Source organism: Camelus dromedarius, unplaced genomic scaffold (assembly GCF_036321535.1).
Source record: "Camelus dromedarius isolate mCamDro1 unplaced genomic scaffold, mCamDro1.pat HAP1_SCAFFOLD_114, whole genome shotgun sequence".
In the NCBI taxonomy this organism is placed as follows: Eukaryota; Metazoa; Chordata; class Mammalia; order Artiodactyla; family Camelidae; genus Camelus; species Camelus dromedarius.
This window is the reverse complement of record NW_026989787.1, coordinates 7784742-7856830: the sequence shown is the minus strand read 5'-3', so window position 1 is coordinate 7856830 and position 72089 is coordinate 7784742. Positions and strand designations below refer to the sequence as shown.

The 72089-nt window shown below is 38.6% G+C and overlaps 1 protein-coding gene and 1 pseudogene across 4 annotated transcripts; one reads left to right on the top strand and one right to left on the bottom strand.

Annotated features, from left to right (window-relative positions):
• Positions 1-13547: 13547 nt before the first annotated feature.
• On the bottom strand, positions 13548-51579 carry LOC135320669 (actin-related protein 3B-like). Of its 4 annotated transcripts, XM_064483794.1 has the most exons (11): positions 51289-51576; positions 50168-50319; positions 49370-49480; positions 48839-49012; positions 39784-39879; positions 31679-31852; positions 28598-28751; positions 24762-24874; positions 18809-19384; positions 15944-16044; positions 13548-13996 (listed from the first exon to the last, which is right to left on the bottom strand). In XM_064483794.1, exons 4-6 carry the CDS (start codon positions 48899-48901, stop codon positions 31718-31720), a joined length of 294 nt encoding a protein of 97 aa, XP_064339864.1. In that variant the 5' UTR covers positions 48902-49012; positions 49370-49480; positions 50168-50319; positions 51289-51576; the 3' UTR covers positions 13548-13996; positions 15944-16044; positions 18809-19384; positions 24762-24874; positions 28598-28751; positions 31679-31717. The 4 variants fall into 4 exon arrangements, 2 of the variants coding, with proteins under 2 accessions (XP_064339864.1, XP_064339863.1); XR_010379925.1 differs by lacking the exons at positions 28598-28751; positions 39784-39879 and adding an exon at positions 34770-34910 and having other exon boundaries at positions 51289-51579; XM_064483793.1 differs by lacking the exon at positions 28598-28751 and having other exon boundaries at positions 51289-51571.
• A 364-nt stretch (positions 51580-51943) lies between these two features.
• LOC135320671 (diphosphoinositol polyphosphate phosphohydrolase 2-like) lies at positions 51944-54678 on the top strand (annotated as a pseudogene).
• The last annotated feature ends 17411 nt before the right edge of the window (positions 54679-72089 follow it).

Genomic DNA, 72089 nt, shown 5'->3' with positions numbered 1-72089 from the left:
CACTGATAATTTACAAGTCAGTCTTTGTACACAAGGATGATCACAAGTGAGACAGGAAGTCAACTACATAGGCAAGTTATAACACTCAGGAAAGAGCTACTTAGGTGTTAGAAACAAATATAATACTAATACTAATAATACTAATACTAATACTAATACTACTACTACTACTACTACTACTACTAATAATAATAATAATAATAAACTATAATAATGCAACTAATATATATTGAACTGTTGTTTCCTATAGCCAAAATGTTAAGCTCTTTCCCTAGACTCTTTAACTTAATCTTTCAAATAGCATTAAGAAGCATCTACATTATCAACATTTTAAAGATCTCAACTGAGAAGCATAGGCAGGTTAAAATAAGTTGTCTAAAGTTATAACCAGCTAGTGGCAGAGGAGAACAGCAGCACAATTTAGAGGCACTATTTCACACTGGTAAAGCAGATATGTAAAAGCACCAGAGATTTGGGGTTTGTAGAACTGAACATGATTCTGACTGGCTGGATTCTAGTGTGGGGAGAAGGAAGTAGCACTGGGCAAGAGACTGGAGAGAGACAGGTCACTCTAAGGAGCTTGGACTCATTGTAAGGAACCACTGTGGAACTTTAAACTTGAAGCAAAAGTTACATGGACTTAGTTGTCTTTGCATCAATAATTTCCCTATTGGAAATCTAATTTCTGTGCTCCTCCTTGGTTCCTCAGGCAAATGAGTTCCTCCAGAGGTTTCTGCAGTCCCAGATGGCACTAGAGAAATCCTGCAGGCAGATAAAGCCCTCACTGATGGGGAGAAGCCCATAGCAGGTACAGGGTCGGGCTGGGCTCACAGTGGGATGTGTATGTTCTTGCAGTGCCCTCTGACAGGTGTGAGAGCAAAACCTTCCCAATACCGGAGCTTCCTTCCTTTCTGTGGAACAACCCTGCTGCACCTGGAAACAGCAAAGGGAACTGTGGTTGGACGCCAGACAGGCAGAGCCTTTTCTCTCACATTCTGAAGTGTGTTCTCGATGGTGTGGACATGGGGTTTTGGGGGAGGACTTCAGAGATTTCCTACCTCTCTCTTTAATTTGGTTTGGCCTCTGAGCTCAGGAGGGTGGAGGTCAATCCTTGCCTATTTTTTTCCCTCTCTAATACCTTCCTGGGGCAGAAGAGTGGACCTGGAAGGAGACAGCTGAGAAGGAACAGGAGCTGCTGAAACAGAAACTGCAGGAGCAGCAGCAGCAGGTGGAGGCTCAGAAGAGAAGTCTCCAGAAACACATAGTTCAGATAATGGAGAAGATGGTGAGAGAAAGAGAAAACCTGCTGAGAGAGCCAAACAAGATATTGGAGCATCAGCTGAAGGTGAATCAGGCTGTGGCAGTAGTAGAGCTTGATAGCTTTGCCCTGGTACCCCAGGAAGGGATGGGTGAAGGTTACAGCATGGTCATGCAGAGATCACAAGTGCATCTACTGCTTGTGATTTATTAAAACCCTGAAGCCTTTGAATCCTTCCAAAACCTTTAAATTTGGCTCTGTAAGTAGACTTTGGAGAGTTCAGGATGAGTATTCCCCACTCTACTCCAAGCCCTCAGAGAATATAAATAGGGTTGAATAGCCATTTAGAGAATTTTAAAATGATCTCACAGGGCTTGATTGAACAGATATTCCAATTATTTGTGTTTAATATGAACAACAACTAGTACGCTCTACCAAGGTCACTACCTTTTACCAGGAGACCTGCTCAGCCCAAGGCCCTGAGGTAGATCTGTTCTGACATAAAACTACCAGAAATGTCCAGACTTAAAAACACATAGAAATGATAGATTTTACACTTGCTGCATTGCCTCCAGGTGTGGACAGATCCCCAAGCTATCATGTGGCTTGGAGGGATTTCTCTCATTGTTCATCTGAACATGATTTATAAGAGATTTCTATAATTTAGGGGCCATGTGTTTATAACAGATTTCTATAATATGGGTGACAGTGTCATCCTGAGTGTGACTGAGAATTAGTGCAATCAGACCAAGGCTACCTCTCATTTGCATTTTTTGACTGGAAAATATTACATTTGTCCTCATGCAAGGCTTAGCCTCCTGGCAAAACCCTAAGTTATATGAATATTATTAAGGCTGTAAACTACACTTCTTCTTAATATTTCGGTCCAAACAAGGAAATATTCCTTGTTACAAGATTCTCCTTTCATGATAAAGAGAGAACAATTTTAGGAATAAAACAAAGATAGTCTGACAAAGTTTCAAAGTTTGACAAACTGTAATCCTTGAAAAAATGGGAGATTTAAAAAGTTTTACTTCCTTCCTCATTTTTTTTTTTTTTAGGTCCAAGAAGATCTGTGTACTGAAGGATTTAGAAAGAAATGTGAGGAGATGAGTACAGAGATAAATCATTTGGGAGAGAGAATTGTTGATACTAAAAATGATGATAGTTCCTTGCTTGCACAAGCCTTGGACAACCTTGGCAAAAGAATCGCTTCGTTATTGCCTGCCCCAGCTAACATTCTTGGTAATGTTATGAAAGTAGTGAGCTCACTATTTAAAAAGAAGTAGCTCTCCTTGTAAAGAAATCAGATATATAATATAATATACATGTATGTTCTCTGGCCTATTTCTGATACGCATGCTTTTCACTTTCATCCAGCAATGCTTTAAATATAAAAAGTGATTTCTAGAGAATACTGATGCCTGGCCCACATTAGATAGAATAAATGCATGGACACTTTGATATAGTGTGTTCAGTTTTAGGAAATATATATGCGTGCAAAATAATATATATGTGTATGTACATATATACAAGAGTTTCACTGAGGCTTCACTTCTAATGGCAAAGGATTGGAAACCACTTAATGCTCATTTATGTAATTTGGTAATATATATTTTGCTTGTATTTATACTAGAATACTATGTTGCTATTAAATAGATAGTGGAGCTCTATTTGTATAAATATAGAACAATCTGGAAGATAGAATGTAGAGTGAAAAAATGAGGCACAAAACAGTTTGTATAATGTGTTCACCGTAAAAAAAAAAAAAAGGCAATTATTTTGGGCACTCATACACATGTATGTAAAGTACATTTCTGGAAGATTCATTAGAAACTGGTATCATTGGTTCTTCCTGGAGAAGACAGCTTGGCATCAGGGATGGAAAGGACACATGCTTTTCATTATATACTCTATATTTTCAATTTTGCAAATTTAGCTTGTGTTATTTCTCGAATAACAAAGAAAACAAACTACAATACTAATAATTAAAATAGTAAATGGAATGTGAATAAATGGAATTGCTCATTGCTTCCAGAAATGACATTAGCCTACTTAATGAGGGGTATAAGACTAAGATCAGAATACTAGAAAATAACGTTTGCATCCTAATCTTGTTTTTGCTTTGGCCTTGGTTTTTAATCCCTTATATTTGCTTCAAAAATAAGGTATGAACTTTCCTGTTACCCCTTGAAATCTCAACAACAGTAACCTTTACTTCATAGGTTTCAATTACACTTTTACAGTGTTTAGAAACAAATTACTAAACACTAAGAATATTCACTGGTGAGAGGAATTCCCATCATCCTTAAGTTCAGTGGTGGCATCTCTGCTGTTGGCAAGTACAGAAGGGGTGATGCACCACTGCAGAAATGGATGCCTTCATAGTAATGGGGAATGAAAAACCCAGACACACAGAGGCCAGGTGTTGGCATTTAAACATCAGAATTCAAGTACATACAATAAGAGTAATGAGCATCGTGGTTTGTCTTAGCTCAGGCTGCTATAACAAATTACCATAAACTGTGTGGCTTACAAAACAAACATTTACTTCTCCCAGTCCTGGAGGCTGTAAGTCCAAAAGCACTGTGCCAGCATTGTTATTTTCTTGGTAAGGGTCCTCTTACAGCTTTACAGATGACAAGGTTCTTACTGTATCCTAGCATGGTGAAGAGAGAGAGACAGAGAGAGAGAGAGACAGAGAGAATGAATCTCATGATTCTTTGTTATACAGGCACTAATTAGATTCATGAAGGCCCCACACTCATTATCTAATCCCTCCCAAACCCCATTTCCAAGCACATTGGGACATTGGTATTTGGGGTTTCCTCAAATGGACTTTGGAGAACACATTCAAACATTCAGTCTATAATTTGGTTGGAGTGTCAGCCAGCAGACCTGACCAGAGGAAATTCTGAAGATGGCAAGTAAAACAAGGTGTCTGTAGAGAAAAAAAGAATGGGGAAGAAACCATTGGAATCAAGGATATTTATAGGAAGCTGAGAGGTAACATTGATAAAAGGTTATAATCCGTAGCCTTGGTCTAAACCAATTTCAGATGATGGAACTATCACCTGGAGGGGAGGGCAGGATCCCAGGAGAGAGGACCTTGCAACTCTGGGATGAGGATAAATGATAATGATTTTCACAGTGCCTCTCCTAGGGGACCTCTGGAAATGTTCTTGGATCCATATGCTGGGAAATGAGAATGCCCAAACACTTCAAGGACTCTCAGAATCAGGATCCAAGCTAGGAGTGATGCTCAGATCCTGAAAAGACATCACAGTCTCCCTGTTAGAGGTACATGACATCCTGGTATGAACACAGTCTTGGCCCAGGTGCAACTAACTTGGTCTAGTATTTTTTTCAAATAAAAGTATAGTTCGTCTGAAGACAGACACCATTTTATATATATATATATATATATATATATATATATATATATATATATATATATATATATGTATATGTATTTTCTTTACATCTTCATAGTGTATGTTTAGGCACAGAGGGTACTTAGTAAGAAACTTCTGTAAAAACAAAAAGCTGACACATGTGTGATTGTTTTCAATTGCCAGAATTCCATGATCACACCAAACCTCTGAGATAATAGATTGTTTGGATTTTAGATATTAGATTAAGGTCTCTAATTTGACTTAAGGACCAGAGGAGCAGAAGAAACTCTTTTGGTACAGTTTCCCCCTCTGTGACCTTATTCACCACAGTCTCAGTATCTCTGCGAGGATGTTAACTCATCTCCACTGGAGAATTTAAATGACTCCGTCTAGTCGTGGCTTCAAGTGTTCAGAAGGAGAATGAATGGCTTTGCCTTTTAAAGAAGAAACCATATAGTAATGAATATGTGACCAATGTATCATGGGGTTTAATGCAAAAGTAAACTATTCTACAGAAATATCTGTATATCTGTTCCCACTGAGAGCTTGACTTAAGCAGATGTTCTAATCCCTTGGACTAGACACACCCTGCATTGAAGAGCAAAGAGAAGCCTTGTCTTTTTTAGATTCGACATACAAGTGATATCACACTGTACTTGTCTTTCTCTGACCTATCTCACTTAGCATAATGTGCTCAAGGTCCATTGATGTTGCAAATGGCAGGATATCCTCCTTCCTTGTGACTGAATAATATTCCCTTGTGTATATGTATATGTGCCACATCTTTTGTATCCATTCATGTGTTGGCATTTAGGTTGCTTTCATTTCTTGGCTACTGTGGTTAATGCTGCAATAAACTTGAGTGCAGATATCTCTTTGAAATACTGTTTCTATTTTCTTTCAATAAAAAATAATAAAACTGACAATGGTCACTTAGGAAAATAAAAAGGCTTTAAAAAGTAGTTAACAATTTATTCACACATCTATTCTAATCCTCATTAAGGAATGCTTGGTTCTAATTATTTACATTGTTTGTTAAATTCTTATGTCCTCCATGCCATTGTTCTGGATTATGTAAAGAGAGAAAAGCAAAGATCTTGTCCTCATGCAGCTTACACTGTGTATGGGCCTTACATAATGTTATTTAGGCAGAAATAAATATTGTAATTATAAACATGTATATATATATATGTGTGTGTGTATATAGATGTGTGTGTGTATATAGATATGTGTATGTGTATGTATGTGTATGTGTGTGTGTATATATATAAATAATTTATGTGTAGTGATCAAGAATCTAAGTTGCAACCAAATAGTCATTTTTTAAGTTTGGTTTCAACCTAGTGCATCTTGCCTGGAGATATAATTGTGTATTATAGAGCCCTAAGGTCCAAATATGATAACTTTAAAGTAAGGTAAAACCTAGAGTGCATGGTGATTGAAACAATGAATAAATAGATTAATGTTTGGATGTATGAATAAGTGTGACATTTGTTTATTATTTCAAAGGGTAATAAATATCCCTCTTATTACCTATAGGCCAAAAAGTAAAGGCTTTTGTTTAGAATTTTGTGTTTTTTGATCTCTATTCCTTTATCACCTGTACAAATTATTATGTTTAAACAAACTAAAGTGGATTCTGTTTGTATGACTGTACTAGGACTGATATGACAACTCTGGAATATTCTTCCTTGTGTCTCTTTTTCCATGGAAGTGTGGTTGTGCCACTCAACAGTGTTATTTGGATGGAATTCCTTTTACTTCAGATAATGTGATCTTATTCCTTAACCACTGTTCTGTGGACAGTGGTCCCAGGCTGCATTGAATATGGTGCTCACTCTTAGCCCAGGAAACAGTCCCTGATAAAACATGAGTAATGAATTCCTCCCCTGATATATTTGGTCTAAGGCCCCAATCTCTCTCTGCCCCTTCTGACTGTCCATTAATATAGAAAATGCAGACAATCAAGTTCTATTTCCCTCCCACTTAAAGTACCTAATTATTTTATTTTGATGAAATATGCACAACTATTTACTATTTTAACTATTTAAAGTGTACAATATAGTGGAATTAAGTATATTCACATAGATGTTACAATCATCATCACTATCTACCTCCAACCCATTGCATCATGCTCAGCTGAAACTCTGTATCCAATAAACAAGTCTCCATTTCCCTCTCCCCAAGCTCCAGGTAAGTATGAGTAAACTTTCTGTTTCTATGAATTTAACTACCCTGGATACCTCATAATAATGACATCATATAGTATTTTTCTTTTTGTGACTGTCTTATTTCAGTTAGCATAATGTCCTCAGGTTTATTTCGACTGTAACATGTGTTAGAATATCCTTCTTTTTAAGGCTGAAGAACATTCCAAGGTAAGAATGTACTACACTCTATTTTATTTTTTTTTAATTTTTAATTATTATAGAACTTTTACATTTCCACTTAATTTGTAGTTATTACAAAATACTGGCTATGTTCCCTTTGTTGTGCAGTACATCTTTGTAGCCTGTCTTATACTCAATAGTGTGTTACTCCCACTCCTCCCACTCCTCCATACCTTTATTGCCCACCCCACTTCCCACTGGTAACCACTGGTTTGTTCTCTATATTTGTGAGCCTGCTTCTTTTTTTGTTGTTGTTTTTGTTATATTCAATAGTTTGTTGTATTTTATACATTCTACATATAAGTGATATCATATAGTATTTGTCTTTCTCTGTCTGACTTATTTCACTTAGCATAATGCCATCCAAGTCCATCCATGTTTCTGTTAATGGCAAAATTTCATTTTTTATGGCTGAGTAGTATTCTATTGTGTGTGTGTGTGTGTGTGTGTAGTGTACAATAAATATCTATACATACTATATCTATCTATATCTATCTATCTGTGTGTGTGTGTATATCATATCTTCTTTATCCATTCACCTGTTCATGGACACTTAGGTTGCTTCCATATCTTGGCAATTGTACATAATGATGCTATGAACATTGATATGCATGTATATTTTCAAGTTAGTGTTTTAGGTTTTGGTTTTGGTTTTGCTTTTATATACCCAGGGGTGGAATCTGGGTCATATAGTAATTATATTTTGAGATTTTTGGAGAAATCCCCATACTATTTTCCACAGTGGCTGCATGAGTTTACTTTCCCACCAAGAGCCCACCAAGGGTTTCTTCTCTCCACATCATTGCGAATATTTGTTGCTTGTGTTCTTTTGATGACAGCCATTCTGACCAGCAAATACACTACAATTTATTTACCCATTCATACGTTAGTGGATAACTAGATTGTTTCCATTTTTTTGTACTGTATTGAATAATGCTATTATAAACATTGGTGTACAACTATATATTTGAGTTCTTACTTTCAGTTCTTTTGAGATATATAACTAAAGTTGAACTGTTGAATCAAATGGTAATTTTACGTTTAATTTTCTGAGGAATAGTTATACTGTTTTCTACATTAGCTGTTCAATTTGTTCCTACCAATGATGTACAGGATTCTCAATTTCTCTACATCCTTACCAAAATTTGTTTTCTGTTTCTAAAGAAATGGCAACCATATTAATGTGTGTGAAATGTATCTCATTTCCTTAATGAATAATGATGATGAGCACATTTTCAGGTACTTATTGGCCATTTATCTTTGTTATTTGGGGAAGGTGTCTTCAAGTCCTTGACTATTTTTGAAATGAGCTCTTTGTTTTTGTTTTTGTTGTTGCTGAGTTAAAGGGTTCTTTATATATTCTGTATATTAATTTCTTATCAAATGTATGATTTGTAAACATTTGCTCCCATCCTGTGAGTTACCCTTTATTCTTTTGATATTGTCCTTTGATATGCACAAAATTTTAAATTTTTGTAAAAACCAATTTATCCATTTTTTCATTTGTTGTCTACAAACACCTTTGGTGTATATCCAAGAAATCACTGCCAAACCCAATAGAATGAAGAGATTCCCCTACGTTTTCTTCTAAGAGATTTTGTTTAGCTTTTACATTTAGATCTTTGTTCTATTTTGAGTAAATTTTTGAATATGGAGGAAGGTAAGGGTATAACTTCATCCTTTTGCATGTGAATATCGAATTTCCTCAGTATCACTTGTTGAAAATATTGTGCTTTTCCCACTGAATGGTCTTGACACCTTTACCAAATCATTTGACCGCATATGAGAAGATTTATTTACTGTATTCGTCTATATTTCTATTTGGATTACAATAGTTTGTACTAAGTTTTGAAATCAGGAAGTATGATATCTCCCACTTTGTTCTTCTGTTTCAAGATTTTTTATTTGTTTATTTGGAATCTCTTGAAATTCCCTATGAATTTTAGAACTTTTTATTTTCTGGAAAAAATATTGGAATGTTGATAAGAATTGCATGAGATCTGTAGAATCTGTTGAGTAGTACTGACAGCTTAACAATATTAAAACTTCCCACCTATGAACATGGATGTCTATTTCTTTATGTCTTCTTTAATGTCTTTTGGCAATGTTTTCAGTATGCAAATCATTCTTCTTCTAGGCTAAATTTATTTTTAATTAATCACTTTGATCCTATTTTAAATGGGATTGCTTACTTAATTTTTTGAATTGTCATGTTAGTGTATAGAAATGCAACTGATTTTTAATTGTTGATTTTGTATCCTCCAAATTTGCTGAATTCGTTTATTTTTTCTATTTTTTGGTGAAATCTTTGATATTTCTATATTTAATATCTTGTCGTGTGTTGAGAGAATTTATTTCTTCATTTCCAAATTTAAATCTCTTTATTTCTTTCCCTTGTTTTATTACACTGGCTAGTACCTCTAATACTATGTTAAATAGAGGAGGGAAAAATGGGCATTACTGTCTTTTTTGTTATCTTAGGGGAGAAGATTTCAGTCTTTCATCATTGAGTAGGATGTAGCTGTGGATTTTTCATGCATGGTTTTTATCATGTTGAGGAAGTTTTCTTCTATTCCTAATTTTTTAGTATTTTTTTAACAGAAAAATTATTAAATTTGATCAAAGGATTTTTGTGAATCAATTGGATGACCATTTTTTTTCTTTGCTCTCTTAATGTGGTATATTATATTGATTGATTTTTCTATTTGGAATCTACAGGATGTAATCAACATTTATAGAATACCAAAAACATCAGAATACATATTTTCCTGAAGCTAACATGAAACATTCACCAAGATAGACCTCATTATGTATCATTAAAAACACCTTAAAAATTGAAAGGAACAGAAATGTTATAATGTATGTCTCAGACTAGAGTGAAATTAAACTAGAAATCAACAATGGAAAGATAGCTGGAAAGTCCTAAAATACCTGGATAGTAAACAACACACTTCTACATTATACATAGGTCAAATAATTCTCGAGGGATTTTAAAATGTATTCAATGAAATAAAAATAAAAATACAACTCATCAAAATTTGCAAAATGCAGTGAAAGTTGAAGGAGACTTGTAAGATACTTTTGTCATGATATATAATCTTATGGAGACCATAAACTCAATTATGGGAAGGGGAATAGGAAGACACAAAGCAGCAGTTCCCAGGAAGGGAAATGATCCTAAAATTAAATTCATAAATGGTTTCCAAGCAATGAACAAATCCAGGGTGTTGCCAGAAAAGAAAAGAAAAAAGATGGAGGGGTCAAATATGAAATGAAGGACATGACTGAAGATTCTTTTCCTTAAACCTCAGAATCATTATGGTTGCATCCTTGGAGTATGACATAATCAGAAAAAGACTCTCTGAGGAGATACAGTATGTATCATAGATGCTCTCAAACAATTGGGCTTCTGGAAAGTTTAAGGGAGTTTTTCCTCAGCCTTCTCAGCAAAAACCCAACGTAGAAATAGGGCTACATTGAAAGGATTTGTGGGTTCAGCATTGTTGAGCCTTGATGAAGCTCACCTCAGAAGGCTTAGACCAAATTGGAGGGTATTTGTGCTAATGAAGAGCTACAGGGGAACCTGTTGATCCTGCCCTGGCACTCCCATGCATGACTATACTTTCATACATTTTTCCTTACCACTTTATTCTCTTATCTATTTTTACCCTTTGTTTTTCTTTCTTTTCTCATTTCTTCACCCCTTTTTGGACAGTTTTGTGTAAGTAATGGACAGAGGACAGGCCTTGGAGTCAGAGAGCTTGCATCTGAGACTAAGATCTAGAACCAAGCTAAGTGACCTAGAATATGTTAAGTCTAATCTCTTCACTTGCATTAATGTAGGAATAATATCTAATTTACTGTGTGATCATGAGGATTAGAGATAGTAAGTGTAATTCCTTAAAGGTAGAAAGTGTCCAATAAGAGTGGCTGTTATATTGTTTTTATTACTGTTGCTACAATTTTGTTTATGTGGTTGATTTGGGTTCTTGGAGCAGCTGTTAGTAAACTCTACACTGAGTTTCTTTACTCTACATACTCTTTAATATGATTATTTTTATGAGGTTGATTTTGATAGCTGATATTGAACTCTCTTAGTCTCTTTACAGCAGAGTATCCATCCCAAGATGCTTTGAGTGCTGGCTTCTAGAAATGCTTACATGATCTCCCTTGAGAAATGCCTGGGAACTTGCATCCTCCTATGTCTCCACTTCTCTAAAGATTTCTTCTCAGAGGATTCAAGCAACAAATCATCTACAGGAATTGCCATCTTATGCTTTGCTTCTAACATACTAACATTAGAAAGTTATTTTTTAATTTTTATTTTTAATACTACAAATATATCTTAGGCCTTCCACTAGCAACCAAAGATACAGCAAGCCCTCAGTTAAAGAGAATGCTAATCTATAATGTATCAGTTTCCCCTTCCTGGCTCCACTTCTGGCACGATGGTGTGCAACTCAGAATCACTCCTCAAAAAAACTGATGAAAACTATTTTTAAAACACATTTAAAAATAGTTGGCCTTATGAGCATCCACAAATGGAATTGCCGCTACAGATAAACAGCAAATGAAGACACATTTACTAAAGAATATTTACTAAAGCTCCATAAAATGATGAGTCTTTAGTTTTTGAAGATCCGCACTTTTCCCCTCTCCACTCATTGAGCTGGGAACTCCACCCAGACTTCTACAACCAAGAACACAAGTTTTTGACTCCCCCCAGGTCCTGGTTGGAGGGTTGTCTTCCTGGGAAGGACATGACATTAGCATTTCTCATACTGCCCCTAGATACTTGTTGCTGAGGCAAAGTTCTGTACTACTGCAGCCAACAGGTGGGGGCCCCATTCTTCCACCACATTTCCTCTCATGAGACAAAGGTTCTACCTTGGGCACGGTAGGACATTGAGGTCCCAATTGCTATTGACTCAGCTCATAAGACAGGGGATTGTGCCAAGGGAGACAAGCCAAGAACACCTGGGGCTCTTGCCCATATATCCATTGAGCACTTACTTCTTCAAACTGGGCTGTCACTTAGAATTGACCTATTGTTCCTTACTCCAGCACCAGAGTTGTGGCTCAGAGATTTTCCCTGGGAGGAAAGGCAGACCATAGAACAGAGAGCTCAAATTATCTCCCCAAAGGAGCCAACTTTATTTGCAACAGCATATGAAGTTCAAATCTAAGTGTGCTTTCAAAAACAGTAGAAGTGTTGGTGAGAGGCAATGGGGAGGAGACTGATAAATTCATTGAAGATACAGGCTAAATGATAAGCCAACTAGTTGCTGGAGAAAAATAAGAAACCAGCTGCAAGAACTAGAGTCTGAATAAATTTCAAACTTTGACCATCAGGAACTGTCCCTTCATAGCAGCCTGAATTTGACTGGATTAGGGTGTAAATAAATTATTCTCCAGGGCATTGTTATGAACAATAGAGCTTTTAACCAGCAGTTAGTGGAGTTTCATAGGTTAGTGTGGTCAGGTAACTAGACAAACACTGCCTAAGTCCTGCTAAAACCTTGTTATCCCAAAGTGGCTGGGCATGTCCAAGGATGAATCCCTGAGGAAAAACATCAGAGGCTTTACCCTGTGTCTGTTTAGGGGATAGAGGAGGAAGAGAAGGGAATGGACAACACTAAAATAATCCAGTTAGTCTTTAAACAAGTAAACAAGCTAACAACAATGACAAGCACTGAAAGAGGGGAGAGATGAAGCCAGTACCCAAAGTTGCTGCAATATCTAAAATGTTCATTTTCCAAAAAATATGAGACATGCAAAATAAGCAGGAAATTATGGCCTAGATACCAGAAGAATAGCAGGCAATAAAGCCACCTGCAGGAGAGACCAGATGTGAGAAAAGAAGCCATTATAAATATGTTCAAAGAAACAAAGAAAACCATGATTTTAGAAGTAAAGCATGATGACAGTGTCACATCACATAGAGAACATTAATAAAGACACAGAAATTATTAAAAATAACCAAATGGAAATTTTGGAACTGAAAGGAGCAATAACTGAAATTTAAAAATTCACTAGATGGAATCAATAATACACTTAAACGGGCAGAAAGTAAAAGTACTTAAGAATAGATCAATAGAAATTATGCAATCCAAGAACAGAGTGAAAAAAAGAATGAAGAAAAAATGAGCAAAGTCTCAGAGAAATGTGGGACACTAATGTATACCAACAGACATGTAAAGGCAGCACCAGAAGAACAGAGAAGGAAAGGAGCAGAAAAATATTTGAAAAATTAGTGGCTAAAAAATTCCCATTTCCTAAAAAATTTAAATCTACATATCCAGGAGTTTCAACAAACTGCAAGTAGGATAAACTCAAAAAGACCCATGAATAGACACATAGTAAAAATGCCAAAGAAAATCTTGAAGGCAGCAAGAGGAAAATGACATCTTGCTTAAGAAAACTCGTATAAGATTAACAGTTGACTTATCATCAGAAACAATAGAGGGCTGAAGGCAATAGGATAATCTATTCTCAGTCCTCAAATTTTAAAAGCTCTTAATCAAGAATCATATATCCAGCAAAATTATCATTTAAAAGTGAAGATGAAATAAAAAGACATTTGGAAAACAAAATCTGAAAGAATCTGCTGCCAGTAGACCTACCTTACAAGACATACTAAAGTTAGTTCTTCAGGCTGAAAGCAAGTGACCCAAGACAGTAATTTGAATACACACACACACAAAACAAAGAACACTGATAAAGGTAATTATGCAATTATAAAGGAGTATAATTGCCTATTTCTTATCCTTTCTTATCTTGTTTAAAAATCATAAGGCAGTATACATTTAATTGTATTTGTGGGCATATAACATACAGAAATGTAATATATTTTCCAATAGCATGGCAAAGAGGTTGGTGAGAACAAACCAACATTGGGTTAAGAATTGACTCCAGATGTTTCACTTGAATCCAAAGGAACAAATGCATAGAACCTGAAATGGAAAGAAGGCTAATATGAGAAAAATTATACATATAACATAAAAATTGTGTTCTACACTGGAAACTGACACAACACTGGAAACTGACTATAACTCAATTTAAAAAAAAGAAAAATTATACGTATAAACTTGCTCTCTTTTCTCCTCTCAGCTTCTTTAAAAGACATAAAATTACATAAAGGAATAATAATTATAATGATGTACTGTCGGGCTTATAACATGCATAGAGATAATACCTATGACAAGAATACCACAGTAAGAAAGAAAAGAGAGTAGAGCTATATGTGAATGCTGTTTCTACATTCTCTGAAATTGCTGGTGTAATTGTGAAACTGTTTTTGATAAGACATATATGGTAAGGCCTAAAGCAATCACTAAGTAAAAACTAAAAATATATAGCAAGAAAATCATTAAAGAAGTTAAAAAGTAATATTAGAAAATATTCAATTAATGAAAAAGAAAACAGTAATGCCAAAAAAAGACTTGAGGTGTAGAGAAAATAATAACTTAAATGAGAAATGTAAATCCTATTGTTTTGCTTAGTTTTGTTTTTATGAACTCTGGATACAAGTTCCTTATCAGATATATTATTTGTGAATATTTTCTACCATTTTGTGGGTTGTCTTTTCATTTTCTTAGCATTACTTTTTCAATTAATGCTATGTCTCTCTCTCTCTTTTTTTTTTTTTTTTTTTCCTTAAAATGAATCAGAGCAAACACAACATGTGTACAAATCTATAGATAAAGCTGCTCTGGAAAAAATGCATAAATACATGGCAAAGAAATGAGACTTGGCATTTTAATGCTGATCATGCCATCCTCAGTGCCATAACACCAAATCTGTGCTTGCAACACAGTAAAATATGTGTATCTGCTATACCCTACTTCTCAAATCCAGGACTTATGAACTCAAATCAGAATTTGCCATCAAAAACTCAAACTTGAATTCCTGTACTAGGAATGTCTCCAGTAGAGAGCACTAATGTTTTTTGAATATTCGGTGTAAGTAGCTTTAATTGAGATAAGGCCTAGGAAGGAGTTACAACCATTTCCCATTCCCATATATTTGGGTACACAAGACATAGGCATTTATTCCATATCTATTAACAGTTTACAGAGCACCCACTGTCCCCAGGCACCACATTAGGCCTTGGGATCCTGAGGAGGAAAAGATACACTCTTACTCTCAAGGAATTTGGCCTAGTGAAGAAGACTGTCTCAATCCCCTAATAACATCTCCTTGCATCAATCAAGTAAAGCATTTACTAATCATGCACTTTCCTATCACAAACTACATACATATATGTAGAAAAGCACATGGACTCTAAGCATTTGCAAACAGTAGGTTCAGGAGGGCCTTAGAGAAAATCTAGTCAAAATCTCTCATTTTATACCTGGAAACTAAACCCAGAGTGGATAAGTGACTTACCCACGATCACGACAAGAACTAAGATTAATATGGCACTTCCTATAATCCTAGAACTGCTCTAACAGTATTGTTTATTTAATCCTCACCACAACTCATTTTTGAAATACAAAACTAAGGCACAGAAAAATTAATTAACAACAAAAATCAAACAGCTCACAAGGGCAAAGTCAGGATTTGAATCTAAGTAGTCTTGCTCCAGAATCCATACTTTTAGTCACCATGCTATATTTAAGTAGCTATGTCTAAAGGCAGTCATGATTTTCTGACTCATGTTTTTACACTGTCTTGTTATTTTATACTGTCAGGGCTTCCAGCATCTCTAGAACCCATTGGTCAAAAATTATCAAAAAATCTCAAGATATTATGGTACTTCAAAGTCACAAGATCCTCGATTTGGGGAAAATGGCTCAATTCAACGTGGATGTACATGTTACCAGAAGGTGAAGATAAAGACATGCACAGACATGAGAAATATAATAAGTAATCTTGTAATAAGTATTCTTTTATCTTACTTTGAGAAATGTTGCCACTTCTGTCTCATTTCCTTGTCTTCCTGAATCACTTCCATGTACTCCTTCTCACTTCCAAATCCCAGTCTTTAAGTGTGTTGATTCTTCAATCAAATAAGAACATGTTAATGTAGACAGAGCTAGGGATTAAATCTTGAGAGGACCCTGCACTATACAAGATAGAGAAGATGTGCATTTCAGAAGCCTCAGACTTCACTTCACCCATTCATTTATTATCTAACAAATATTTATTGGGTGCCTGCCATATGCACAACAATGCACTGGGTTCTGGGGATGTGCTAGTCTATGTGATGGATGTGACCTTTACTCTCCTGAGGTCCACAGTCTTACAGCATTCCTCCAGAGTAAGTTAGGGATCAATAGTTAAGCACTTGTCAATTCTCAACCCGTTGGGCCTCTGAATGATGCCTGAGCTACAGGAGGATGAACAGAATGACTCAGCAAGACTGGGGACTGCTAAGAGATGCTGTCACTCTCAGGTGTGCAGACTACAGAGGAGAGAGCATGTTATTTTGAAATGACAGTAATACACTGAGTGATATGCATGAACTATAAAATAGTTTATAAATAGAAATTATTTGCATTATGATTATGTTTTGTCAGAATGCACACATCTTTTTTTGTGTGTTTGTGTCCTTGAGGACCCTGAAGAACAAAATTTTGTATCTGATTATTGAATTGGTTAAGTAAATTAAGCAAATCCAGGCATTTTATTTGATAATCAAGTTCACTCAAAGATGAAGGTAAAATTATAAAATTTACACCCACTTACATATTTGTTTCATCCTTTAGTATGCTTCCCCCCCTCATTTTTACTTGTAATCAATCTGTCTGTAACTCCCCCAGTTACACAGAGGCCTTTACCAGACACAAAAAGCTATTCTGCTCACAAAAACAACAGGCTTTCTTAAGCCTTAAGTTTTTTTTTTTTTTAATTTGCCCTTTAGGTCTCAATTTCTCTGAGAAATCTGGGAAGTCCTCTCCACTTTAGCCCACTCTTTCATCTACCAATGTAAGACCCAACTACATTTGCCCTTCAATTTTGTAATGAGATAAAGGACGCCTGATTTATTATCATACTGCTCTTTTTCATAATGTGACCTGGTTACATTCAGCTATTATAAAGCATATTTGAGTCATAGGCTCTGAACCATGTCAATATCCTGTACTAGGAGATTTTAATCAGCCCTGAATTTGCTCATATATCCAGCTACATATTGGCCTCTATTTTTTTTAAACTATAAGTTTCTTGAGGGCACATGTTTATTTGTTTTTAAATCCTCCAAAAACAATTTGGTGGAGAGACTGAATTGGAGATAAAGAAGTTAGCAGAGATAAATTAGTAGAATAAGTGGATAACTGGAAGGTGTGCCTGCATTTGGATACATAGCATTCAGGAGACAAAGACAAAGAGAACTGTGGTGTAGGGACACACTGGGGTTTGTTTAGTTAGTCCCCACTGATTTATCATGTCCAGCCTAACGGTCCCTGGAGGAATGCTTGGAGACTTGTGGACCCCAGGAGGGCAAAGGCCACATCCATCAAATGGACCAATGTATCCTCAGAAACCAGTCCAGTGTTTTGCACACAGTAGGCATAGAATAAACATTTGTTGGATGATAAATGAGTGGTAAGATGAAACGAAGTCTGAGATATCTGGAACATGAAATATTCCTATCTTCTTTTCTGATATAGTCCAGGATAGTTACATTAAACACAGAAAACAGAAACTCCTGCCTAGACTGTTAGTGGCTTGCCCCAGATCTCACTGCCAGAAGAGCCACCAGCAGAAGCCAAGATACCAATTCTCATACACTTTCTGACTCATATCTTTTCCTCTATTTCTAAAATGTTCTGAATCTTGTTCTTTTACAATTTATATTGATTCTTAAAAATTCTTAACAAACTATATATATATGTGTGTATATATACATACATACACACACACATACACACATACATATGCATACATATTATGTCCTAGTCTTAGAGAATCAGTTAAGATTAGAATTGAAGTTCAGTATTAAATGTGTATTACAATTAACAGATAGCCTAATATTAGGCCAAGAATCACATATGCACAAATACATACACGCACAGTCATTGAGGAAAAAAAGATGGGAGGGGCATGGAATCAAGGCCTAGCTGGTATTAGACCTGGGTTACTTCAAATCAAAGAAATGAAAAAGTTGACTATGAGGAACCTCAGAAACCAGCTGTTTTCACAGTATCAGGAAAACTTTTGCCCAGATTTCAACATGGTCCAGGGAACACAGATTGAATTCTTACAGGGATCCCAGCAAGCACTGTCTCAGTCACTAGCAGAACCCATCAGGGCTTTTTTTATATCACTTCACAGGAGCTAAGGAGCACTAACTCTGCTTTAATTCTAAGCTTTCAGCCTGGCTTCACTTGCAAATATTTTCTTAGAAGTCTTCATTTTATGGATGGGAAAGAGACAATAGTCAATAACTGGCTGGCTCCTGTGTGGCAGATTCCAATATGGGACCCAGATGACAGTACATATTCTTTAAATGGGATGCATGGGAAACTTTCAAAGAAATATTTGGACATCTTCCCAGAAGACAGATTAGCTGGAGATGGCGGGCATCCTGCTGCAGGAAATCGTGTTTTTCCCTTGAAGGAGAGCCTGGAAGATCACCTTCCTAACACTTGTCATAAAAGGAAGGGATGTCATATAGTTAAGGCAGAGGGTCAATCAGCATAGTGGGCTGAGAACACAGAGTAATTGGTCATGAATATTTAAGACTGGGACCATGATAAGGGTTCAGCTCACACAGAAGTGCACAGCTGGCCTTGCACAATTACAGTTTCTAGTCAAGCTACCTTATTCCAAAAACACTTGCAATGTCGACCTCATCCTGTCCTTGGACTTCTCACCACTGAGCTCATTCTCAGGGGTCACTCTCAGAATTTCTCCCAGGCCCGAGGAGAGCTCACATTAAAACTCTGCAAACAGGAGATTGAAAAGTTCAGGAAAACATGGTGAAGTCTTTGATCAAAAATAAATAAAAATTCTTCATCAATGACAATATGCTCAATCATACACAGTTGAACCAGCAGGATGACTTTCTGAGAATGCAAAGCCATGAATGCCTACTCACTTTTGTTCTTTTCTTCTGACCTGATGTCTCAGTAGGACTAACAAACTTGAACCCTGGTGTTGAGAAAATATTGCAAAGTAGTATTTCAATTGAGCACTGTAAAGCTAGCCAAACTTTCCCAGACCCATGTTCCTATGCTCCTCCTTCAACCCTGCATGGCCCACCAACCTCTCCTCCCCTTTCAGGTGCTGCATGCTTCCCCTGTAGATTACATACCTCTGAGAAAAGGAATAATGATTCCTGTTTACCTTCGTATTCTGCCTCACCTCTCCAGAACTCCAGTGCTTTCTTTTATACACTGTAGAATTTCAATGTTTTAATTAATTGAAAGAAATAGAGAATTTTCCATTATCAGAAATAATTTTATAATACAGAATTGGAAAATAACTGTTAATACTTGATAATATTCTGTCTTCCATTAATCATAAAAATTTTCTCATGACACAGAGATATCTGAACTCTTATCAAGGCAGCCACATGGAGCAGAGATGATGACACTCAGAGTCTCTCTTTTTTTAATTTTTTTTTTATTTTTTGGTTTGGTTTGGGTTTTATTGTTTTGTTTTGTTTTTCAGGGAATCAACTCATAAAGGCCCTGCCAAACCTAGGAGTGAGTTGATTGCTCCATGTAGGTCATGCAGTTCAATAACACAATTTGTAGTGATCCTTTCATTTCTGTTATTTGTGACTCTGCTTGTGCCATTGGGCAGAGGAACCGGCCACATTGTTGCTCACAGTCATCTCCTTTATCATATGAATGTGAGGAGCCTACCACTAGATATGTCCCCAAACCAATGGGATGCTGTAGAAAACAGAGTATTTCTATGTCTTTTTCTTCTGGATATTCTCAGGTTACCAGAAAGAGATTGACTGAGCCCTGAGGGTGGATTGGTCATTTTTAAGACAATATTTGGGGCAGATAAGGCAAACATATAGAATTTACGTCTTTCTAAATTTTACTTCTCTTTCATGAGTCTCTTTCTGATTATTATCACCTGCACTGATCCATCTCTTCATGTAAGTACTACTTGGTTGTTTTATATGTGTTCACCTAAGTTCTGAGCTGCTTCAGGTCAGAAACCAATATTGATGCTTTTTGATATTGTTCTTGATATCTAGCATACTGATGGGCACAGAATGAGTGCTTAATAATTATGATGAGACTTCTAAACACAATTTTACACTTTGACAAATTTGGCTGTGGAAATAGTGACTGAGTCTTTTAGAATTTTCTATGAACAGAATAATAAATGCATATAGGAAATTTATAAAATATAGATGGGAAATAAAATACAGCAGCATCTTTCAGAGACACAGCTTCTCTTTCCTTTCTCTTTCCAGATCCATGCAGGTGACAGATCTTTCTCTGTCCAACTCTGATGGAGAATATATTCTTTACTGTCCAGTAGCATATTCCCTTTGATTGTCTCTTAGGTATGCAGAATTGTGAGCATATTCGAACTTTCCTTCTTTCCTTCTGTCAAATTCTTTTCAGCAGTTTTACACACACACACACCCTTCCCGCACCACCAATCTTTTGCAGATTATAATCAGGAGTTCTTCAGGCTTCTGCCTAAGAGGGTGGACTTTGCAAACTTGTGGGCCTGGGTTTGAACCTTACATGATCACTTTGGATAAGTTTCTGGATTAGTTAAAATTAGCTGCCAGTTACAGAGACTGCAAAGAACAGTGGCATAAACAAAGTGATGTTTGTTTCTCTTTCACATTAAAAAAATTTCTAGAGAGACAATCCAGAACTGGTATTATGATTTCACAAATCTCCTGAGGCTTAGGCTGGTTCCCCTTTTTAGGTTTGCTAAACATCAGATGAGGTCTTCAATCTCATAGCCCTAGATGGAGCTTTATCCATCACATGCAATGTAGAAATGAGGAAGGAAGGAAGGGAAGGAGACAGAGGAAGGCAAGCATCTATGATCTCTTAAGGAAATTTCCCAGAGGCTGTCATACACTTCCTGTTACATTTCATTGACCAGAATTTAGTATTGTGACCTCACTAAGCTGGAATAGAGACTGGGGAATGTTGTCCTTATTCCAGACAATACTCAGCTGAAATGTGGGCGGTTCACAACCTTAGAAAGAAAGGGGTAAAGGAGCATCGGAGTAGCCAAATACCAGTTACTCTATACCACTTTTTTCTTGACTGTTATTACCCACCTCACAGGAGTCTTAGGATTAAAATAAATGTTACTATGAAAGCATCTAATACAGTATCTAGCATAAAACAAGCTTTCGGTTAATGTTAGTTAATATCCCTCCTTATTCCTTTTTTGTGGATTTTCTCATTTCCCTGATACCCCATCATTGGCATCCAAATTCTATTTTAAATACTTGCCCCAGTTGATGGTACTAAGCTGTAGTCTTGTACCTTTTCATAAGAGGGAGCAACAAATACATTATTATTCAATGTCAGCATTAATTTTTTAGCTTAAAGTTTGGCTTAAATTTAAGACATAGCTCTTGGAATCAAATAGACCTAGATGTGAATCCTGGCTCTGCCGCTTAGTCAGTGTCTAACCCCAGCCTCTTGCTCCCTCCATTTCCTCATCTGTGACCTGGGGTAAGATTCAGATATGAGGATTAAATGAAAATAATAGAGAGAGAGCGCCTGACAAAGTAAGTGGTAGTTTTTCTTATCTTTTTAAATTTGGCCTAATCTGGGTGAACCTCTTTGAAAATGAACTCTTATTCCATTAAAAAAAAAAAAAGTTTTAAAATTGGTCATCTCCATACATATACAAATGAGTGTTGTTAAATTGTTAGTCAAACCTTTTGATAATTGTCTCCAAAATCAGTTTAAACCCAAATAGCAGCAAAGTCTTTCTTGTGTTTTTTTTTAAAGAAAAAACAGCATAGCTGAGCCTTAACCTTATTTAGCTTTGATTTGAATGATTTTTGGCATATCCACTCTTAGAAGCAGAAACATTTCCACCAATGAGTATATTTCATAGCATCTTTCCCCCAGTGGCTAGTTGTTAAGCCCCTACTGTGTCCCAGAAGCTGTGCTAGTTTCTGGGGACATATTGGTAAGCAGAAATGCACATGGTCCCTGCTGCTGTGGAAGTCGCAGTTACTGAGGGAGACAGGTGAATCAATCACTGAAAATAAATGAAAAATTGCCATTATTAAAGTTGTTAGGAAGGAGACATACCGGTGCTGTGAAACTATGTGCGAACATCTTATGATCCAAGGTTAAATGGTGATTTTAGGAACAAAAAATTGACCAGTCAGTTGAAGTAAAGAGATGTTATGAGCATATGGTTTGAAATGAGCTCAGACACAAGGTGAGCCTGCCCTTGGCATGGACCAAAACATGCCACAGTCTCCAGCACCACTCCAAAGAATGCATTTCATGGTTTGGGGCTGTATTTAAAATAAGTGCCAGTGATATATAACTTCTCAATGTGATACTCTGAAAGGGGCTACATAACTTAGGAATAATCTAATTATTTCATAATGTATTCATGCTATATTGATAAATATTAAATTCACATACTTTTTTTTGATACACCAAGCAGAGATATCTGAGAAAATTGGCTGTAAAGTAGGATCTTTTCAGAGAGGGTCAGAGTGTTGATCTGCATTTCCTGTAGTGAGAATGAATTTGAAGCCATTTGGCTGAATGGGGTGGCATAAGAAACACTGTTGGCAGAAGAATAGGTAGCCCACAAAGTAGCAGTGGAGGATGACCACAGGATGAGTGGTGTGAGCAGTGTGTTCCAGAGAGCAGGCAGGACTGTGCTTGGGATGGCCCATCTCAGAGCCAGCAGGCAGCCCCAATGTCCCATCTCTCCAAGGCATTCCAGGTTCACATAGACAAGAACCCAGCTTGGCACCTTGGCAGTGGGGTACCATTTCTCCTTGTCCTGTCCAGCTGAGCTAACGGGGCATCCTTTGGGGAAAATGTTGCCTCTCTGGTCTCTTTTAGGGGTTTGGAAGTTGGCTGGGAGGCTCTGTTCCCATGTAACATGTAAGGGCATGACTGAGCCTCGGGGGAAGAGCTGCCTGACATTGGACTGTAGGTGGTTTCTTGTTCTGAGCTGATAAATTTAAGATGAATTCCATTCATCTAAAGAATTTTAAGTTCATCTTTGTAGGCAAACCTAAATGAGTTTTAGTTAAATGAGGTACCAAAATAGGCAACTGAGCAAGGGCTTGTCTTCCAAAAGCATTTGTGAGTCATGATGCAGTTTCTAGAGGCATAGTTTTGTGCACAGTGGGCAGGTTCCCAGCCCTCCCCAAGAGTATTTGTGCTAGGTATTTACCCTAAGGCGTCACAAGCCTTTCACTTTCACCTTCCCAGGAATGCCATTGGAACTAGGAATTTCCCCAGCTCTTCAATTGCTCTGTAATTGGAATTCCTCCCTCAGGGTGCAGCAAACTTGTTTCGACCTCAGGGACTTCTCAATTGCTGTTCTCTGCCTAGAAAATTCTTCCCCTAAGAATCTGAATGACTGCTTCCTTCTCAATGGAAGGTCAGCTCCAGAGTGACCTCAGGGATACTTTCCCTAATATCTAGATAAAGTACCACTGCCTGCTACCATCATAGTCCTTCAGACCTGGGTTCATTGCTTGCTGACTTGTTCATATTCTGTTCCCCCCAACACAAACACAAGAATATAAGTTCTGTGAAAGCATGGTTCTTGTCTCCCTTGTTTACCTGTTCTTAAGCCTGGTAGAGAGTAAACTTCCCAACCTGCTGCATGTGATAGTAGGCAAAAGTTTACCCCTTTGGACATAAAATAGGGATAACATCACCTGTGCTTCCTGCCTCATAGAAAAACTGAGGACCTGGAGTTAGGGTGCCGAAGATACTTTCTCTCCCAGAAACTTGTGACTAATTATTTGATTCCATATATATATATATATATATATATATATATATATATGTATATATATATATATTGCAAATATCAATACCATTTACCCAATTACATAACCCCAAATGTCTTAGAACACATTTTGTGCTTGTCTTTGCTTTGCTCCCCACTAAACTACTCCTTAAACAATAGTAATCAGTTTGTCCAGAGGCCATATCCTTAAGGTCCCTCCCTTCAGCACCCTTCCTTCACAGCTTCTTGATTGCCTTGAGTCTTTCCAGGACCACTGATAATTGTCTTCCAACCAGCAGTTCAGTTTGTATTCTTTCCCCTCTTCCACCTCCCAAATTTGTCATCCACACTGTAGGAAAATAATTGTTGTGGAAGGCAAATTCCACACCAATACTGCTTAGTTTAATAATCATGTAATGACTTGCTTTGCCACAGGATCATGTCCAAATACCTTGAAGAACCATGTAAGGCAGTCTTCCTCTGTGTGCTTCTGCAACTCTCCAGCTTCACCACTTGCCCTTCTGTCATTTCTAAATCATCAGTGCACACAACATGGACAGAATGTGCACAGTCAAGTGCCATATGCACCAACCATCCCAAACTGTTTGCAGTGCAGAGAGGAAGGATTCCAGGTGGCTTCACTCCCCTCTATCTGTGGTGTTCACATTGCCTTGTCAAACACCTGCCCATCTTTTAAGAGTCAGTTCAAGTGTACCTATTCTTAAAGAACATTCCAAACACTTGCCCTCTGCCCACCACTTCCAAGAGCTCCTCATTTCTTCCTCTGCACTGCCTCTGAGCCTTGTAATATGCCTATTATAATACCCATGCCAGAGATCATCTCTGCCTCCTCCTCAGTGCTCCTTCATGGTCAAGTTATTTGATTCATCTCCTGAGCTTCCTGGGCCAGGCATTATACTTGGCATGTTAATCAGTATCTGGAAAAGAACAAAACAACCAAATTCAGTGTACTTATTATCTAGTAGAGGGCTTCATTCAATAACATACTTTTGACTGATATTTGAAAAATTGAAAGATCTCCTTGAAGGTTAGAGTTAGGAAGAAGGGATATTGTATTTATGCTGTTAATAGATATCAGTTGAATGGCCAAAATATTTTGTCAATGAGCTAGTGTTAACTGAACATTTACTGTGTTCAGAGTTCTGGATGTGGCCAATTGCAGGGGATGCTTGAAATAGCTTTTGGACATTTCTGAAATGACTCTGGCTTTATCATTTCACTGGGTCAAAATGTTAAATGGTCAGCACAGGTTCTCAGCTTCCAGGCAGTTTAGAACATAGTGCCTGAATGTTTTTTCATCCACTACCCTCTTAAAGGATTTTGAAACACTGTGTCCTTTCCTCATCCATTTAAAAAGATAATATGTAAAAATTTTACCTTGACTTTAAATCATTATAAAAGATGGTGCTTCTTACATTATAAATATTGATTTACAAAAACCACTCTTTTTAATGTACACAATGGAAGCTAAATTAAATACCAAAGTGATTTTGTATCTACCATGTCATCCATATAAAAAAAAAAAAAAAACACATTATAAACAAACTGTTCTAGAAAAGCCAGGAATTTTACATAGTTGTTTCCCTTGCAGAACTCATTTCATTCCTCTTCTATAAAACTTAATCCCCATATAACATTCTTGTGTTTGATATATTTTCTTGATTACAAGTGCATTCTTAGCTCACTCTCATCCATGTACACTCACCCCTTGGCTCAGGACACCTGCTGGACATTGGTTGAACATCAATTTCACCTTTTCTGTCTCTTACTTCAAGAGACAGAAAAGGTCCTCACAAAATTGGGAAGGAGGAAATAGAAAAGTAGAAAAGGAAATCAGTGCAGGACCTGACTTTTGGTAAGGGAGCCAAAAAGGGGAAAACACTCTTTTACTGGGACACACACAGAGAGATCAGTTGGGATTGAAGGAGATCCAATGAGGGTGAGAGGAGTGCACAGCAGATGCCTGGCTGACAGAACTGAAAGAAACCAGCACAAAACATCCCTGTAATCAATCCCCAGACCTTGACTTGAGCTGTTGATGCTGAGCTAGGAATGTCTGCTGAAGCTGAGGGAGAGGGCTGAGGCTGATGGCACAGACTGAGTCTCATGGGGTTGGAGTGTGTTGTTTTCTGTGATTGGTAGTGTCTATGAAACAGAACTGCCTGGGACCTGAATTCAAAAAGCAACATTGCTGATGCACATGGTGTGGATTATCTAGTTATCTCATGGACATATTCACTATCTCTGCAGGTCCAGGGCCCAATTTGGCATTTTTGCAATAGAAGAGAAGCACGGTTCTATCAGAATCATCATAATTTTGGTCTGAGAGACCCAGGGGAAGTTCGGGTTGAAATCAGAATCCATGGCCAAAGAACCTGCATATTTCATAGGCACAACTGTGATTTTTATTGGGTCCAAGGCAGAGGGTGTGGATATGCTCTGTGGTTGTCTTGGTGGTCCCATGCCACAAGGAAGAGAGAGCCAAGAGCAGAGATCTGGGTGCACAGAAGGGGAAGTTGAAGCCTTTCCATCAGCCTTGTCTACCACATGCAAATGTAACAATAGGGATGGCACTGACCTGGTACTTCACTGAGGACCCAGCTGGGGGACTGAAGGATCATTACAGGAGGCCCTAGTGCATGACATCTTTAGATTTGTTTCCACTGGTGTTTCTGTGTAGAATTTGGACATTCCCATGGCAATAGAAAGGGCAAAGGAACTGTTATGAGTGTGTATTGGAAACATTCCAACACCACATACCACAGCCTGCACCCCAGAAATGGTTTGGAAGTCTCAATTCCAATAAAAGTAGAAACCCTAGCCACTCTCCAATCTGTGATAAACACCTAATCAAAATGAGGCTCTGTTAAACAACAAAAGTACATTGTGTTCACCACAACAAAAACCACATTGACAATCATAGAAATAACAGGCAATGCACTCACAAGAATGACATGGCACCACACCATACCAAAAACAGTTCTCACAGCAATATCATGGAAATGTGCGCAGCCAACATAGGAAATCTTCCACTTAAAAAAAGCCCTTCAAGTCTACAACAGATAACTGACAATCTTTAACCCATAAAGATAGAGAGCTATAATAAAATGAAAAAGAAGAACAATTCCCAGACCCAACCTCCAACACACTTGGAAACTGAACAAAAAATAAATTAAAAAAAAGGCAGCATGTGAACATCCTTATCTACAGAACAGACTGAAATAAAAATTAGATTATGACTACTTCTTAAAAAAAAGTTTTAGTTTTCTAAAATGTCTGAATTTTCAAAGCCACATTTTATATTCTCCACCACCTTTTTCTTGTCAATGAGCCTGAGTAAGGTGTTCACTCAGTGACCAAGAAGATCTCAGGTGTTGTCAGCAGGAACTAAAGCAAGCCTCCTCCTACTTGCTTCATCAAAAGAAAATCGACCTATAGTTCCTGCCACTGAGCCAAGAAAACAGGCAGTGAAAACACATTCAGTGTTGTTAATCATCAGAGAAATGCAAATTAAAACCACAGTGAGATATTACCTCGTGTCTACCAGGATGGCTATCATCAAAAAGACCACAAAACCACAAACATTCAGCAACAATGTGGAGAAAATTGAACCCATATACACTGTTGGTGTATAGTTTATACAGAGACTAGTGTGTGAGAGCTGAGTCCTGGAGGCCTGTGATTTATCCAGGAGGTCAAGTCATTGCAGGCAGCATGTGCTGCTTGAAGCCAGTTTTCAGCCCTGGCTGTCCATGCGCATCAGTCTCCTCAGGAGCTGAGTCCCCCAAAATCACAAACCCCCACCCAGAGATTCTGATATAATTGGCCCAGGCATCCTGATTTGAAAAGCTTCCCAATTGATTCAATGTGTAGTCACATTGAGAGACACTGTGAGCAACTAGTTCACTCTGGGTTTAGTCAGTATAATTTATACACCCAAACTAGGAAAAGAAGGAACAATAGAAATGCAAACTATTACAACCACAGTGGAAAACAGGATGGTGGCTTCTCAAAAAACTAAAAATAGAACTAATATATGATCTAGCAATTCCACTTCTGGGTATTCATCCAAAGAAAATGAAAACATTAACCTAAAAATATATATGAACCCCAATGTTCATGGTAACCTTATTTACAATTGCCAAGATATGGAAGCAAACTAAGTGTCCATCAACAGATGACTGGATAAAGAAGTTGTGGTATATATAAAATGGAATATTACTGAGCCATAAAAAAGAATGAAATGTTGCCATCTGCAACAATATAGATGGACTTGGGGAGTATTATGCTGAGTGAAATAAGTCAGACAGAAAAAACAAATACTGTAGAATATCACTTATATATGAACTCTGAAAAAGAAAACTAGTGAACATAACAACAACAACAACAACAACAACAAAAAACAGACTCACAGGTATGGAGAACAAACTAATGGGTATCCATGGAGACAGGGAAGAGGGGAGGGCAAGACTGGGATAGGGAATTAAGAGGTACAAACTACTACTTATACAATAAATAAGCCACAAGGATATTTTATACAGCACAGGGAATATAGCTGATAACTTATAATAACTATAAATGGAGTATAACCTTTAAAAACTGCAACCTGGAACTTATATAATATTGTACATCAACCCTACCTCAATTAGAAAAACGTCGAAGACCAGTTTGCCCCATGTGACCGAGGTCCCTCCAGTTTTGCCTCCTTTTCCTATCTGTAGGGCTCAGTGTCATCATCTGTTAAATAAGGTACTCAGGCTAGAAGGCCAGCTCTACTTCAAGAATCCTGTAAATCTATTGAAAGCAAACTAAATGATCAAATGAGAAAACTCAATCCCAGCATGAGCAATCCTTACTGCTGGCAGAAGTTCCATCTCCACCATGATGAAATGAGGACTAGATAGTGCACACTTGTTCCTTGCTTTCATAGACAGGAAGACACAGCTGATGTTATGTGAGATTTAAGAAGTAGGGAGAACAAGCCACATACTGCACTAAACTTAATACTCTCATCTGCCTTTGCTTTCCCTTCCTTGCACACTTACTGGAGGTGAGATGTGTTTAATTAAGGTTATATACCAGTAAAAACCAAATTATTATTTGCTTTTACCCATCAAATTTGTCTATATAGAAAATGTTTTCAAATAATAAAAATAACATTTATTAACCATAAAATTTCAAATAATTTTAAAACACAAAGAGTAGAAAGTAAGAGTTATCCATCTCTTGCCCAGATATATTTTATTTCCTTTAAGGAGTTTAACACATATCATTCAATACCTTTTCTTATATGTATATATATACATAAAGTATATTTTAAATAAAATGTATTAATACTATGTGTAAATTTTACAACTTTCTTTTTCACTTGACAATATATACTGTAGACATCTTTTCATTTGAATTTACATTGCTTTACCTCATTCTTTTTAAAGGCTGAATAGTATTCTACTGTCCAGATGAAATAAACTGTATTAAGCCCTCCCTACTGAGCCTGGTCCTCTCCCCCCTAAGGTGCAGGCCCCTGCATCTGTGAAGGGGAGACGTGGTCTTGGGGGAAGAGCAGGATGTGCAGACAGAGGTGAGCAGGCAGGGAAGCAGGGCCAGCTGACTGCCACTTTCTGCCCCTCCCCTCTGGCTTTCAGCAACACTTCCTTCATCCTACAGTTACATGAACTGCCTTTTTCTCCTTTCAAGTTTCAAAATTCCCTGCACTCAAAGAATTTTGGAGAAACATTACATGAACATTTTCTGATTGTTCATTTCAGATTCCTCCTTCTCTCTGACAATAACACATCTGGCACTAATCTAAATACTCATGAAGCAAGACCAGCAAACTCACAGAAAGCAAGAGGGGAAGGACCCCCTTGATCTTTCAGTCAACATGGAGGGTTAAAATTGTCCAATTTAAAAATACAGCTGGGCAGATAAGAATAAGAGATACTAGAATATTTAAATCAAATACTTCTGGCTAACTGAGTTATATTGCCAAGCATTTAAGTCACCCTCACTCCAAGAAAAATATTTTACCAGGAATCAGGCCCTTAACAAATCCTATAAAACAGAAGTCAAATAGGACTATCTGCAGACTGATGGTAAGGGTCTATTATTCTCAGAATGCTGGGCCTTTAATTTCAGAATGAAATCCAAGCATGTTACCCAAGCAGCTTATACCTTTTATAGCAGATGGTGGACATCAATGGGACAGTTCTGTGTTACTTTGTCAACAACATCTGAGATGGATTGCATAAAATCCAGGTTGGTGAACAGAATTTTGTACAGATATAAAAGAAACAATACACATTTCTCTCAACAACTTTTTTAAAATGTAACTTTAACAAATACAGAATTCATTATGCCTTTTAAACCATCACATTGGAATGAATGTGTCAAATTAATACAAGTGACTCTGTGCATGGAGTGATAGTGATATGTCCCTTCAAGAGATGAAATGTGTGGGTTTAGAGAGGGAAAGGAAATCAAACAGTAACGAAGACAGACCAGCCCTGCATTAGAATACACAGTGACTCAAACTTTATACAAGATTGTAAAAAGCAAGTGCTCAGTGTATGTGGCATGTAATGAAAAATATTGTAGATAATGAGCATGTGATGTATAGACACTAATGTCATGAAAAGTTAGCCAGGATATAAGAAAAAACCTAGTCAGTGACTCACACTGTAAATCTGAGCTAGAAGACTGGGAATGGGGAATGGTGGTGCCTTCTAGGTGAAACAATCAATATGGTAATAACCATGTTATTAACTAAAAAATCTTACATTCAATTCCATAAGTGAAATAAGCTAAAGTATAAGTAATTCAATTACAAAATTCTTAAAAATGCTTTAAAAATCATGAAAAGTGTCAATGTGCTCGAGGGAAGAAGAAGGCGCCATGCAGCTGTTCACTGGACTTTGCTGGTTTATGTCTATTTTAACTGAAGCCTATCACGAGCGAATGAGTGCCGTGATATCAGGTACTGTCAGACATACATTGTGTGCCATTTCCCTGAACAGTCACACACATCGAAGAACAGGCAGTGGTTTGTTTTTACCTATTAAATGTAAACTGAATGAGGCAGAAAAATATACCAAAATAAAAATAAAGTCCATTTTACTTAAACCTTAAAATATTGCCTCTTAGTTACTGCTTTTACAAACGCAGTAATAATTCTTTGTGACTACTTGCTAAACTGATGATATCTTTAATTCTTCTTTCCAAGGCTGTCCTCAGACAGAAGCTTTATCTAACTTGCAGCAGGGAACGCAGCAGGACCAGCTGTACTGGGTTAAATGTTGGACTGGGGATGGATCTTCATGTGTGATGGGAAGGTTATACGTACACTATCGTACTCTTATACAGAGGCAAATTCCAATCAATCCTTGAGATTAACTAGTTTTCATATCAGTAGGAGATGAATTTCAAATCCATTCTCTTCTATTGCTCTTAAAGCTTCTTCCTAACCACTCTTGGTTTAACCGACCATTAACTGTTTAACAGATAGCCAGATCCAAAGAGGAGCATGATGAAACACAGTCAAGTGCGTGGACCATTCAGGAGCCAGAGCAGCCACTGAAGCTGCAGCCTACACTCCCAAGGTCCTCCCTGAAAGGTGGCCACCTCACTTGGGAGCCCAACGGGGAGCCACTCTTGCACACACGAGGTGACAGCATTGCTCCACACACGTCATTCTCTGCACACTCAGAAAGCAAACGTCTTACCTCTGGGTGAAAGAAAATTTCAGGGCCTGGGAAACTTTCCTAGCCAACATCGATAATGAATTTCTTCTGGCTTATGGCATTTTTCCCTGTTTGCTGTTTGATCCACTTCCGCTGATCCACGTCATACTTGGCAAACTTCTTGACTATATTGGGGCAAATGTGACAGTACTTCTCCTGCAGACACACACACAGAGATGTCACCAGGCAATAGCGGCCACCCAGTCTGCCCTCCGGCAAACACCCAGTAACTCCAGCACCACAAACCCCCGACATCAGTCCTGCCCAATGCCACAGCTCCAAGGGACATTTACTGGGCTCAGTGATGTCTAACAGCTATGCTCTGGCCACGTACTCTGCTTTCTTTCCAGCTCTGCTATTAGTCCCAGCCTCACTGTGTCACATGCTGCTGCCTACTATCTGAGATGATGTCTGACGGTGCCTATCAAGTCCCTAGTCTCCATCTCCTCTCTTCTTACTCCTTGTATGCCCCCACGTGGCACCTGCCCAGGCACTCGCTGCCACCTACTGGGACAAGCAGACCCGCATCGCAGCCCAACCCAGATCTGAAGGCAGCAGATCTGGCCCTGTGGTCACCACATCCGATTGGCAGGTGGTTAACCTGCTCTGCGGTCTGACACAGCACACTCAGTGGCTCCATGACAGAGAGTTAGTGAGTGCCTAGGCACGTGGGATGCACAAGTGAATAAAACACACACAGACCCCTGCCCACTGGCCCATACACTGGCTGAGAGTCAGAGTAACAAGTGACAGTGATAAATAAGTAAATGGCAGGGCACTTTATAAGGTGCTGGGACCATGAACCAAAGGAAAGCCCGACTTTGACAGGATGGAGCTGCCACACATTGGGGCATGAGAACCCGCTCAGTGCCAGCCCCAGCCTGTGCTGTGCAAAGTGTTTCCTCAGCTGGTGATGCCTGACTGGGGGTCTCTGGGTTGATCATCTGTCCTTAGAGCTAACCTCACAAGAACAGCAGTTGGCCCCTGGGTACCGGATTCTGAAAGTCAGCTTCCTGTGGGCCAGGTGGGCTTTGTTCAATGCCTGCACTCTGTCAGGCCGAAAGCTGGTGCTCAGGAGGACCTCTGAAGGCATTTTCATGATACTAAGTTCAAAATTTCTTAGAATCCCTGAAATGAAACCTAATACCATCCTTGGTATACTCTGCACAACTGTAAGACTGATGGGCCAGACTTGCTACACACCCCTGTGCTCACTGATAACTGAGTGAGTGGGTCACCCCATACAACTTCAAATCTACCAGGCTGAGGGCAGAAACAGTAAGTTGTCCTAAGACACCAGGTCAATGTCTCGCAGCAACTCAGAGGCTTAAATGAAGGCAGGAAGTGCCTCCACAGTGTTGATGGTGTGCAGTGTGTCAGCCCCAAGTCCTGGACCACCACTGTCCCCACCAACAGAATCCACGCATCCACAGGCCCACTCCTGCCCACAGGGGCAACAAGACACAGGGTAACTCTGACCCACTCCCACAGAGGGAAGTGGGGCAAGAACTAACTGACAGCAGGGATGGGGTGGCTGACCTGCAGGGAACACAAGGAGCTCTTCCACTGCCTACCTTCATGGCTGAGTGATACATTGTCACTGCCCAAATGGGCCAAACCTGGTTCAGGGTCAGAGATGGACCCCAGAGAGCCAGTGAGGAAGGTAAAGCCCACCACGAGGACTAGGAGAGCAGCCTCTGTCACAGTCAGCATACTCAGGGCCCTTCTCACCTGCATGGCCACCCCGACAGTCAGGAGCCAGAGGCTGTGAGACATATTGGTAACAGGAATGGGGAGGTGAGGGAACTTGGGTCAACTATCCAAATTTATTTCCTTGAAGAAACACAAGGAAAGGACTAGGGGAAGTTCTAGGAAATATTTTAACATAAAAAGAAAGTCATGCTACTTCTGTAAACCTTCCTCCAGGGGGAAAGGATTGACTCCCATGGGCTGCCCAGGACCACACACCCAAGCTGTGAAGTGACCCATCCCTGGAAACTCTAGTCCTGGGCACACCCGGGCACCCAGCCACCCTACTCACACCGGCTCTGACTCGCACCTGTGCACCCTGTCCTAAAAACACCTCTCCGTCCACCAAGAGTGTCATGCAAAATGTGGGACTCCTCCAGGCACTAACTTTCCTTCAACCAGCTTGTTACTGGGTGCAAAAGTGGGAGGGAAGGGAGGAGGCTAACCTCCCTTAAACTCCCCTGCAGCTCAGAAACTGTGTGTTCAAGGTCACATGTCACTTCCATGCTTAAATTTTTCTCCAAAAACAAAATCTTTGCTCTTTATATAATAATTATCCTTGTATTACTAAGAATCTCTTCATTTTGACTAAAACAAAACAAAAACAAAACAGTAATTTGTCCTGATTTTGCAACCTGAAGAGAAAATTGCTTTGAAAGGGGTCTGTCAACTGCTACCTACAGAGTGACACAAAGACCAAACCGATGGATCAGTCAAGTGGGCATTTTAAATAAGGACCAATGAGCCATTTTCCTCCGAATCTTACTGATTTAATTTTAGAGCTTCCTGTAACTCCTCCAGCATGGTAACAGAGTCTAGAAAACACAGGTGGACTCTGTTCAATGATTCACCCTAGAACAGCATCACTCTGAATGGTAATTCTCAGGGTACAGAACCACACACAGCAAGAGCTGGAAATGAGTTTGAATTCTGGCTGACTGCACAGGATTCCTCACAGTCACTGCTGCTGCTGTCTGCTCCTTACTCGGGAAATGAAGCCTGGAGGGAGAGGTGCAAGACACATTGGCTAATTGAAGGTTCTGTCTAATCAGGCTCCAATTAAATGACATCGTACTAGGCAGGATGCTCAATACCAGTTATCAAGCTGCTCTCATTTACAGCTGGAGAACTCCACAAGCATCCATGTTCAGAGAAGAGGCTAAGTTTTCAGCCCCTTAATTCAAGTGGTAAACAGATGGAGACCCACATTCATGGGGAGGGGAGGGAAGGCACAGTGGGAGCAGGGGTGGTGGCCACAAGGGGAAGTGTGCAAACACTATTTCTCTCTCACCACCAAACTGGCCCATTTCCCATCTGTTTTTACCTTAATGGCCTTTGTGGTCTCCAGTGGTTGCTCAGGAGGGATTCCCACCTCCCTCTCCCTTGGCAGCTGTTGAATGAAATACATATCTCTATCTGCAATAGGGATGTGTTTGATGCAGCTTCCAATTACCTAACCTTCCACCTGGGGAGACAGAGAGGCAAAACACCATGTGAGTAACTCCAGGAGGAAAGCCCTCCCTGGACTGTAAGTTAGACTTCTGCCCCCACCTGCCCTGGCAATGCAAGCATTTACTGAAACTCCACTCTGTGCAAAGCTCAGGACTGGGGGAGGGGGAATAAAATGACCATGCATGCAATTCCATTAGGAGAACCTGAGATGCTCTGTAAGAAATGTGGCCTTTCCATTAGGAATGTGAAGAGAAAACCACAGAAGGCAGTTAATTTCCAAAATGCTGCTGTCTGTCCGAACAATGGGTCATTTTATTGTTCCTCTAACAAAAAGGAAAAAGTTTTAACTATTAATTTTATAAACATTTTTATTGAGTTATAGGCATTTTACAATGTTTTGTCAAATTCCAGTGTAGAGCACAATTTTTCAGTTATACATGAACATATATATATTCATTGTCACATTTTTTTTTTGCTGTTTAACTATTAATTTTTAAACCAACTACAAATTGGCTTGCACTTAAAAGTCAACCACCTGGTTAGCATGCAGGACTTAGAGTGTGACAACCTGGACTCAGATCCTGGTTCCACATCTGTGGGCAGAGTAACCATGGCCACATCTGTTAACACATATGTTTCAGCCTTGGCACCTTCACCCATCATATGCGGTGAGTGGGTGCACAGAAGAGACCCAGTGACAGACAGCGGGTCAAGTACACAGCATGGTTTAGGCATGCATTAAAGTCTCAATAACCGATCTGCTCACTCTAGTAAGAGCTGCACTTGGTAGGAAGGAACAGTCTGGCAGGTACCCCTCAACCCTATGCTATGTGAGATCCATGCTGGGGGGAGTTTGGATCCACTCACCCAGCTGCCCTCCCGGACCAGTGACCAGGCTGTCAGCCATCACCAGCAGGAGAGGGCCAGGAGCTGCTGTGTGGTCCCAGGTCCTCACCAGCCCCTTGGGGTGCCACTCAACATGCAGGCCACAGGCTTGGAAGGTCCAGCTCATGCTGGTGGGAGTAGCTGTGCAGAGTGGACAATGTCCCCACCTGCACCAGGTAGAGGAGGCACTCTGAGCTCCCTGATGGCACTGGCTGCTTGTCACACACTCATGGAGACAGAAGGCTGGAGCAAATCCTCATCCATCTGACAGATGGATCAGTTCCACTATGTACAACACAGTTACCACTGAAGTTGCAAGAACAGTGACAGAATTCCTCTTATGTCTTCTGAGGTGCCCAACTTCTAGAAGTGAGAGAGTGTGTAGCCTTTCTCAGGAGCCCAAGCCAATTGTAAAATATTTAAGATCAAGATAAAAGATATGTACACATTATTAAAATAAAAAAAATCATAAGAACAGTAGCTCTCACAAACAGAAACTATTCACAATTTCTATACTCAATACATTACATATAACATTTTCTAAAATTAATTCAACCCATGTTGAGTATCAGCTTCATCACAGATTAAATATATTAAAACAAACCACAGCCAATGGTAGGAAAACAAGTAAGTGAGTTGTGCTACACCCACATGATGGGCTGTCAGGTAGTTACTAAATATCTTTCCACAGAGTATTTAACCATAAAGATACATCAGGGATAAGTCAATATGCAAAATACAACCTCAGGAGCACATTGTACAATTAGAACATGAAATCAGATGGAGGGTATCCCAACTGTGCTTAAAATGTGTGTTGTTTGTCTAAGAAAAAGAGCTCAGTAGACTATACCAAAAAAGTGTGGCACAGTCCTCTGGGCAGGTTTGTGGGTCATTCTATTTTCTTTACATTTCTCCATTTTACCTAAATTTTGTACAGTAAATGTAATTTTTATAAATAGGGGGAAAAAACTGCATTAAGAAACAGAGAAAAATTTGAACAACAACTTTCTCTGTGGGCCTGCACGTAGTGTGAAACTTGTTTCAGATGCACAGGGGAGGCCAGGAAGCAGACCCACAGGCACAGGCCCTGACCTTGGCCTGCACTGACCTCTGAGGACGTGACCTCAGAGAGGAGCCAGGCAGGACCACACAGCAAGTGGCACCTAAACACCTCACACCCAGGAGGGGGCAGTGTTCTGAGACTGGATGAAGGGGCTGCGAGCACAGAGCATGCTCTGCAGGACTCCTGCCTCTCCTCACCCCCGGGCAAAGGGGACACTGGCAGGGTGCAATGACAGAGGGGAAAGATTTGGCTTTTTCCTCCTGACTGTAGAAACATCAGCCTCCCCCTGCAGTGATTTCTGAACTTTGAGGTATTAAAGCACCAGCATATTAGTACATCATCTCTGCAATGTCCTGAAATAAAACAGTGACTATTTTTAAATGAAATAAATGAATTGTTTTTTTAAAAAAAAACTAGTTTGCATTTTTTAAATTTGTCTTAGTTGATTTACAAAATTCTGTTAGTTTCCAGTGTATAGCATAGTGATTCATTTATTGCATTTTTAAATGGAGCTTAGCACATAAACACACAAACCTATATTTGCACAAAAGATACTTGTAATACACAAAATAACAAACATTAGTATCAGGGGTTGCCTCCAAGAAGGGACGTGGAGAAGGAAAGGCATGTCTGAATTCCCAATGTAACCCCCTCCAGATAGCTTCAATTTATTAAAAAAAAAAAACTTTAAATAATTCATTTAACTAGTCCATTGTACCAAATGTATATATATATATATATATATATATATATATATATATATATAGTCTCTTGAAGCCTGAATTAGAAATCACTTCTGTTATATTTTGAAAATTAAAACCAAAAAGTGACATTGCAGAGCATCCTACAAGTCAAGGTGAACAATCTCTCCTTCTTGGCTCTTAAATAATTTTTAAAAAGCAAGAAACAAAGCCTCTCCAGAGGATTGTCACAGAACACAAAATCATCCTCCAAATGTTCATGTGCCACACCCACTGATACCCAGATTACAGTTCAGAATGAAAGCCAGGAAAACCCTCCTGTCAAAGTGACACCGGGGCCAAGCAGAGCCCAGGGACATCAGACGACTGCTGAAACCAGACTGCACAAATCTGCTACTGCAAATTTCCAACTGCCAGTGCCACAGACACTAGGCATCTTCCACTTTCTCACACAACTGTGTTTAAAGGCTCTTGTTACCTTTGCTAAGTACAGGTATGTCTTCAAAAGTGGTGCTTTAATTAACAGAAGGGTTTTTTCTTTCACTGCTTCCTTCACCTCAAATCAGGTTAGGCCCACAGACAGAGCAGAACTCGGGGCCCTGCTGACCATTGGGATAGTGTGAGTGACCCCATCCCTGCTGTCAATGATGATTCCTGTTAATGTGTGTTCACCAACTTGTCATGATGTCCACTACACAGCTAAGGCCAGCACTGCCTTCACAAATACCACAGAGACCATCAGCATGGGGACTTTCTCAAGTGTTCCACAAGCCTATCTTCAGGTTGGAGCAATAAGCCCTTTCTTTCTTACTGAGACTGAATGAACTTTCCCTTTCCCTACCTTCCATCTTCCTCCCAAATCCAAATTCCAAAGTGGACAACTAACATGTAAATTCTGTGCACTTAATCTGGAGGAGTCAACTTCTCAGTAAGATAAATCAAAGCTTTGCAAAGAAAAGCCAGAGAGAAAGGAATCTTATTGTGGAATCAGGAGGTTTTAATTTCTAATCCACTGGTTCCCAGTGTGGGTCCACAGATGGATTGCAATAAGACTACTTGTGGGGACTTTAGAAAGACAAAATACTGGGCCTGGCACCCAGAAATTCTCATCTGGCAGAACCAGGATAGTGGTTCTCAACCAGGGGCAATTTTGCCCCCAAGGAGCACCTGGCAATATCTGGTGCCATTTCTCGCTGTCACACTTGAGGGAGGGGAGGCTGGTGGTGGTGCTTCCCCTGGTGGGTCAAGACCAGAGATGCTGCTAGACATCCAACACACAGCTCAGTAACCTCCCCTCCCCTGAGGACTGCCCGATCCAAAATTTTGAGGCTGGAAACCCGTGGTCTGATATAAATTCTGAGAATGTGTATTTTGAAAAAAACACTTTTGAGGAGACCTTGCTGCATAGATCACTTTGAGAACCACTGGGCCAGTGTTTCCTGAAGTGTCTCCTACTCCATGGAACAGAAACAGCTTAGGGGTGGGGGAATATTTCTGGTTAAATTTGGAAGTGGTGGAATAAACAGAGTTTCCTAATGTAGGCATTTTCAGAGCCTTTAAGACATCACTGTCTACTGAGAATCACCACACAGAGGACACAGCATGTGGAATCTTCCAAGTTAAACATCTATGCAACTCCTACTCTTTTTTCCTACAAGTAAGGGAATAGAATACGCAGGAAGCATTTTGGAAAACAATTTTATCATTTATTCCCCCAAATTTCAGTCAATTCCCTTATATAGAGGCAGATACATTACACCTAAAAACAACAAACCCCCCCACGAAGAACAAGCAGCTTCAGGGGAAGTTCTGCAAACTCATGGAACCACAGGAGCTCAGATCCACAAAGGGAAACCCTTGAAAGACATTTATTTTGTTTCATTTTGTTTTGTTTTAACAGATTCTATAGTATATTTTCTTTTTTATGATCAGAAGTAAAAGAAGCCAAAGAACCACACCTACATATTGATCTTGTCTTCCTGAGGATACCTTAGATTCTAATGAGTGTAAACAGACAAAAGCTGGACAAACTCTACACCAGCAGTAAAAACATAAATCACAGAAATTGCTCTGTACAGTGTTTGAGCTCAGACCTGAATGGGATGAATTCCTGTGAACTTGAGTGCATGGGAAAGGAAACCACATGACACAATCTTACAGAGGCCTCTAGAATCACCATTTCTTCCACATTAGACAACTAAGGTCACTTGGGAATCATGAAAGTCACTTGTCCTTACCTGAACTGCAATGTAGAGTCCCGGTACATTAAATAATTTGAACATAATTTCTGCAAGATATTCTTTATTTTCTGGTGTATTCAGAGGAGGTTCTGTCTGTAAGGAAATATTCACTATATTTAGTGTTCACCCAAATTTCATGTAATTACATCAGAACAGCAAAATGTTAATCTAAAAGCATGTTCATTAAGATGCTGTACAACTCCTTAATTTGACAGACAGAGTACACCCAGAGTGATTGATTAAACATATTTTGGCTGTGAGGTTTAAAATCTTTGAGAGAGTAAAGCCTCTCTAAACACTTCTGCTCTTACTAATCCACCCCAAAACAAGAACAAGTTACAGAAAAGGAACCTCCACCTCGGATAACAGAACACCCAAACACCGTGAATCTGAAGAGACATGCACTGAGCTGCCAAGGGCAATAACAGCCCCACTGAGACCAGATGAGTGAGGACATAGAAAGAGAACACCAGTGACTTCAGGTACCAGGCAATATCCAGTTCTCCAGAGAAGAGCAAAAGCAGAGAGCCCTTGCTTGGAGTCAGAGCAGTCTGAGCAGCACAGCTGCAGGAGCCTCGCTCCCCAGGCCCCTCCCCTCAGAGCACAGGTGGCAAGGTGAGAAGTTACACCTCCACCATCTTCTGTGAGAAAGACAAGCCTGGGACAGAATCTGCTTCAGCCAGACACTGCCCACCACCCAGCCTAAACCAGACACACAGCCAGTTCAGAAAGAGCTCCCCTCACTCAAAGATGAGGAAAGAACACAAAAAGACTAGCCAAACATCAAATAAAAACACTCATAGAAAAAGAGTGGAGAGAGAAAATAGGAAAAAACAAATGGCAGATAAAAAACATGTACCCAGAAAAATATAAAAATAATGTAGATGAATATCATGACATAGATATCCGAGTTTTTTAAAATGTCTATTTAAAATAATAACTATTATCTAATAGGAGGAAATTAACAGGATTACAGAAAGATAAAAATAAATAAAACTGCTTTTTGTCATTCAGCAATATGTTGAAAATTTTTCCATGTTAATAAATATGGATTTACATCACATATTTAAGCTAGGGAAAAAAAGAGAGAGAAAAGGAGAAAAAAAAAAACAATGAAAGGAAAAAAAATCTAGGCCTTTTGGCAAAAAAATAAATAAATAAAAATCCACATTACCCTTTGTTATATACTGAGCTGTGTGTCACAAAACTCTTATGCTGAAGCTGCAACCCTCAGGTGACTGTGTTTGGAGATGAAGCCCCTAGAGGGGTAATCCAGGATCAGTGAGGTCACATGACAGCACTAACATCTCTGCAGGATAAGGCAGAGGGATCAGGGAGCTCTCTCTCACTCACACACAGAGGAAGAGCCACACAAGGACCTGGTGAGAAGGAGGCCATCTACAAGCCAGGAAGAGAGATCTGATCATAAACCAACCATGATGGCACCTTGATCTCAGACCTAAAGCCCCCAGAGCTGTGAGAAAACAACTGTCTGTTGTTGAAGCCACTCAGCCTATGGTGTTTTTTTAGGCTTATTGAGCAGAGCAACATACTCTTAAAGCAGGAAAAGGGCAGCCTGTCTTGGCCATTGGCACAGCTGCATGCAGGACACTGGGACACACAGGGCCACATTTACAGACTTTTCTGGCAGGAAAATATGACCCCAGAATTCTATATCTGGCCACACTGCCAATCAAGTCTGTTGCAAAAACAAAATATATTTAAACATACAACAACTTGAGAGAATTTGGTTTCTATGAACCCTTCATGAATTAACCATCAGACAATAAGCTTTAGCCAAATAATAAGAATGCATAAAGTACAGCCAAAGACTTACAGTGAGCAAGTAGTCCATTTAAGATGTAGGGATAAATGCTTTTCTTTTCTGGGAGAATCTATAGCTATAGAACAGAATGTAAATATTATAAATTAAAACAACAGGAGTAGTATCAAGTTGACAGGCACAGATGGAAAGGAGGAAAATATAAAGACACTGATGCCCTTGTGTCATGGAATCAAAAGATATTGTTTTCTTGGTAGAGCAGCAGAGACACCAGTAAACATAAAGTCACAAACATAAATATCAGAGTAAGTTCACTAACATAAACAATCAAAAGCAGGTGATAGAAGAAAGGAGGAGGAGGTAAGAAATGTGGCCATGTACCAACGTGGTCACTAAGCACAGTAGGAAGTAATCATCCCTAAACAAATACAGGTAAATATCTTATACAAAAGTACAGTTATGTTAAAATATGTTTTACCAATTATCAGAACGAATATGCACCCAATAGAAACCAAAGAGAAAGCCAAGCCTGAGTTTTAAAATATCCATACATAAATAAAACACACTAAAACCAGAAAGCACAGCACCAGAAAAGCAGCTGTGACCACACACACCTGCCACACAGCCCAGGCCATTTCAGCACGGGCAACGGGAGAGCTCCAACTCCAATCAGCCCAGCTACACCCCACCTTCGATTTTACCAAGTTTGGAAAGTGATTTCCTCTCTCCATGCATAATTAGCACTGACTTCACAGGAGTCTAAACAAAGTGCTCATGGCAGCACCTGGCATGGGGAACGTACTCAGTGAAAGTGCATTATTATCACTAAAATCATCAGCATGTACCAGTGAGAAACTCACCTACTGAAGAGGAAGTCTCTGAACAAAGACTATGAGACAAAATCAAATTCCATTTTCAAGCCAAGGGACATCTAAAACAAGGTGCCTCAGAGAGGTGCACAGTTGTCACAGCTTCCAAGATCAGAAAAAACATAACTGCACATAACAAGGAACTGATTACACAGATTAGGTCACATCCATAAAATGTAACACTTTGCAGCAATTAAAAAGGATGGGCAGTGTGTCTGCAGATATGAAACAATATCTACTATAAATTTGCTACATGAAAAGAGGCCTCTCCATACATACACATTCTTAAATATACTTCTGTATCTACAACATTTTTTTTAAAAAGCAAGGTGTATGAGGGAGAGAAATGAGGAGCTGTTTATGGGCACAAAGTTTTGATCTTGCAAGATGGAAAAGTTCTAGAGTTCTGTTACATCACAATATCAATGTAGGTAATGTTACCAAATGATACATTTAAAACTGTGTTAAGTGGGTAAATTTCATATATTTCAAATTATAATTTCTAAAATTTTTAAAGTAAAAATCAAAATGTACCATAGTATGTCAATTTTGTTACCATTTTATGAATCAAGTTTATGTATAATCCATGTGCCTGCACATAATTATTGCTGGTTAAGCACCAGTAAAGTTGGTTTCCTCCAGGAAGGGGATCTGGAAGGCAACACAGAAGTGGGAAAGAGACACTCTTGCACTGGAAATCGTACTGCACCTTTTGAATTCTGTGCTGTGTGTATGCTAACTCTTCAAGCAAATAATCAAATCTGGCTATCAACTAGCTGGGGGCTTTAGTTTATACTCCTGTCTGATACAAAGCTCAAACATCATGCCCCAAGTAAGTTTTAATTACTCTGATTAGAATCAATACACTCCCTGAATGGGAGAGAGAAAGCAATCTTAAGACATAGACAAGAAATAATAAAGTCATCAAAAGCAGATTGTAAGTAAATGATCTAAACTTTATTCAACAACACATTACTTATTTTAATATGCCTACCTCAAGGGGCTGAGATCAAATTAGTTAATACCTTAATGATCCCAGTACACATTTAGCACTGTGTTAGTGATTACTATATCAGATTTTTTTTTTTAGTTTTCTTTCATTTAAAGCACATGAAGAATAGCTGTGGATTCCAATATTTAGGTTACAATATATCTCCTTATGGCACCTCCTATCAACCTGAAAAACAGGCCTAATAACTACCTACCCCACAATTGTCTGTGGGATTAAATAAGTGAGTTAATTCATGCAAATGCTTGGTGGGGAGAGGGCTGGGCCTTTAGCAAGTGCTGAATATATCAACAATCAACTGTAATATCAAGAATATATCTCAGGCCAGAAGAAATTGAATGTATTAACTCCAGAGACCTAGAGTCTTCTCTTACCTTGAAGAGGAATCCAAGCACCTTAATAAGTTAATTTTATAAACATAACATTTAAACTGATTAGAGGGGGGAATAGGATGAAGAGAGGAAGGCTAGAAAGGTATGCAAAGTGGGAGCATAGTCATGCAATGTTTCCTTCCTGCCTGGTTTAAAAAAAAATGTGAGCCTATAGAAGGCATTCCAACAAGAAGTAGATTAACCTGGCTCTGGATTCTTCCTGGGTTTAATTTCAGTGTCAAGTGATGTTCCAAATAAATCCCAGATGAATGAAAAATATATATAAACATCAAAGGAAAGTAGGTTTACTTACATAAAAATTTACAATTATAGATGTTCAAAAACATAACCTACAAAAAATCAAGTGAGAATAAGTATCTGCTTATGACAAAAAATTCTTATCTGTTATATGAAAGAACTCACACCATAAAAAGATTGTGGCCATACATACAACAGAATATTATTCAGCCCTAAAAAAGGAAGGAAATTCTGACACATGCTACAATGTGGCTGAACCCTGAAGACCTTATACCAAGTGAAATAAGCCAGTCATGAAAAGACTAATACTGGATGATTCCACTTATATGAGGACCCAGAATAGTTACAGTCATAGAGACAGAGGGGGGATGGTGGGGGCTAGGGCTGGGAGAGGGGGAAAGAGAGTTATTCTTTAATGTGGACAGAGTTTCAGTTTGGAAGATGAAGAAGTTCCTGAGATGGATGGTGATGATGGTTGCACAACAATGTCAATGTACGCAACTCACCAAACTGTACATTCAGAAATGGTTAAAATGATAAATTTTATGGTATGTGCATTTTATCACAAAAGAAATATTTAAGTAGAATAAAGTTCAAAGAAATCATAGCAACAATAAAAGCAATAAAACACTGATATGTACAAAACCCAGGACATGAATAGGCAATTCACAAAGGAGAAAATACAACTAATAAATACATGAAAAACTGTTTAAGATCAAAGGTATTCAAACTGCAAATTAAAAAGTCAAATAATCAAAAATGATATTAATCAATCCTAAGAGTTCAAATAATGTGGCTTCTTGTACATTGAAGATTTCAGTGTGAAATGGTATACCAGAGATTCAAAATTATTAACACATCTGGACCTCCAAATTATATATATATATATATAATTTTTATATTCTTAATATAAAAATGCTCTAAATATAGAAAAAAATGTGCAAATATTAATTTATGTTATGTCTTACAAAACCAAGAAACTGGAAACAAAAGTAAACATCTAAAAATAGTGGGGCTGCTAAACAGACAGGAAACAACCACTGGATACATGATTGCATGACCATTAAAGCGAGGATTATGAAAACCATGCAAGAAAATGGGGGAGAGGGATGGAGGACTCAATATTGAATGAAAAATCATATAAAAACATGAGTGAAAAGATTAAGTATAGCTATACTAAATGATAATATTTATGATAATGGGATAGGAGTGTGAAAAGCCCCACAAGAATCTTCCAAATTTTCTAAATCGCACTTATAGTTCTATAATAAGAAAAAAAAAATTCATTACAAGAGTTGTGAAGCCCTGAGTTACAGCCTGTGTGTGAAGGCCACAGAAACTCCCAATACAACTTCCTGGTTTATTTCTCCACAGGCGGAGAAGCTAACAGAAGAAAGACTTCACCCCAGGGCAGAAGCCACAGCACATCCTGGTGTGGCTTTTCCCTAGCCTGTTGGCTCTGTAACGTGGAAAACACTTTCCATATCCAACCACAGTTGTGAAGACAGCTGAATTCTTGATCTGCCACTGTCTTCATACCTGTAGTCACATCATTATGGCAGGCACTGCAATTTCCCTACCCAGTATCTATTCTGCCTTCTGCCTTAATGACAGACCACTGATCAATCACAGGCCCAGAAAACAGCATTTCCCAGACTTCCTGGTGTACAGGGATGGCTAAGTAAGTTCTGGCCAATAAGAAGCAAAAGTTATTGGATGTGTCTTCTGGGAAAGCTCCTTACAAGGTTGAAGGTAGACTCATGTAGTAGGCCCACTTCTGCTCTTAACCCCTTCTTTCCTGGAATATGGAGGTGATGACTGGAGCTGCAGCAGCTAACTTGTGATCTAAGGCAATCTTAGAATGGAAGCCATATGCTAAATATACTAGAGCACACAGATCCCTAATGACACCAGAAACCTGACATACCAGCACTGCCCTCCCTACTACAAATGACTTTAAGAAAAATAAAACCTTTAACTTGCTTAAATCACTGATTTTTACACTTTAGTACTTGCTGCCAAACAATTCACCATCTGTGAAGAACTAACATTAAAATCTATACACTTCCATTAAGAGAATGTTTACAATAAAATTAGGTTCTCCTGGCTCCTGAATCAAATTCAGCATTATTAAAGATACATTCTTCTGGGTTCTCAGAACCATAATCATAAATCTATGTTTTCCTCAATCCTCCTTTTCTCCTATGTTTACCACCAGTAATTGTTCCTTTAGAGGACTAATTTAAATAAAACCTTCCAAAAACCATTATTAATATATAACGAGATCTAAATTGGAGATATCAAGTTTTTCTTATTTTTTAAATACTGAAGTATATGATTAAAACTTCACATGAATGCAAGTTACATAAGCATTGTATTCATAATAATGGTAAAATATCATCAAGTATTAATTCAAAAATGAATAATTAGTCAGTACTATAAAAATCAATCCATATTTCTGGATAAAGAAAGCAAGCTGAACACATGCAACTAATATTGCTCCAGTCTCAAACCTCTCCATAACTGCAGTAAAGAAACATTTTTAAAAACATAAATCCTCAAGGAAGGGCAAGTAGGAGTGGAGATGACAATATACTGAAAATGGGAAGAACACGGGCCAGCAGTAACAGACTCAGCAGCACCAAGGATGTCCAGCTCCACACCAGCCAGTGCTAGTGTACAGGACAGAGCAGGTCTGAGCCACCCTAATGAACCAGGAAGGGAGTTACTGCGGTAAGCCAGGACAAGCCACATGTCATGGTGATTATTATGTGTCATCTTGACTGGGCTAAGGGGTACCCCGAGAGCTGGTAAACGATTCTTTCTGGGGTGTGTCTGAGAGGGTGTCTCTGGAAGAGCTTAGCATGCAGCAGACTGAGTAAGGAGACCTGCCCTTGCCAATGTGGGTGGGCAGCACACAGGCTACTGAGGACTTGATTGGAAAAGGATGAAGGAAGGGTGATCCTCCATCCCTGAGCTGGGACACACATCTTTCCTGCTCTCAGGTGGATGGCAGAGCTCCTGGTTCCCAGCATCCTTGGGCAGCACTGCTGCTTGCTCTTCCTCCCCTGATTCATATTCAGAAAGGTTTGCAAATCTCCTCTACAGTTACAATTCAATTTCCCTTCAAGAGCACTGCAGTTCTTTAGAATATATGATTCTGTCTTGAACTCTGGGCAATTCAGTATTAGAGAAAAGAGTGTGGTTCCCATTTGCTATCTGTTTAGTCCACGTGACCAACATGAGTTGAGTCTCTGAAACTTCTTGAAAAACATGAGCCCTACTGAGCTCATTCCCACCATGGATGTGCAGATGTCTGTCATGGCAGTCAGAAGGGACAATTTCATAGGCTACTGAGGGAACTTTAATTTAAAACTTTTAGACTCTTTTACACCAAGAAGCCATTAGCTGATGTAGTGGTTCAGTAAATGTCTTCAATGAATTTCTGGACATGGCCACAAATCCCTGTACCTGCTTCACTCCCCTTCAATTATCCCATTAACTGATGAGGAAGGACATAAGCCTGAGATAAAACCACCCTTCTCATAACTTCCTCTGTCAAATCATGCAGCAAACACACCTCCTAACTTCAAAGTACAATAAATGTAGCACAATATTTTCTTATGTTTAATGTAATAAACAATTATTTTTGAAAATTCTCTTCAGATACTCATTTTTGGCAAAGGACATAAGCTTTTCCATATTCATGTCAAACACCTCCAGTTCGTTCCCAGCAATTGGTTTTATTGTACTGCGGTGTATATGCCAGCTAGAGCAGAAAAATTCCTGGTAGGAAAAATTTCCTGTGGGCTGTGTCCTGGTGATTGCATTTGCTCCACGGGCCTAAGACTCAGACTCCCTCTGAGCAGAGCGGGATGGGGCAGGAAGGGAGAGGAAGCTGGGCCCCAGGCCCATGCCTGGAGTCCTATCAACAGGTAGTTATGTGACGTATGAGAGAAGGGAACATGCCAAGCATGGCAGGTGGGAGTCTGTAATTTGTTTTGGCTGTAAAGACAAAGCCACTCAGACATACTGTCAGTTTCCTGGCTCCATGTATTTTACATAAACCATCATAGATACACAGGAGAGAAAATACACAGTGACCTGTAAAACACAGTACTTGGACGTGGCAATTCCTATTTGTGAAGATACAGCCAGGAAAAAGCTTAGAGCACTTTCAAGGACTTGATTTAATACACACAAAATATATAGATTCCACTAACTACCATAACAGCCTTGTACTTAACATATTTTAAGCCAGATAATTCTAAAGAATATTCCATATTTAACATTAGGAAGAATTATATAATTGGATCAGGGACCATTTGACAATGCACTAGCATGGAAAAAATGCAAAGCTAAATTATGTAGGTTTTAATGTGCAGCCTATGTTACATGCAATTGCTCTCCTTAAAGTAAGTGTTTTATACATGTAATTAATTTTAACTTAAAAAGAACATAAAACAATGAAAACAGGCTCCACAACCAAGAGACATTTCTCTTCATTTCTCTGTATTGTTTTATTTCATCTGAACAAGATCAATTACATCCACAATATCAGGGCCTGTAACTCAGCTCAGTGTTAGTGTGAGATTTAACCTTGGCAAAACAGCACCTTGACTCAGCTCCCTCTGCTGTAAGAAGCAAAGGTCAGAGCCAACCAGTTATTTCAGGAGGACACCTAACTACACAGGTGGTTTCCTACCCAAACCCATTCCTCCCTCCTCATTCCTTGCTGCTGGAGGCCGGTTTAGGTACTTACCTCTTGGGGCCAGGTGATGAGATGTGGTCCCCTCACCAGCAACAGGAGAGAATCTTGACTCATCAAAATGTACCAAAGTAATTTTGTTCCCCTCTAGGGCCCACACTGGGCACGGACAGACAGGGCAAATCTGCTAGGAAGGCTTCTGAGGATGAGAGTCTTAATTCTAAAACTCTGAAAGTAAATACACCAAAAGTCAGTACAGGAACTCGGGCAGCCACCATGGGGCCTGAGGGGAACCAGCACAAGAGGCCAAACAGGTGAATTAGGCTGGGTTCTCACCTCCATCTCTGAGCTGCTCAAGTAACCAGTCCTGAGTGTCCTGACACTGGCATCCTGTTTTGTGGGATAATAAGCCCTCTTTGGTTTTGGACATTTTGGTTGAGCCTTCTGTTATTTGCCCAAATAGCACTCCAACTCATACAAAGAGCTTTAGTGGGAATTAAAAACTCCCCAGGGAAGAATATCCTGGGTTTAAAATCTAAGCAACCAAGAATCCACAGGGCTCTTCTCTCAGTCCCAGTTACTCACCATCAAAAAGTGATGGCCCTCAGGTTCAGCTCAGGGAAAATTAAAAATAACTTGTTCCATGAACCTCTCCATTAGATCTCAGTCTTCAATTATTCCATGTCTTATTGGCCACTAAAGCAAGAGAAATCAAACTATGTCAAGCTTCAGTCCATGTCAGTAAGAGCAACAGTTTTAAAAACAATGGCCCAGAAGAGACTGAGTTATTAGAGAAAACAGGTCCTTTGCACTGGGTGAATGTTAATTTATGTAAAGAAATAACAGGCACTTTACCAGAAATATTAAGTTATATTATCATTTATATTCTACTTCACATCTCTAAGTACAAAGTATCATCTTAACAGTGGAGTAATAGATGCAAAAGTACAGCTAATCTGCCATACCATTCCATTTGGAGTTTGGAGGTTTTTAGAACAAATACCTAGTTAAACAATTTTAGTGCTTCTTTTTAATTAATCAGTCTACAGCTCTTCTACATCGGACAGGTCAGTGAGTCAACCTGCAATTTTCCACAGAAGCAGATCTTGCTCTCACATGAAGCCCAGCATTCCCAGAGTCAATCCTGCATTCTGGGGTTTCTTAAATTCACTTGATTCCCCACATGAAAAATACCTTGTTCAACTAACACAACACTGTAAATCAACTATACTTCAATTTTGAAAAATACCCCATTCAAAACCAACAACAACAAAACCTCTTTTCCAACACAAGAATAAAATACACAGCTCACAAGTACAATTGCTATGAAATCTACCATTTTGCATGATTCATCCTACTCTCTTTTCTTGATGATACACTTACAGAAGCAAATCCCGGTGGGGAGTTTAACTTTGTGGCATACGTGGGTTTATCTATGGCTTCATCCCTTATGAAAAAGTCCAGGTCATCAACTCCCCTCAGCACCCTCCTTTGGGCTTGGTCAACCACTTTTGCTGACTCTCTGATGGCAATACCTTAGGGAGAACAACGCAAAGATTTCTGTCAGCATCCATACTCATTTCAAGGGTCAAGGAAGCATAATATAACCCCTGTGTATGTACAAGTAAATTTTCAATGTCAGGGTCTCATTGGAGTTGAGAGTGTTCACAGAAAAGACGCTATCACAGAGCACATAAAGTAATACAGAAACCTTTCTTATGTTCTGGTATTATTTTTAGTGTGGCACAAAGGAGCCTAGCTGGTCTGCTTTTAATACTGACAAAAGATGAATTACTAAATTTTTCAGTTTCATCTGAAAAAACATCCCTCATGATAGTGAAGTGAAAAGCACATATCAATCGGTTCCAAATTTTAGAATACAATGTAGAAGGACACAAAATTAAAAATATAATGTGAAAGAAGAAAATAAACTGAAAAATGCTCATACACTCTCAAGTCATTTTAATAAAACTGTGTCACACAGATTTAAAATATATTTTTATTCTTGTTACAAAATCACTAAAAGAAAAAACTGAGGTTGCTGACTAATATCTCACAAGAAAAATTCAATAATCAAACAACTGTATTATGTAAAAATATTAATGGCTTTATGATATATTATTTTAATAATAGTTTAACCACGATATTTAGGAATATACTTATAGTTAATAATCATATGAAACTTCACTGTAGAATTTAACATCTAATGAAATGTGGAAAGCTTCATGAAGATTCAATTTTCCACTTAAATTCCTAACCCCTGGTCACACTTTGCTTTCCCATAAACTCATCTTCATCAAATTTATTCCAAAACAAATGAGTAAACATATACAACCATTTTTAAAAGTAGAGTATTTGTAGTTCCCAATTTATTAGAAATGAAGAATAACAGCAAAGCTAAGGGAGTGAATTTTAAACCTTGCCCTCAGAAAGGCATCTTGAAATAATAGCTTGAAAAGGTAGGAAAAAGAAAAGAGGTACAGGACAGAAATCACTTTGCTCACCTCCTCTTCTGACTCCATCTCACTGCCGCACTTGGTCCAGAAGCTTTCAACTTACAGAAGGTGGCACAAATCCAAAGCGCAGGATTTCTGCAGGACTAAGGCAGCAGGCGTGACGTGGACGTGCTGGGGGCGGAGCCCAGAGGAAGCATCCGGGGCAGAAGCAGCGGGCGTGCCAGGACCACGAGGCCGAGAGTGGGGCTGGGGAGGTCTAGAGGGCCGGGAGGAACTGCGGCAACTGCAGCCACAAACACACCCGTTCCCGAACACAGACCCCGCCACGGGCGGCGCACTGACGGGCGGCGCACTGACGGGCACCGCGCAGCCACCTGTGCATACGCAGCACGTCAGAGGGCCCTGGCGGGACGGCCCGCAGCCGACCCCAAACGCCTCGCGCAGCCGCGGCGCTGCTGCAGGGCCGGCGGGAGCCCCTGAAGCCGTCTCCCCGCACCTCGCGCCCCGCTCCGCCCTGGGCGGCGGCAGCAGCTGCGGGAAACGGAGCGAGCGAGCGGCTGGCTCGGGGACTGACCGGCCGCGCCGCCCTGCGCCCCGACTCGCCCTCGCCCCCGCGCCCCGGCGGGGTGGCCGCCTCCGCAGGGGCCGCGGCAGCGAGAGCCCGCCTCTGCGATGAGGCCCAAGCCCCCCTAGGCCGCGGACCTAGGACAGCGAGGGCTTCAAGAAGCGGGCGGCGTCCCTGTCCTTCCGGAGCGAGCAGGAGGACGAGGTGCTGCAGGTGGGCAGGCTTCGGTCCCGGACCAGTGGACTGGCCCAGGAGGAGGACTGGAGCCCCAGGAGGAGCCTGCCAGTGCTGCCGTGAGGGAGGCTTACCAAGAGACTGGAGTCAAAGGAAAGTCAGGCAGACTCCTGGGCATATATGAGAACCAAGACAGAAAGCACAGGACATATGTCTATGTCCTTACTGTCACTGAAATATTAGAAGACTGGGAAGATCCTGTTAATACAGGAAGGAAGACAGAGTGGTTAAAAGTAAAGGATGCCATCAATTTCTCCAGTGTCATAAGCCTGTACATGCAGAGTATCTGGAAAAATTAAAGCTGGGTTGCTCGCCAACCAGTGGAAATTCCACAGTCCCTTCCCTTCCAGAAAGTAACACCTTGTTTGTAGCTGCTGCACAGAGAACCTCTGGGCTGCCATCCAGCATAAGGTAGACAGGGTTGGAAGGACCTCTTCCACCATGTGCAATCTCATGGGCAGAGGTTTCTTTATTTTCCTTGACAAATATCTGAATGACGCTTACAAACTGAATTTGCCATGCGGGATTTTTTTAACAATCTGCTTGATTTTTAGGTGCTTTCAAATCTTCTTTAAAAAGAAAAAAGATAGTGTAAAATATTTTAATAAGCCAAAGCCATGTGGAATTTTTTTTTTTAGATGCCTTAAATGTGCTCTCCCACCCAGCCCACCCACCTTGTTATTTTGTTTGGCATTTTCACTTTTTCCCCAGTATTTTTTTATCCATTTGATGTCAGTCTGTGGTTTTTGTCAGATCAACATACTTGTGGGTATATTATCCTGGTGAATTGTCTTCTCATTCACAATATTAACATATTCAATGAATCCATTTGTCAACTCATTTATCTCAATTTTCACAACTGGTACTATGTCACTAGCTACTTGATATGGCCAATTCCCCTTTAACTCAATAGTCCTTTAATACAGAGTTTATCTCTATAGAGCTGGTGAGTTTTAGGCAGTTACTGTAAGCAAAATGCATGTAGTAGATATCTTATCATGGAACCTGTATTCATGGAATTGAATTAGGGTGCTCAGTTGCCAATTCCCTTTATTCATAATCTCTCTTTACACAGAACACACAAGAACCATATTTCCCTCAATGTAAATTGCTGCTTTTAAATATATATTTTCAGTTTGAATTTAGTGACATCTCTTCAGTTAAACTTGCTGGTTACCAGTAAACACCTTAAATAGCAGTCAGTGGTGACTGCATCAGAATTGAGTAAAATGGCCTTCTTGTTCACCTGTTACAGACCTAGGTTTTTAGGTTGCCTCGGAATGTCTCATCTTTTATAGGTGGTCAGCAGGTAGGTACTATTTATCATGTAACTAATTACTGGGACACTGGAATGTACCTAAGAATTATTTTGTCTTATTTTTATATTCACATAAATCCAAGAATCCTACCTAAAACACATAAATACCTAATCTGAAATGCCTGTACTTCCTCAACCAAGTCAGAGATGAGATGGGGCAAGTAAAAGGTGGTTCTCTATGTAGATATTAGCTTTTTGTAAAGATCATAACTGTTGAGTATAAAGTAGGAAGAAGCATCGTTAGACATTTGTTGTACAAATTGTTAACCTTTAAAAATATAACTGCTGCTGAAAATAGTGCTGTTATAAGGAAAATCAGTGCCACCATTTTGAAACTGGGCTCTTGTGCCATAAAAGCAGCTGAGCTAAATACGAGTATTAGTTCACAAATTAAGGCTGCCAAAGGAATAAGACAGAAAAATTTTAAACCACTGACATTTCATTCTAAATTATGTAGTGTGATCAGACATGATCTTCCAGAATTTTTATATTTTTCTTTGTACAGAGGTTATGTTTTCTGGGTGTTTTTTTTTTAAAGGAAATACTTAAAAATCCCAGAGATTGACACTTGTTATCAATCTTCAGTGGACTAAGTTTTTCCTCAGTAATCTCTGAAGTTTCTTTAAATTATATACTTAACACAGAAGATAAATTGATTGTATTTGTACATAACACTGTGTCCACCTGAAATGTCACAATTACTGGGGGGCCTGGGTATGTTGTACATTGATATTCTTAAAGGTAATAATGCATGAATTTCTTTTATAAACTCTTGGACTATGTATTTGATGTGTAAAATATGTACAGTATTAATGTCAACCATTTCTTAAAGGTGAGCCTATAAATATTGTTGTATCATTTTCTTTGGTCAGTAACATTTGGACCAAGTAGTGCCACTTGGGTCAGGATTTTCATCAGTGCCATTTAGCAAAACATCTGTCTTTGGTCTATGCAACTAGCAAAATTTTGTAAAATGCATCAGAATACTTCAGAGTTGTCACACTTTAAATTTCACATGAGGGGTTCTTCACTATTTTTGAACTCAGCCCACTGAAGCTAGAGGAAAGGCCCTGAGGATATTTATTTCTGTTAAGAGAAAAAAGCCTACATTTGCAGGCTCAACAATTGAATCTACTACAGATAAAAAATAGTGTCTACTCTCTCAGTCCCTCAAAGTTTACAGAGTGTTGGGACTTTCATTTGTGCTGCTTTCTGTTAAGTAGTTGGATAAAACTGGGCAGCTAAAATTTTCAGTCCCAAGTGCCTACTAAATTAAAAAAAAAAAAGTTTGTAAATTGACTTGCAGACACAAAGTAGCAAGTATCCTACATATTTGATTTTGAGTTTTCTTAATTTCTTCTTCTTTTTTTTTTTTGTAAACAGGTGAAATTTTCCAACTAGGCACATGCCATTCAATTTTCTGTCTATCCCATAGTTGTATAAAGTAGCAAAACTGAAGGGGGGAATGATTGTTGTATACACTTTAAAATTGCTTTGTATGGTCTCATTTGAGATAACTGGTGTAAGAATCTTGATGTTTTATATATTTGGAAATATCAAATTAAAAAATTGAAATTAAAAAAAAAAATCCTTACACAGTCTGTCAGTGCAAGTTCCAGTCTATCAGTGCAAGTTCCAGACTCCATCCTCTGTGCAAGATCAAACTTAATTATGCATGGATTTAGCATTAAACTGCCAAGAGAACATGAAAGACTATCAAGAGACAAAGGCAAAAATGTTCTTCAATTCATGACTTTACTCAAGTTCACCAAGAATTTGAGGGCAATATTTCTACTCAAAAGAAAAAAATCACCACCCTAAAGAAAAAGTGCTAATTTAGTGAGAATGAAACTACCATGCCCAAAAATTTAAATGATAACAAAATCAATCTCATCTTTCCCAAAAGGTAGATACAAGTACTCTGACCCCAAATCATAGTAGACCTATGTTTTCATGCCCCTTAGAAATAACAACAACAAAGTGCATACATTCTGTTAACTGTTATGTGGAAGCAGCTAAACCCATGATAGTGAATAAGGGTATATAGAGCTTATACCCATAATCTTTTGTTGACACCTATGAAAAGCAAGCTGTGGACCAAAGATCCCTTGTGAACATGATGGAGAACCAAGTCTAGGAAAGCAGCTGTAATGAGTATCTCCAAATACTTATGGAGTATACATAAGACTTATCATAAAATGAAGACTTCAGTCACCAGCACCTGTCTCCAACACACTTCAGCTTACACAGGACCCTGACTCAGGTGTACACAGAAAACACAAGAAATGTGCAGAAGACACTAAGATGGAAGGGAAAATAAATATATCAGGTAACAGGACCAACACCTAAACAGTGCAAGTGGTTACATACACATGGCATCTCCATGCACTGGAACAGCATGAGGCCATGAAAAATGATAAAGAAGTTCTTCTTGTATTAATCCAGAAGGTTCACTAAATTGCAGTGTTATGAGAAAAAAAACAGGATACAGTGTATGCAGTATGCCACCACCTGGGTAACAACGCATCTGTGTATGTCTGCTGGTATCTGTAAAGTTACCTCAGAAGGAAACACAGTAACCAGAAGCACTGTTGCCATCTAAGAGGGGAAGTGGGTGGGAGAAAGTTAATTTCACTGTAACTTCTTTTTATATCACTCAACTTGTATGTCACATGAATGTATTACCCATTCAAAGTTAATTAAATTTGGACTTCTGCTTCTGGAAAGATGGATAAACATACTTTTCCCTGCTCTTCCCACTAAGCATGGCTAGAATCCCTAGGCTTTATATTTGAAAGAAACAAAAACATGCTGAGAGGTGAAGAGAATGTGGCAGACTGGCCAGGGATCAGGACCTGAGGAACTACACAGTGGTGACTTCCTGAGTTTTCTTTTTGTCTCATGCATCCCACACTAGGTGCCAGGGAAGCCAACAACCCAGAAACGCCAATGGGAGCAAATAAAAAATGTCCCCAGAAAACCTGCTCTCTCCAGCCAAAGGAGATGAAGGGACAGTGGAAACACAGAAAACTTACACAGTTACTGCCTGACTCCAGCCAAACATTACAGGAAGACAAGCCCCCACCTGCAATGTAGACACCACATGCGGAACGAGGACCTCCATCCCCCTCACTGCCTCCATGTTTGGGTTATGACAGGAGGCCCAGTGGAACATCAGGAATTCCACCAATGACAGTAGGGCACCCCTTGACATCCCAGAAAGAAGGTACCTGCAGAGGCCTTGGGGGGAAGCCCGAACTCTGGTCCACAATCAGCAGTAACATGGAGCCCCTCCCCAGATGAGTGTCAGCAAAGGCCAAGATTAAAATCTGAGCTTCAAATCCTAACTGGCATTATCCCCTTCTCCCTGCTGGAGCATTAACAGAAATGACTTACTAAAACATAATATTTAAATAAGATCTGGAACCTCATAATATAATACCCAAAATGTCCAGCACTGAATAACAAAAATTCTCTCAACATAGCAAGAACCAGGAACATCTCAAGTGAAAGGAGAAAAGATAATCAATAGATAAGAACACTGGCATGACACAGGTAACAGTTACCAAACAAGACTTTAAAAGCCATCACAGAATGCTTCAGTGAGCAACTACAAACACACCTGAAACAAATGAAAGACAAACAAACAAACAAAAAAGTCAGCAAAGAAACACAAAATCACAGCAAAGGTAAAAGGCCACATGGAAATTTAGAACCAAATAACCTAATACCTGAAATAAAAATCTCAATACATGGACTCAACAGCAGAAAAGAACAGATGAATCACTGAACTTGAAGACACGACAATAGAAATTACCCAAACTGAAAAACAAAGAGAAAATAGACTGAAAAATGAACAGGGCCTCAGGGACAGATGGGCGCAATATCAATGAATATGACATTTATGCATTCTGAGTCCCAGAGAGGATAAAGCAGTAGGGCTAGAAAAGTTTTCAAAGAAATAATGGCTAAAATTTTGCCAAATTTGTCATGAATGAATGAATAAATAAATAAATATAAATAAATAAACAAACCTAAATATTTAAGGCTGAACAAATTCCAAACAGGATCTTAACCCAAAGAAATCCACTCTGACATATTATAGTTAAACACCTAAAAACTAAAGACCAAAGAAAAAATTCTGAATGCCTCCAGCAACTTTCTCATCAGAAATCAGGGAGCCCAAAAGGAAGTTACATATTTTTCTAGTGTTGAGAGAACTGCCCACTCAGAATTCTGTATTCTGCAAAAATAACCTTCAAAAATGAAGAGCAAATCAACTAACTATTATCTATAAAATAGATAAACAACAAGGTCCTCCTGTACAGCATGGGAATTCAGTACCTCATAATGGCCTATATATATAAAGTTGAATCACTCTCTGGTACACCAGAAAGTAACAACATTGTAGATGGACTGTACTTCAACAAAAGAAAATGTTTTTACTTTAAGTATGTATTTTTAACTGAAGTATAGTCAGCTTACAATGTTGTGTCAATAAAAAAAACTTTTTAAATAGCAAAATAAGGCATTCTCAGATGAACAAAACTAACAGAATTTGTCAACCAACATATCTACTCTAAAAGAATGAACAAAACAAAGAGAAAATGAAAAAAGAAGGAATCCTGGAACATCAGGAAGGAAGGAAGAACAATAAAAATAGTAAAAATATGGACAATTACACTTTCTTACTCCTTTCTGTTTGCTAAATTTTGTTTGGTAGTTGAAGCAAAAATTATAATGCTGATGCACTTCTCAGTGTGTGAAGAGGAAACATACAAGACTATCATAACAAACTGGTAAGTGTTGACACCAGCAGACTAAGAAAAGTTATGTGTATATGATGTAATGGTTACAGTAACCACTTAAAAAGATACACAAATAGCTGTAGCACAGGGAACTATATTCAATATCTTCTAGTAGCCTATAATGAAAAAGAATATGAAAATGAATAAATCTGTATGACTGAACTACTATGCTGTTCACCAGAAACTGACACAACATTGTAAAGTGACTCAACTTCAATTTAAAAAAAAAAAAGATACACAAAGAGAAGCACTCAAAAACACCACAGATAAGTCAAAATTAAGTTCTAAAACATTTTCAGGTAATCCACAAGAAATCACGTAAAGCAAAACAGAGAAGTGAAAAGCAGAACAAACAGAAAAAGGACCAATCAATAACCACAATAAATCTAAGTGGTCTAAACACACCAGTTAAATAACAGTCAATTTAAAAAAAATGACTGAGCTCTATGTTGTCTATAAGAAACACTTCAATTTAACAGTATAGAAACATACTTGTTTTACTACACTTCAGTTTATTGAGTTTTACAAATTGAAGGTTTGTGGCAATTCAGAATCAAGCAAGTCTATCAGCATCACTTTTCCAACAGCATTTGCTCACTTTGTGTCTCTGGGTCACCATTTGGTAATTCTCACACCACTTCAAACTGCTTTATTATTATTAATTTGTTTATGGAGATCTGTGATCAGAGGTCTTTGATGTAACTACCACGACTCACTGAAGGCTCAGTTGATGGTTAGCATTTTTTAGCAATATTTTTATACCAAGGTACATACATTGTTGTTTTAGACATAATGCTATTGCACACTTAACAGACTACAGCACAGTATACACATAACTTTTAAATGGACTGGGAAACCAAAATTTCATATGACTGGCTTTCTTGTGATATTTGCTTTATTACAGTGGTCTGGAATCCAAACCACAACATCTCCAAGGTATGCCTATATGTAGGTTAAAACTAGACAGATGAAAAAAGATATTCCACATAAACATTAATCAAAGAAAGTATGAGTGGACACATTGCTATCAGAAAAAGTAAAATTTATAGCAAAGAAAATTACCACTAACAGAGAGGGATACTAAATAATGATCAAAAGTCAATCCATCAAGAAGACATAGCAATTCTAAATGTGCATGTACCAAAGAAGAGTGCTGCACGATACATGAAGCAAAAACCGAAAGGAGAAGTAGAAGAGTGCACAGTTACAGCTGCAGACTTCAATCCCTTCTCTCAGCAACTGATGGCACAAGTAGAAGGGAACTCAGCAAGGATACAGGACTCAGCAATACTATCAACATGCAGGGTCTAACCAACACGAAGAGAGTACTTCGTCCAGCAGGAGCAGAATGCACATTGTTTTCAAGTGCACAGGGGACCAAAGTAAACTTAATACTGATCATAATACAAACCTCAAAACTTTAAAAGAACTGAAACCATACAGACAATGCTTTCTGACTACAATGGAATTAACCCAGAAATCAGCAAGAGATGGGTAACGAGAAAATACCCCCAAACACTTGGAAACTAAACAACATGGTTCTAAATAATCTATGGATCAAAGAGGAAGGCTCAGGGAAACTAAAAACTATATGAACAGGATGAAAATAGAAAATACAAAATATTAAAATGCGTGGAACATAACTAAAGCAGTGCCAAAAGGAAAAACTTTAGAAAAGAGAAAAAGTCTCAAATCAATAATCTATGTTCTCACCTTAATAACCTGGAAGAAGATAAAAGTAAACCCAAAGCAAGCAAATGAAAGGAAATAAAAAGAGGAAATTAATGAAATGCAAAACAAAAAATAGAGAAAAATCAATGAATCAAGAAGACAGTTCATCAAAAGTTAAAACTTTTGCTCAGCAAATGACCCTGGGAACAAGGTGAAAAGGCAAGCTATGTTATAGGAGAAATTACACACATCTGACAAAGGACTCATATCTAGTATATACCAAGAATCCTCAAAATAACAAAATTAGAGAGATGGAAATAGATGAGTGGTTGTCAGAGGTCAGGAATGGTGGAGGGGAGGGGGAGTGTGTAATTATAAAGAAATAGCGTAGGAAAGATCTTTGCGATTATGAGACAGTTCTGTATCTTGACTGTAGTGGTGATTACAGAAATCCACACACGGGATGAAATAACGGAGAACTTCTCTTACATTGTACGAACGTCAAACCTCTGGTTATGATGTTGTGTAAGATGTAACCTTTGGAGGAAACAGAAAGAAGAGTAAATAGAACTTTCTAAACTCTCTTTACAACTCCCTGTGGCTCTAAAATTGTTTCAAAATAAAATATTTTAAAGACAAAAAATAGTTTTAAATGATTTAAACAAATTAAAAATTAAAACACCTCAGTTAGCTGTAATGATGAATCAAAACTAATGAGATTAAACTCAATAAAGAACAATGTAAACATTTTGAAGATTTGTTTTTAAAAAATAGAATGTGTGTAACCAGAAAAGACATGCTATTCTCCAAGTGCTAAAAAGTCATCTGAGGGCAATCTAAAGAAGATTATTAGGGACCATATATCTAAGGAAGATTTCATCTAAAGATTTAGATATAAATTCTGGATCTTAAGAACACCTGCTACAGCAGTTGACAATAGTAATTTTTAAAATAAAAATATCCAATATGTTTCCCAAAAGAATGTCATATATTTTACTAAACCTTTACAGAATTAATAATTCCTATCTTATATAAACTGTTTCAAAGAATAGAAAAAGAAAGCTAAAAAATTAATTTTACAAAGCCAGTAAAATTCTGATATACAAACTGGATTAAACTAGTACAAGAAAGGAAAATTATCTCACTTTTGAATATTGATACAAAAATGCCAAATATATGCAAATACAATTTAGCATGTACTTGATATTTCATAACCAATTAGGGTTTACCTCAAGAATGAAATAAAAGACTGTTCAATATTTGAAAATGTATCAATGTAATTCACCATGTTAGGAGCTTAATTATAAAAGCTATATAATCATCTTTGCAGATATACAAAAAGCCTTAAATGTCAACATCTATTCATAATAAATTTTTTTTTAAAAAAACCTCTTGGTAAACTAGGAATGCAAAGGCACTGTATTAACCTCAAAAAGCATTTCTACAAAAACCTATAGTAATCACCAGTGAAACACTAAAATCGTTATTTTTTAAGTCAGAAATACAAAAGGGCCTGCTACTCCCAAGTTCTAGCATGTGCCGCCAGGCAAAAAAAAAAAAAAAAAAGTATTGGCATGAAAAGAGTCACGATAACCATTATCTGCAGTACATCCTGGATGATTTTAATAGATATTGTTCAAAAAAAATTTACAGAGAGCACATAAAAAATAAGTACAGTAAAAAATGTCCAGCCTCATTAGTCATTAGGGAAATGAAAATAAAAATCACTATGAGATACAACTTCACACCTGCTAGGATGGCTAAAATGAAAAAAAAAGGACAATAACAACTTTTGGAAGGATGTGGAAAAGTTGGAAACTTCAGCTTTGCTGGTGTGAATATTAAATGTTGTACCCACTCTAAATAACAGTTTGACAGTTCCTCAAAATTTAAACAAAGTGTTATTCTGTGTGTAACAATTGCATTCCTAGGCATATATCCAAAAGAATAAAAACATATGTCTACACACACACTATACACGAATGTTTATAGTAACCAAAAGTGAAAACAACTCAAAAAGCTATCAGTTGATGAATGGGCAAAAGCAAAATTGAATACCTATATACAATAGAATTTTTTTTTACCAATTAAAAGAAATAGAGTACTGATATATACTACAATATAAATGAATCTTGAAAACATTATAATGAAAACAGCCTCCAATTGTAGGGGTCAGTTTATATGAAAATGTCCAGAATGGCCTAATCTATTGAGACAGAAAATATGTTAGTCTTACCAGGAGCTGAGGGGGTGGGTTGCTAGAAATAAACACTAATAGCTATGGAATCCTATTATTCTAAAGTTTAATAGCTTTCATGACTGAATAATGTTGGGAATATACTAGGAACCACTAAATTGCACATTTATGGGGGTTAATTTTATCATATGAGAATTATATTTCAATAAAGTTGTTATTAAAAATAAGTTATGTATGGAGTACATAAAAATGAAAAATTAAGTTTATTAAAATAAAGCCATATATCACTTTGGCTAATGGAATCTTTATGAATTTTAAAAAATTAGAAATCTAGAAAGAATGATCAATATGTTTCTCTAAAGAAGAAACACTGAATTACAAAACACTGTAAGCTTGAAATATAATAACCCAAACTATGTATGCAAAATGAAAAAACAGATCATCAGTGCATTTGAATCCTACTTACATAGCAGCTATTATATGCCAGATAATCTAAGTAATCCATACATATTGACATATTTGATCTTATAACAAACCAATGACAAGAGACTACTACAATCCTCCCATTTTAGAGCGGGGGATACTGAGAAGTCAAGTCATCTTCTTAGTTTCACTTGGCCCCTAGTTAGCAGAGCTAGGCTCAGACACCAGTAAGTTTCCTCCAGAGGCCGGGCTTTTAAGCCCCTACACACACTGCTGACCTTGTCAATCATGAACTGAAATAGGAATAAAGACAGGAAAGGAGAACAAAGAAGCAAGCAGAGAGAAAAATGCCCAAATCAAAGGAGGTCAAATATCCTGATAGGGCTGAAGACGAGAGGCTAGAAATACAGTGGAAATGCATGGGTAAAGGGAAGAAAAGTTGACAGATCTCCTGAGGTCAGGAAACAACAACCTGTAAACTAGAGTCAAAAGTGGTGTCTTCACTGTCTCAGCAGCAGAGAATGAGGATGACCAGGAGGGGATGATGCACCTGTCTTCTTAAGCTGTGATTTGCACATTTTCAGAATCTCTTACTATAGGTGTTATTTAAAGGTTTTTGTTCATATATTTGTTAATGATTAGGATGTACCCTCTAAGAATTCTTTATTATCTTTTCCAGTTTTTAAGTATTGAGTTTACTATTTTTCATGTTTGTTCTTCAATTTTACTTTTAATGTATTACTCATCTTTTAATTTTTGTGTAGAACATTTTTGATTGGGATTTTTTTCATTCTTTATGTCAACTTTATGATTAGAAAACCCTTTTTCATTCTAATTTAATACATTTCCCAATACATTGCACTCATTCCCTTATTGTTGTAACAATTCCATCAAACCCTTTAACATTTCCTTTCAAATTTTTTTTAAGGAAGTAAGTATCCATCTTTACTTCTTTTTCTAAACTGTAACTAATTGTGTCAGCATCATTTGTTTAAGAAAACTTTCCCTCATCTGTTATTTTTTATCCCTGTATCTTTAAAATATTGTAGTATTCAGGGACTTAGCAATATCCACAAAGCATGGCTCCAAAAATCTTCTCTATTGTGTTTCTGAATTTACCTGTATTCACAACATGTGCATTTCTGTTAAAAATGGCTTCCCTCCAACTGATAGACACAGATTGATGGCAATCAAGGAAAAAAATTATTATGGGGCTGTTGAATCTAGGTCTCGAATGATGAAAATATTCTCTCCATCAAGAAAGTCAAAGAGAGGGTGAAGAGGAGGAGGGGCTGAAGAGAAAGGGAAACATCCTGTGTGTTCTGGCTTCCGTATTATTTAGCTCAAGAAGAATACATTCTTAATAACTATCAAACAAAATAAAATTTCTCAATGTCATATTATAGAAGATTATGCATATCATGTTTCTGCAGCTCCCAGGGGGAGCTTTTGTGGACTTACAGGAAAAGCCTCATGACCTGGACAATGGGAGAAGATCTGGGGCTTAGACCCTAACAAAGACATCACCGTGTAACACTACTGTGTGATAACACCCCCAACACCACCGTAGGCTATCATGAAAAACAGGGTTCCTGGGCAAGCACTTAGGCAGTAGAACAGAGATTCCAAACAGAAAGGCCAGAGCCATCCCTCCAGTTAACACCAAGGCAGCTAGTGCACACATGGCTGGGTATCATAAGGAAGAGGTCAAACTTTTGCAGATACCAATTCAGGATGATTCAAGTTAAAAATATTTTGAAAAATCTCACAAGCCAAAAAGAATTCTCGATGACCTGAAGTGTAACAGTAAGATAACCAGTGTGTGTAAGATAGACAAGCACACAGGGATGCAAGTATGAGAAAGCTTTTTCACAAGCAGAACAGCTCAGGGGACCACATCAGAACAAAGATGAGCCCCTTTGCTGGATGGGAATAACTGGAAACGATCATCCAAACACAAAGTATATCTGATATTTGTAATTACATTTATATATTCTTTTATCCCAAACTGCATACATGTTTTTAAAGTCTATTTTCAAATAATCTTTTAAAAATAACCCTTAAAACCTGAAATAAATAAGTTTTCCACCGTTTTCCTATATGGCTATCTAGAAAGCACAGCCCTTCGCTATCTGCTATAATCAAGATCCCTTCACCCAGTGAAGTGAAAATTATCCAAGAATATAACCTTGAGAATGTTTATTAAAGTATCTTAATTTGCTATCTGTGTCATTCTGCAACAGGAAATCCCTTTAATTTAGATATTGTCTCAATCAGAATATTGTGTGATCACTTCTAACTTATATATCTTTCCATGTTTTTTCCTCTTTCTTCTAAGTGGAAGCAGAATCTTCCAGACTCAACTTTACAATCACCATTCCAGACAGCATTTCTGAATAAGTCATATTTTAATATTGCCTCCCCACTTTGAATAAAGCATGGATCTTTTCACTACACTTAAAGTAAAACTCGATAAAAATTTATTGATCACTTAAATATGTCAGGCACTGTGATTAACAATTTAAATAAATAAACTTCATCCTTTAAACTATCTTTTTAAAATGCACTACTATTACCCCCATGTTATATACAAGAAAACTGAAATATACTGATGTTAAATTAAGTTTGGGGTTCATCGACCGCTATGGGCTGAATGTGTGCCCCACCCCACAGTTCATCCGTTGAAATCCTGGTGCCTGTGGGAGGTGATTAGGTTGTGAGGGTGAAGCCCCCAGGAATGGGTCAGTGCCCTTAGAAAAGAGATCCCACAGAGATCTCTCACCCATTCCATCATTTGAGAACACAGGAGAAGACTGGCTATGAGCCATAAGGTGAGGCCCTCACCCAGGACATAAACGTGCTCATACCTTGGTCTTGGACTTAGCCTCAGATCTGTGAGAAAGACATTTTTGTTGTTTATGTCACTAATGTGGTAGGATTTTGTCACAGCAGCCCAGCAGAATAAGACATACGTCAAAGCAATGGTCTAAGATTGGCATCCAACCAGTCAGACTCTAGAACTGACCTGCTCTTGTGATATTACAATTACTAACCCAACTTCCTCTTTCCCAATTCTCCACTACTTTAGCGAAACATCAAAATCATCTGTTGAGTTTTTCTTTAACACAGATACATCAGTTCTACTCTTTACCTCCATCCTGATTCAGCATTTCTGATCTTTTACTCTTTGATTTTCTTAGCATTCTCCCAATCTTAAACAGATGAAGTCAAATGTGTGATTGTGATGTTTAGTCACCAGGGAGAGCTACGGCCTTAGAATCGACACTTCTTATATTCAGGGACAAAATCTTGACTTATTCAGAACCCTTATTACGTCTCTATAGTCTTGCTGCTAATAGACACTCCATAAATATTTTCTCAGTGATTAAATCTTTATAGGCCTCAACACTATTAAACAGTTGCCTCAGGGTGCTAATATCTGGAAAGTCAATAGGAAATACCTAAAATAATGTATTATACTGAGTTGATTGCTAATTTTATTTTCAAGACAGCACAGAAGGGAACTGATGGGGGGGAAGAAAATTTGTAGTACATTTCTAAAATTTTGAAAATTGTATGGCTAGTGCTAATTGACTGTAATATATTGTGTGAGAATAATAATCACAAGGTTTGACAACCTGTAGGTGATGAGCACTTTTCAGTCAGAATGTACAAGGCAGTGAACATCAGGTGTGATTACACCGGACTCCAGCAGCTGAATTTCAGACCTGTATTTAACCATAGGCATTTGTTACGATGTAAAAGATAAATTCTGTCTGTTACAATGTGGTCAATTGTAAATTTAAGTTTATTTTCTCATTTCATATTAGGTTTGTACTCACGGTTCTAAATTACATGGTCTCCACATATTAGTACACTTTAAATGCAGTTTTCAATGTAACATACATTGCTTTCATATACAGTGACATTAAAGTCGTTTCCTTTCTAAGTTTGATTATGTCAGTATGCTTTTTACTTTGTAATATTGTGAAAACTATTTTCCTAGCTTTTAATGTGCACATAATATATGTTTATAAAATAGCAATAAAAGTAATTTAGGCAAGCTTCTAATTATTGAAGGTCACAGAAATAATATTATCTAAAAATTTATGTGATTTTCTAAAAATTATGGCAATTTCTTACTGGCCTATTTACTTAGATATTTAATCTTTCATCAATAAATAGCACAGTGAAATATAAATTAAATATATAAATTGAATTTGATAGATACATTACTCTTAACAACTTTCTTTCCTAAAGTAAAAAATTTCATGTATCAATTCAAAGAAACACAGCAGAAAATGAAATGTACAGGAATAAAAATTCTTATTTCAAATTGGTAGCAAACAAAAAGTGAAGCAACTGCGTTATCTGTTAGAAAAGCTACCACCAGGCGGCGCAGCTGAGCCCCCAGCCAGGAGTGGCGGCGCGCTCCGGCTCGCGAGCGCCACGCTGGGTGACTGGGAGCCGGACCGCTGCCCTTTGCGCCTGGGCTGGCCGCCGTGGGGCGCCAGCTACCGGCTGGGGTGGGGGCTGGTTTTCTCGCCGGCCATCGGGGAAGGCCGCTGGAGAGAGGGGAGGGAGGACAGGGGGTGGGAGCGGCGGGAGGGCAGCCGGAGAGCAGGGCGAGGAGGCGGTAAGGGGAGGGGAGGGGCCGCGCGAAGCTGGGGCCAGGCCGGGAGGGGTGCGGGGAGGATTGGGACCGAGAGAGAAAGTAACTGCAGGACGAGACCGGAGCGTCTCGCGCCGCGGGCACAGGCGGCGTAGCTGCGCCCGAGACCGCTCCGCCGCTCCCGCTCCAACGTAAGCCCGGCGCGGGCGCCACCGTTCATCGATGCGCACCCCTGTCCCTAACGTGGCTGCGACGCCCAGAAAGTCGCCCAGCCGGGATTCGGACCTGGGCAGGGGCGGCGGGACACGCGGAGCGGGGACATCCAGCGTCAAGGCCTGGTGTGGAAGAGGGGACTGCCCACGTGGCCGGCCCTGGCCCCGGGTAGAACCTCTCCAGGCAGGTTGGGGGCTCAGGTCCTGGCACGCTGGCCTCAGTGCAGGGCTGGCGAGTATCCGGTGTCAAAGCCGGGCTCCCGAAGCTGGGGCTTTGGGCTGACTGGGCCCAGCTTGGTGTCCAAGTCAGAGAGAGAAAAGGTCTCCAGCGGGACAGATGTGCGTCCTCTGCCGCCCACCCGCGAGTCCGAATTGGAGCGGGAGGGGCTGGCGCGCTGCTGGTCGTGCCAAGCGCGTGGGATCTAGAGCCCCAGGGGGGCACCTGGGAGACATGATCGCCCCTCGGGAACCCCGCTGCCCGCGGGCATCCCCGGATCTGGACCGCGCACCGCATACACTCGCAAAAAGCCCCCTCCCCCGGAGCTGGAGCGTGCTTCCCTCCCTCGTCCCCAACCCCTGACTGCAGAAAGATAAGCTTCAAATTTTCACTCCGTGTCTCATATGTGCCTGAAGGTATTTAACTGCACGAGTGAATAACAGCATTAGTTTCAATTTCTTTTTAATCCCTGCAACAATAAACTTTGAGAACAACAACAAAAGAAAACTAAAACCAAAAGTATGAAAATTCTATGTGACAATATTATTTGATGGTACATTTAATTAGTTAGATTAATTTTATTTCACTTAAGGAAACAATACTGTAAAAAATTTCTATTAACATGCATAATAAAAATACATAAAAATATCAGTCACTTTTACAGAACTATTACTCAGTGTTTTACATATGCGGAGTCAGACTTGCCATGAAGCTGATGGAATTTGTTTCCGAGCACCTCATTTGTACAAACCTTTCCAGGGACCTGAAAACAGTCCTAGAATGTGTTTATATGGTCAGTTATTTTTGTTACATTTAGAAATATATTTATAATTGTGATTTTTTTTCTTATTGTAATTAATATTTTATTTTGTGACTCATATTTATTTATAATTTGTCTTCTATTTCTTAAATAGAGCCGCTTCAAAATGAAGGGGCTTTAAAAGTTAAAGGGTCATATAGCCTTGAGCTGTATTAGTTAGCTATATGAATCGACTGCATTAATTTGTTTAATTAATATGACAATATGCTTTACACACAAAGAAACAGGACAGGAAAATTAAGGAACTTCTATATGAAGGCTGTTAAGTTAATGATATAATATTCAAAACAAGGCCTTCTGGCTCTTGAGTCCCTGTTCTGAAAGTCCACACTTATAGACATAGATATTAACACAGATGGAACTCCAGACTCTGTCATACATGTATGAGGTATAGCTCAATTTATGTAAAATTCCAAACAGGCAAAAATAAATGGCATGTCTTACAGATACATACATTTACAGTAAAAATACAAAGACTAGCAAAGAACTGGTTAACATAGGACTCATGGTAGGAGTTACCTCTAGAGAAAAAGGAGAATTTAGTGGGGAGGAGCCTCCAAGGGCTTCAAGTGTCTTTGCCATTGTATATTTTTAAATGATTATTAATTCTACAGTTATCAGAGTATTATTTTACTTTAAGTCGTATGTAGCTTATAGATACCCTCATGTGTGCAATACGTATAAAAAATTCAATAAAAATTGTCACATATTTCAAAGTACATAGGTTCCCCTAAGTATACATAGAAAATCCCACATCTCTTTCTTATTGCTTTAAATAGACAGGAACTGTATTTTTTAATTTAATGGAATAAAAATAAAACATTTAGATTTTAAGCTATATTTTGGCATATTTCAAAGGAGAACACAACTTTATTTTGGTTTCATCATGAAATATTAATAACATAATAACCAAAAATACCTGGAATCTTGGTAACCATGAATAATTAGTGATTTAATCACATGTATTACAGAGACCTGATTCCATCTAAGGATAGACACATGGAAAGAGTGTCATACTTATCAAACCATAAGAAGAAGCTGGGAAATCTGCAAAATCACACTGCTGCTGAACCCATCAGAGTGCTGACTTTGAATGGTTACCATCAGGGTAAAATTTGAGAAATGCTGGCATGAGCCTCCAGACAGACAAGACACTGGCAATCCCTCACCTGTCCCAGAGCACTGAAAGTGTTAGGTAGTTAGATAAGTGGGGGCACCAGGCAGACAGGTGGAGGAGAGACAGGATGGTCTGGATGATGGTGTCATGCCTGCCTCCAGCATAAAGGGGCTTTACTTCTTCTAAGTGAGTGCCAGCAAGAAACCAGTTAGAACTAAAAGGCTGGAACTTCATGGTAGTGACAAGGACCTAACCGGACATGACACAGTGCTCATTGTAATATAATTAGCATTGAGGTTCTGGCCCCTCCATGGGTTTTTCTGTGTTCATCATGGATAAGGGCATTCACAAAAGGGGACAAACATGACTGAGCACTCCAGGGGCAAGAGCCATCAATCAATCAAAAGACCACCTCTAAGTGAGGGTACAAGAGGAAGGAGCAAAGACCATTGCTGTCTGCACTTGGATCAGCCTGCCTCCTGTTCTTGGAGGGGTACTTCACCTTTCCTAATAAAATCTTTCACTGCACAATGCTTTCATCACCCATGTGAATTCTTATCTTTTGAGTAAGTCAAGAACTGGGGCCTTTTCCTTCCCCCTTTTAGGGTAACAGAAGGAGACAAGGTGGGGATGCAAACAGATACAAAAGTATCAACTAACTCCTTAATGAACTGCTCAAAGCTGAGCACTCCCAGTTGGGAGAGTATGGAGTCCTGGGATCACAGATGGTCGCAGCCCTTCTCCATGGACCTCACTGTTTCCTTGTGAAAAAGCCTGGGGGCAGGAAAGAGTGGAGAAAGCCTCCCACAGTTGGTGTGTTCCTGTTGCCCTGGGATGGCACTGCTGAGGGAGAAATCAATTCTTACCTGGATGCTTTCCCCAGTGGAATAATGTCTTAAGATGCTGAAAATAAAGGGCAGTAAATCCTGTCAATTTCAGGGGGTTGAAAACTCAGAGTTTGCTTAATGGAGACAGGCAGACATCCTCCTAGTTTCAGAAAATTAAAGATTTCTTTTTACCATGGAGGGCAGGGCAGGATCACCAAGGAAACTTGGCTCCAATGACTCAGAGACACGTGAGCTACCTAAGACTGATGCTAAATGAGGAAAATGTGGAAAGCCTCTTTGTTTCTCACCACCTGGAGTAACCAGGACCAAGAAACAAGCAACAGCAGACCAACCCCCAGCAGAGGGATAAGAGCACACAGGGACCAAGAGGCAGGGTCACAGGGAACATCTACAACTGAAGGTGGACCAAGCACATTCCAGAATAAAACTCAGTCTATCAGTCTAGCTCCCGCCCTAACCACAAGGTGACACTGAAGGAACCTGAGGTTGGCCATGCATGGCAGGTAATTTAAACTACCAGCAAAACAGAAACACAGCTCAGTTCCTCAATGAAAGCCTAACAGGAAAAGAGGTGTGCCTATTTCCAGCCTTAAACATTATTTACTTAGGCTTCTGACCCCCTACATGGAATATGTAGATTTCAACTAAAAGTTATGAGACCTATGAAATGGAAAGAAAAAAGAATCCACTGTTGAAAGATAAAAACAAATAATAGAAGTGAAAATCAGACAGGGAATATAAAATCACTATGATTAATACATCACACGCTCCAGTGAAAAGACATGAAGACATTCATGAATAGATGGGTCATTTCAGCAGAGAAATGGAAACAATAAGAAAATGTCAAAGAGCAGGCTAGGAATATGTTTAAACACATGCCCAGCAAAGGGAATGAAGAATGTCTTTGACAGGCTCATCAGTAGGCCTGACACATTCAAGGAAAGCCTTGGTGGACTTGAATATAGGTCAACAGACATTACTCAAATGAAAACAAAAGAGGAAATTCTTGGAAAATTTTAATAATTTAAATTTAAAAGAACAGAGTATCCAAGAGATGTAGGCCAATCAGTCTGAAATATATTTAATTGAAGTCCCAGAAGGAAAAAGAAAGTAAAAGAATGAGGGAAAAAAATTGCAAAATGAATGGTCAAGAATTTTCAACAAATAATGAATTAAAAAACAACCTAGAAATAAATTCATACTGCTAAAGGCCAAAGATGAAGGGAAGCATTAAACTCTGTCAGAGAAAATTACATGATCATCTTTAGTAAATGGGGTGTCTCCCAGGTGTTTGAGACCAGGTGGAACCAGAATAAAGTTATCAACGTGCCTAAAAAAATGATGTATAATTTAGAGGAGTGAATGATCCGCCAAAGGGGTTAAGAGAAATCAGAGAAGGGAGGTAACAAGGTCAGTTATCCTGTGTAAAGTATGCTTTTCCTGGCTAGAATTTGGATCACCCAGTCATATATAGTGTACAAATCAATGAATCAATTAATTAACTGTATGAACATATATAAATAACTAATAAAGACAATTTAAAATTATATTCTGATGCTATTATATATTCAAATGATAAAACAAAATATGTCTCGGTATTTGTACTCAAATAATATACATTTCTGATGTTTTTTTTTAATGTAAGTATAGTCAGTTTACAATGTATCAATTTCTGGTGTACAGCATAATATTTCAATCAGACATATACATACATATATCCCTTTTCATATTCTTTATTACAGGTCACTGAAAAATACTGAACATTGTTCCCTGTGCTAAACAGTATAAGCTTGTTGTTTATCTATCT

What these genes read in the sequence shown, in the direction of transcription:
- LOC135320669 (XM_064483794.1), bottom strand. Translation starts at nt 48,901, where the DNA reads ATGAGTCAAGATTCTCTCCTGTTGCTGGTGAGGGGACCACATCTCATC. An exon ending in TCATCACCTGGCCCCAAGAG is followed by an intron (nt 39,880 to 48,838) that starts GTAAGTACCTAA and finishes ATTTCCTTACAG; the next exon opens with ACAGAACCTCCTCTGAATAC. An exon ending in GACTCTACATTGCAGTTCAG is followed by an intron (nt 31,853 to 39,783) that starts GTAAGGACAAGT and finishes GTGTGTCTGCAG; the next exon opens with GAGAAGTACTGTCACATTTG.